The 72,089-nt window shown below is 34.0% G+C and overlaps 5 protein-coding genes and 1 pseudogene across 10 annotated transcripts in view; 3 read left to right on the forward strand and 3 right to left on the reverse strand.

Moving 5' to 3' along the window:
• Positions 1 to 11,101: 11,101 nt before the first annotated feature.
• Positions 11,102 to 12,883, forward strand: LOC112723075 (probable xyloglucan galactosyltransferase GT19; annotated as a pseudogene).
• A 13,709-nt stretch (positions 12,884 to 26,592) lies between these two features.
• On the forward strand, positions 26,593 to 28,657 carry LOC112723076 (uncharacterized). The gene is made up of 3 exons (XM_025774309.3): positions 26,593 to 27,070; positions 27,163 to 27,238; positions 27,580 to 28,657. The coding sequence occupies exons 1-3, from the start codon at positions 27,023 to 27,025 to the stop codon at positions 28,416 to 28,418; spliced, it is 963 nt and encodes a 320-aa protein (XP_025630094.1). The 5' UTR covers positions 26,593 to 27,022; the 3' UTR covers positions 28,419 to 28,657.
• A 1,527-nt stretch (positions 28,658 to 30,184) lies between these two features.
• On the reverse strand, positions 30,185 to 33,102 carry LOC112723077 (probable protein phosphatase 2C 40). 6 transcript variants are annotated; one of them, XM_072207589.1, is made up of 5 exons: positions 32,833 to 33,058; positions 32,335 to 32,446; positions 30,949 to 32,049; positions 30,602 to 30,866; positions 30,185 to 30,505 (listed from the first exon to the last, which is right to left on the reverse strand). In XM_072207589.1, the coding sequence occupies exons 3-5, from the start codon at positions 32,038 to 32,040 to the stop codon at positions 30,378 to 30,380; spliced, it is 1,485 nt and encodes a 494-aa protein (XP_072063690.1). In that variant the 5' UTR covers positions 32,041 to 32,049; positions 32,335 to 32,446; positions 32,833 to 33,058; the 3' UTR covers positions 30,185 to 30,377. The 6 variants fall into 6 exon arrangements, with proteins under 6 accessions (XP_072063690.1, XP_025630095.1, XP_025630099.1 ...); XM_025774310.3 differs by having other exon boundaries at positions 32,189 to 32,552; positions 32,833 to 33,054; XM_025774314.3 differs by having other exon boundaries at positions 30,185 to 30,524; positions 32,189 to 32,552; positions 32,833 to 33,054.
• A 2,325-nt stretch (positions 33,103 to 35,427) lies between these two features.
• Positions 35,428 to 38,323, reverse strand: LOC112723079 (uncharacterized). Its single transcript, XM_025774315.3, has 8 exons — positions 38,018 to 38,323; positions 37,766 to 37,936; positions 37,395 to 37,507; positions 37,117 to 37,209; positions 36,921 to 37,023; positions 36,771 to 36,845; positions 35,943 to 36,038; positions 35,428 to 35,740 (listed from the first exon to the last, which is right to left on the reverse strand). The coding sequence occupies exons 1-8, from the start codon at positions 38,111 to 38,113 to the stop codon at positions 35,669 to 35,671; spliced, it is 819 nt and encodes a 272-aa protein (XP_025630100.1). The 5' UTR covers positions 38,114 to 38,323; the 3' UTR covers positions 35,428 to 35,668.
• Positions 38,324 to 38,427: 104 nt separating this feature from the next.
• LOC112723080 (F-box protein At1g67340-like) lies at positions 38,428 to 39,604 on the forward strand. Its single transcript, XM_025774316.3, has one exon. The coding sequence runs from the start codon at positions 38,623 to 38,625 to the stop codon at positions 39,424 to 39,426; it is 804 nt and encodes a 267-aa protein (XP_025630101.1). The 5' UTR covers positions 38,428 to 38,622; the 3' UTR covers positions 39,427 to 39,604.
• Positions 39,605 to 67,488: 27,884 nt separating this feature from the next.
• LOC112722035 (uncharacterized) overlaps positions 67,489 to 72,089 on the reverse strand; it is a 13,209-nt gene continuing 8,608 nt past the window's right edge. Inside the window, exon 7 of the mRNA XM_029289987.1 lies at positions 67,489 to 67,683. Within this exon, the coding sequence (XP_029145820.1) occupies positions 67,489 to 67,683 (195 nt within the window). The remainder of the gene's footprint in view (positions 67,684 to 72,089) is intronic.

Here is a 72,089-nt window from a genome sequence, read left to right on the forward strand (position 1 = left end):
AGGGAGATTATCCCGTCGGGCTTGATGAAGTGGTCGCCCAAACCTACTACACCGTGCTAGTGAGTCCTTAAGTCGGCATCCCGGAGGCCCAAGGCATCAAACACATTATGGAACATGATATTCGAGTCATCCCCGGTGTCTACGAGGATTCGCTTGATAAGGTCGGTTCCCACTCTGGCCGTGATGACCATGGGAGGGTTTTCCATGACCTCGTCGAACCATTGGTCCTTCGGACCGAACGAGATGGGCAAAACCCTTTTGGAGCTTCGCACAAAAGAGGAGGAGACCGCCAGGACTTTGGCGTCCTTTTTGTGTGCGACCTTGACCTTGGAGCCGCGTCTCTTGCTGTTACCACGTTTACTATGGTAAGGCCGTGATCGTTGTCCTCTAGCTTCTGATGTCGCTTCACTGTGCGGGTCTTGTCTACTCCCTCGTGATCGCGATCTCGTCTCCTCGGCTCCCCGATGAGGTGGGAGAATTCAGCCATCTTTCCATCCCGAATTGCTTGTTCTAGCGCATCCTTCAGGTCGAAACAGTCCTGTATCTTGTGTCCATAGCCCTTATGATAATCACAATAGAGGCTCTTGTTCTCCCGGTTCTGTCCTTGAGAGGTCGGGGCTTCGATAGAATTCCTTTCTCAGCTATCTCCTAATAAACTTCTACGATGGGAACGGTGGGGGGTGTAGTTGGTGAATTTTCTGACTCGGGGAAACGGCCTGGATGTCTTGCTCGGCCCGCCATCTCTCGCATGCTCCTTCGACCTTTCCCCACCACCGTGCTGCCGGGGTTGGTTGTAGGCGGGTTGCCGTTTGTTGGCTGCCACGACTTGATTGACTTGTTCATCGTTGATATATTCCCTGGCCATGCTTTGGATATCTTGCATCGTCCATACCGGTTTCGTGGTGAGGTGCTTCCTGAAATCCTCATTCAGGAGTCCATTCGTCATACATAGACTGGCCACCGAATCAGTTAGCCCGTCGATCTCAAAACATTCATCGTTGAACCGGTCTAAGTATTTTCTGGTCGGCTCGCCGGGCCTTTGTGTCACCCCAAGTAAGTTGATCGGGTGTTTCGCCTTCGCGATTCGGGTAGTGAATTGTGCCAAGAAAGCACGGCTAATGTCCGAAAACATGGCGATGGAGCCTTGCGGGAGGCTGTTAAACTACCGTATTGCAGGTCCTGCCAGAGTGACCGGGAAGGCGCGACACCTTACTTTATCGCCCACTCCCTCCAAGTTCATTCTGGCCTCGAAGGTCGTAAGATGCTCCTGGGGGTCTTGGGTTCTGTCGTACCTCATGTCCGTCGGCTTATCAAAGTGCTTTGGTAGCCGAACCTCGAGGATAGAACGATGAAATGGGGTTGTGCCCATTATAACGGGTCGTCGTGTTCTCGTTGGCCTTTCTCCGCCGTCTTCCCGTTCGTGCCCTGTGGCGCATCTCCTTTCAGGCCGGGTGTATAGCACAGGATCCCGATGTCTTCTTGGGCGTTCCTGTTCCTCCCAGGCGCTTTCAGATTCAGATCATGGGCTAGGCGTGCGCCGGGAGTGACTTCTTTGAGGAGTTCTTCCACGCGCCTCGGTAAACCGGGAAGGGCTTGGTTCGGGAGTTTTTTGACGATGTTCCTGATCAGCCAGCTGGCGTTCTAGGTTCTGCATCCTATGACGTAATTCCTAGATTATTCTGGCACTATTGCTGCCTGTTCCCCCAAAGGGGCGTCTCTCTTGGGATCGTGAAGACGGCTCGGGTCGTCGTGGAGGGGACCTCGTGCGCTCCCGGGAGGAGGCAACGGAGGCTGCCCCTCTGGGCTCTACCCCGCGAACAGGTTCTTCAGGACCCTGTATAACGTCCATTTAGGTGTTCCCCACAGACGGCGCCAATGTATGGTAGCTCGAGTACCGGACGGTTCGGGGAGGTTGTAGAGTTGGAAAGGTGGGGTTTCGCCTGGTTCAAGGATGTGGGTGTGAGGCTGGAGCAGCCGACTTCACGAGCTCTTCGTATGGAGAGGGGGGTGCCACCTGCAAAGACACTCCGACGCTCTAGTCAGACAGGTATGCAGGTGAGAAAGGGATAAAGTGATGTGTGTGACGTACCTTGGGGGAGGAGTAGGACCCTCCCCTTATATACCTTGTTAGACCCCTCCCCTTATATATCTTGTTAGAAAAGTGGGCCCCATAGAAGGGGGCCTCCTTCCATGAAGTTTCCTTCTCCCCAGCTGTTATGCAGCTGGCAAGGAGGGTGCGTGGCCGGGTCGCCAGATAGGCGGGTGCGATGATCCGCCCAACCGGGTCGGTAGGTCTTCGGGCCGGGTCGGTCTCCATGCCTAGCTGGGCTGGGCCGTAACAATGTTATACGATATATTTATAGAGTAAAACCCCTCCCCGGTCCCTAACCATTTACGAAATTGACCTGGCGCCCCCTCACCATTGGAAATTAACAACGCGGCCCTTAACCATTCTCTCCGTGTGACCAAAAGGACCCTATTATCAGTTTACAGGTAAAAAATAACCGGAAGATCCTACCTGTACCGGTAGCTGTTATACGTGGACTGAGTGTTATTGATAGGATAGAATTCATGTACACAGTCATCAAAAACGCTGCAGTTTTGATTCCAGTTCTTAATAAGAGTAATCCCAAATATTAATGTGAACCCTAGATATCAAATCTTACCTTGCCTTCAGTGATGAACACGGAAGAACATTCATCAGATTCAATCCGTCGCTCATGGAAAGAGAAGTCGATCGGAGCTTCAAACAACAACTCTGGCAATGTTGGCATGGTAAAGAAGAAGTTCACACATCCAAGCTGTTATTGTGGAGCTCATGCGATTCTCTTTGAATCCACCACATCAAATAATCCAAATAGGTTATTCTTTGGTTACAGTTATTTCAAGGTACATTAGGGTTTATTCCATCTTACAATCTTTTTTGTAATTAGGTTGATTAAATTTTTTTCATAATTGTAGACTCCTTCAACGCATTACAAATATTTTAAGTGGCTGGATGAGCTGATAACTAAGTCTGGCTATACAGTGGTAGAAGTCCAAAAAACGGAAGTTCATGGGAGATTGAAGAAGTTAGAGGACAAAGTTAAAGAGATGGAGATTAAGCTATATGATGGAGTTCATGGAAGAAGATACACTAGACAGAATAGATGTATTATCATGGAATTTTTCATTGTTGTTGTTGGTGGAATTTTTGTTACTGCACTTCAGCCTAATAGGATGTAAAAAAATTGTAACTTATTTTGGATGTTGATGTTATTAACTAGATGCACATTAAGGATGATGACTGTGATGTTAAATTGTTGAATTTCAATGATAGAAATGTTGTTGTGATTTAAATTGTAAGTAACCTTGTGACAATTTCTGAGTGTTTAATCATTTGAAGTATATTTTCATACAATCTCATTGAATGAAGAATAAACCAAATCTAGTGTGCAACCAAAATCTTTAGACTGAAACACAATATCATAATATATAAAAAGTTGCAGAACACCTACATGGCATTACACTTACATGGCATTACATGTTATGCCTGGGTAAGTATATAAAACACATAATCTAAAGTGTTCATGTACTAGAAGTTCCAAAATACTAGACCAATGTTAGGCAGAGTTTCCAATCAGATATAAGTCACAAAATACTATCCAAAATACTAGCCATAACTATCTAATCTTCATTTTTTCCGTGGAGCTTTAAAAGGGGGTGCAGTGGAGCCAAATTCTTTAATGCTTAGTGGTGCTCCGAAGCTTGGTGCCTTGATTCCTTGTTTGAGTCCTGGTGTTGGGATGAATTGGAACAATCTAGCTGCCGTGCCAGCACTAGTTGCTGCTTGTGTCTCGAGAGAAATGCCAATAGATGTAGTTGATCTTGTAGCCATCCTTGATTGGGTTGGTGGGGCTTGGTTTATGGGCATAGTGGGTGGAAGTAACGGCCCATGAACCTGAGATGTCAATGGCTTACGAATTGGCTGTTTCTTCCAGAAGGGTGCAGGAATTTGTGGACCATTCACCATATTTTGCAAGACATGGTTGGTTGCAGTTGCGGTTGGGCCTGGGGCAGTTGAACTAGGTACAGCTGAGTTTGGTGCAAGTGATCCATCACCATTTTCACCAGTTTGTCCATTGATGTCTTGAGCCTGCTTTTTTGACCAACAATAATGAAAATTAGATTTCTTTTTGGTACACTAAAATTTCAGCCACAATGTTATATTGATCACTACTATTACCTCATTCGTAGGAGCAGATTGTGACACTGGAATTTCTACTCCTGCCTGTTGAAGGGTCAATAGAGTAATATTTCTTGGTATCTTCTTCTTATGATTTCTTGCTTTAGCCTATAATTTGTGTACAAGTTAAGGGTTATCCTATTTTATGCCACACCATAAACAAGATAACACATATTAGTCATCAACTTACGATAGGATCTATGACCGCAGAGGGGCAGCACCAGATTTAGGTATAACAATAGCTTGGTTATCACCCTGTAATCAATTGTAAGAAATTTAGGACACATAAACCCCTCATTAAACCATTTATAAGACACATAAACCCCTCATTAAACCATTTTCTAGACACATAAACCCCTTCGATACTCACATTAACAGACATTTAAATCCCTATAACTCCTAATACTACCCTACGTATTGTACCTTTGTATTTCTTGCCTTCTTCTTCTTTAGCTGCCAATTGGGATCCCTTGGAGCTCCCTTACATGTCTTGTAATAGTGACCCTTTTCCTCGCACTTGCTGCATGTCACCTCGAAGGCCTTTTTTACCTTGTTCCCTGTTAGTTGGCTCTCAGACACAGGATCCGTAGTTCTTCTCTTCCTAGGACGACCAGGAGGTCTCTTGATGGCAGGTGCCACTGGCTTAAGAGCATCTGATGTCTCCCAAAATTCCTCACTGTTGACAGGTTGAATTGTAATACCATAAGTGGCACGCATGGCATCCATGGTAAGCCACTCATGCACAAAATCTTCAGGCTTCAAGTTAAGCGTCCGTAACCTTGAGATTGCAGCAACTGCATGTTTACATGGCATGCCTGCAACAAATTACATTATTACATGTCTACTTAATAGAAACAACTAAGTGGAGTTTACTAGAGAATTACCAGTAAGTTGCCATTGATTACAAGTGCAGGTCTTTTCCCTTAGATTAACCCCAAGCTTACTTTGGCGTCTTTGAACCTCAAAGATAACTCGTTCATCATCTCCAGTTCACTCAGCTGTCCACTTACAGCTTTCAGGCTTAATGAATTCGTCCAACCTTTGCTGTTGAACAGGAGCCAGTTTTCCATGATAGTTACTTAACCTCTTCTTATGTCCAGCCATTTTCCTCATTATGTAACACCTCAAATCCTCACACATTGTCAATATCGGCTTGCTCCTATACTCCACAATCTTTGCATTCCAAACCTCACACATATTGTTGGTGATGTTATCAACCTTCGGATAGTGAGAGAATTGACTCTTAGTCCATGCGGATTCACGAAATTTGGAGAGATACTCCCAAGCAGGCGGGTTCACTAATTTCAACTTGTCCATTTTTGCACGAAATTCTGGAGTTGTTGTACTCCTTGCACATTGCCATACCAAACCCTTCGATTGTTTGTCTTTCCATTGCTTAACAAAGTTTTTCCAAATGTGGAGGACGCAGTTCCTGTGGTGCGCCCGTGGCATAACTTCTTGAAGAGCAACCTCCAGTCCCTTCCACACAATAGGCACACAATCATTTGATTACTAATTCAGATGGGCATCAATTCACTAATCAACAAAAAATCAACTACCAGCACAAAAGTAATTATCAACACACCATTAATTAACACATTAATAATTAACATACCTTCTGCTGATCCGAAATAAAATTCCATCCATATTTAGTGCAAGAGCCTAGGTCCTCCTGGAGAAGAGTTAGGAACCACCTCCATGTGTCAGTACATTCACTATCAACCACAGCGTAAGCAATGACGAAAAAGTGGTTGTTAGTGTCTTGAGCAACGGCTGAAAGGAGATGTCCACCAAAATAACCCTTTAGGTGACAGCCATCTAGCCCGATTAAAGGACGACATCCTGACTTGAACCCACGCTTGCATGCATCCAATGATATGTATAGCTTGTCAAACACAGGTGGTGACTCAGGTTGGGGGATCACATCTACTATAGCTGTTGACCCTGGATTACTCCTATGAAGCTCAAACAAGTAATCTCTAACCTTCCCAAATTGCTCCTTTTCATTTCCTATAACCTCCTCTCTGGATGCCTTCAAAGCTCTCAGTATCATTTTATAGTGGATATGCACATTATAGTCCTCTTTCATGTGCTCTAAAGCCTCCTTAGGTGATAGCTGCGGCTGTGTGAGCAACCTCTTCACTAGCTTGCTTGTAACCCATGATCTACTTGCCATGTTGCTTGTCAAATTTCTCCCACAAGTGTGCTCCTTAACATATGTTTTGACTTGAAAACACAGTTCCTGACTGTTCCAGGAAGTTAGGATTAGCCAAAGACAGCCCTCTTCCGCACACTTTGCTCTCACTCTATGCTTTTCATTTTTTAAATACTCTAACTCTTTTCCTTCAAAAACAAACATGTCCTTCAATGCTTGCTTGAATTGTACCATGGTGTCAAACATTTCTCCAATCTCAAAATCCACATCACCATAACCAGTGTCATCATCAAATTCATGAAATTTAGGCTTTCTACCCTCATCATCAGAAGAAATTAGAGAGTTGAATGCTTCTGATTCATACTGATATGGCTTGTCAATGTCAGAATCTAGCTCTTCCACAATGGGCTCATCATTGTCACCTGCTCCATGCACCACATTTGGGCTTTCATCCTCTCCAGCATGTTGCCCTTGCCTTGGCCCATTAAGACCCTCATCCCTATCCAGTATATGCCTTCTTGTCCTCCCCACATATCTCTTATTCTTTTTCTTCTTCGTTTTAGGAGATAGGCCATCATCATCATTAACTTTTTCCTTCACAGGTGTCACAGTTTTCTTCTTAGGTGTTGCTCTCTTCTTCTTAGGTGTCATTTTCTTCTTTTTGGGTGTGTCCTTCTTACTATTTTTCCTTGACCTTAACTCCTCACTACTACTGCTGCTTAGTGTCTCATAACCAAGTGGGGGAGGCTTATAAACTTCATCTTCAGCGCTCTCATAGCCATCATCAGTGGAGGAATCATTCAAGTCTACAGGAGCAGCCCCTGCTTCATCCACATCTGGCTGCCTCATATGATGCTCAAAATACACATGCAACTCATCAGTTTCTAAATTTGCCATCTTGTTATCACACATCTGGTTAATTTCTTTGTCACCTTTTAAAATGTGGAGGCCAGCCTCTAGGTAAGGGGCACTGGGGTCTTGCCAATACATAGCCTTGTACTCTGTATATCCTAACCCTTTGAACATCTCCTCAAAATCCTTAAAATTAACAAAGTCAATGTCCAACTTGGGGAATTTCTCCACCTTACCACCAAGGTAGCTGAGCATAAAATTATCGTCTTTCTCAAACCACCCCCCATGGTGAAATACTGGTATAATCTCAACAGCTATCTGCAATATATAAACTTCACTCAGTAACCCATAAATAAATTATTATTAACAGACATTAATATACTCAAAACAAACAAAAAAACTTTACTCCAAGTGATGACCCAACCCTAGTGAAAGTGACTGTTCTTCACAAATGTAAAAAAGTACACATATCATACTTTATGGTGGTCCGTGATAACAATACTTCCTTCGGATAAACAAATGAAGGACCACAGTGATGTCGTTAACAAACGGTAGTACAAACTCACCTCTAAAAACGGAAGTGCAGCTCCGTCAGTAGCATGTCACCACCTCCGTCAGCAAACGCCACGTTACTGCACAGTTACGTCGTCCTCGCCGGCTCTCTTTCGTCGTCGTTTCTGACGGGAAGACTAACAGTCTCTAGGGTTTACGGTAATTCTTTGTGTGGATGAGGGCAAAAAGTGAGAGCGTGTGATACTTCAGGGAAAGAATGAGGAATGTATGTTAGAATCTGAATCCATTGTGCATCAAAACGGCAACGTTTTTTATGACTGTGTAAGGACTTAATTGTCTCATCAAATCGTTTGAATCCACGTCAGATAGTTACCGTTACACGTAGGATTTCTCGGTTACATTTCACGGAGAGGGTCCTTTTGGTCACACGGAGAGAATGGTTAAGGGCCGCGTTGTTAATTTTCAATGGTGAGGGGGCGCCAGGTCAATTTCGTAAATGGTTAGGGACCGGGGAGGGGTTTTACTCATATTTATAATACAAAAGTAGAGTTGATTTAATGTGTATATGCTTACATCGTAAACTGGCTTCTCCTTCTTTGAGACGGTCTTCTTGGCAACTTTCTTCTTTCTCATTTTGACGGTAAGAAATTAAAAATTTGGTCAATACTTAACAATATTATCAACTGAACATCAGTTAATTCATAAATGAACCAAAATTAGTTCACTATTTGAACAAGCAAACATAAAGACTCAATCATCAACAAAAACATTCCATGACCTAAGCACAATAAATCCAAGTGAACGAGACCAAATGAACCTCAATTAAACTGAGTAATGAACCGAAATTACTTAATGATCCCACCACAAAAAATCATTTTAGAACAAGCAAACGAAAAGACTCAATAATTAACAAAAACACATCTAAATCATTTTTGGATAAGAAAAAGTAGTCTAAATGACACCAGAAGTAGTATGAAGTCTATTATATGCCCTAACTATACGAAATCCAAGAGAACGAGATTCAATCATCAACCAAAACATATGCAAATCAATTTTATATCCAGAAAAGCATCAATGTGAGTTAGATAACACCGAATGAGTATAGTTATCACAAAATGTATACTATAAAGAGAACTATTGTTTCTATTTTCTTGTTTTTAACTATATCTGCTATTTCGCAAGAGAGAAGACAAAAGAAAAAGCTGCGTACCTTTAATGATCTTTCTTCCTTTTTTCGCTTGAGTTCTCGCTGAGTTTTGATTGTTTGTTGCGAGATTTTGAGAGAGGTTTTAAATTTGAAAGAAAAATAGTAAGAGTTTATGTTGCATAGCTCTTTGAAATAAAAGTGATTTTTTTAGATTTGGACTAATTTAATTAAATTTAAACAACAAAAAAATTTAAATGTATAACATATTATTTTTTTATTTATACACAATACCGTATAAATTTTAATTTTGATATGTTATAAATAATTATTTATAGTATTTACAAACTTTAGGTGTACATTTAACATATTGATGCTTAACATGCTTTAAGATGTTTTGGTTGTAATATGATTTTAGTTTTGCTTAATCTTTAATGTAATTAAAGAAAAAAGTCATCCACATGATTTTGTTAATATAATACCATCGTTTTATATGCTAGTGTTAAAATGGGTTGAAAATATATAATATACCTATTTTTGAATAATCAATCAATTGTATTAATAAAAGATGAAAATACTATTTTCTACTGACGTCGTCTTCTCTTGAATCTTGACTTGTTAAAATTGATGAATGATATTAACTTTATTATCATTTAGTTATCAAGTTAGTAACATTATTAATTAAATTTGTAAGTTATAAGTTTAAAATTAAGCCGAACTTTATAGTATAACTAATTAACAATAATATTGAGACTTATATAGTACAATAAAATACTAAATTAATTAATACAAAATTGCAACAAATTAACACTAACAAAATTTATTGCTTAAATGGGTGACCCTAATACATCACCATTTTCAAATACTAACTAGTAACTATTAATTCTAGTGGTAGAAGTGTGAAGCTCCCTCGTATATTAGATGTGTTTCAAAGTATTTAATTATTTTTTTGTGGATTTATTTTTACATTAGCATTGCTCCTGCAAAAAGTTATTTTGATTAAGCTATTTATTATGTTTAGATATTGTATAGCAATTAAAATAAATTCTATATAGCAATTAAATAATTTAGGAAGAAAAAACAATTAATTACATAAAGATCCAATTTAAAATGAATTATGTACTCTACACGTACTCTTCTACAATAATTTAATTAAAAATTTTGGATCACAAACCAATAAAATAATCCAAACTTTTGTGATTGTCATTACCCTAATCAAAATAAAGAAACATTTCGTAATAGAAATTTAAAAAACTCATTTAATATTTAGATAAGAATACACATAAAAAAATATAAGGTAAAAATAGAAAAAAATAAAAAAAATAAAAGAACATATCTAAGTTATTAAATAGGATAAAAAATCTGCATTCAATTATAATAGCAATAAATTATTTGATCCACATTATTTATATATGATTTAGAAAAATATAAATCAACCTAATATAGTAATATTATAAAAACACAAGCCAAGCTAAAATTAATATAAATAAGCCAATGAGTTATAGTTCAAATGTTATAATCTTTCTATACTCATCTGAAAAGTCTTTAATAAAAAAACTATAAATATAAAATATATCAAATCAAATAACCAATTTAAATAACACAAACCGGAAAAAATATATAATTTAATTAACCTAAATTATAACAAAGGTGATAATTTGATTAACCTAAAATATAGAACAAATAAAATAATTTTAATCAAGGTTAACAGAAATAATTAAAAATAAAAATAAAAAATTATTTTAATTAAATATTTAAATAAATTAAATTACTAATAAAATAATATAATTATAGAATAATAAAAATAAATAAAATTAAACCAAATTCATTATTTCATAATTAATATCATTATAGTAATCAGTGGAAGAGCAATTGTTTAGGAATGTATTTAGTTTTTCCATTTAGCAAATAGTATGCTATTATTGCTATATACCCGTATTTGAATTGGATTCATCCATGTAATAGTTGTCCTTGCAAATAGATATTATTTTTTAGTTAACTTGATTTGCCCTTATGAGAGAAGTAAAGGAGAAAAACCTTTCTCTAATTTCGTATTTTACTGAGGGCATACTTGACCTCACATTCTTTCTTATTTTTGTTATTTACAATAAGAAGCTGTGAGGCAGTGATCCACACTATGCTCTAAATGTGAGCCGCATACAATGATCCATGAATGGGAGTTAAAGTTATAAAGGATGGATGGTTCTGATTCCATATATACGACGTCGTATCTATTTCAGCATGCACCGACAATTTTGGGTCAAATAACTCTTCTCCATACCAAAATCATCGCTGCCAAACCCCCACTATTTTCCATTATTTATTTATTTATTCATTTTGTTTTTACAGTTTCTCTTCCTCTTCCACTTCCACTTCCACCCCCTTTCTCTCTAAACCCCAAAAACAATGGCATCCTCCACATACATGATTCAAACTATGTTGGTGTGCTTGGTCATCTGCTTAAATGATGCAGTTGCAGATGTGGAACCTAACTCTGAAGGAGGAAAAAGGTGCGACAAGAGATGGATACACATAAGGAAGATACCACCAAGATTCAACTTAGATCTACTGGCAAAATGCTCCGAATACCCGCTGTTTGACGACTTCTGCCCGTACCTTGCGAACCACGGCCTGGGTCAGAAGACGCACAACCACTCAAACAGTTGGTACCGCACCGACCCATCCACCTTGGAACTCATATTCCACCGTCGCATGCTGGAATACCCATGCCTCACCCATGACCCCTCCCTTGCTGATGCCATCTTCCTCCCATATTACGCCTCCTTAGACGCCCTCCGCTACCTTTACGGTCCAGACTATAACTCAAGCTCTGATCATGGCCTCGAACTCTTCGAATTCCTCCAGGATGACTCCCCTGAGATCTGGACCCGCAGAATGGGCCACGATCACTTCCTTGTTATGGCTCGCCCCGCTTGGGACTTCACGCAGCCCTTACATAATGACCCGCCTCTTTGGGGAACCTCCTTTCTTGAGCTTCCCGAGTTCTACAACGTCACCGCTCTCACGCTTGAGTCTCGCGCGTGGCCCTGGCAGGAACACGCTGTTCCTTACCCAACGTCATTTCATCCCCGAATCTGGGTTTGTTAGAGTCCTGGGTGCAGCGCGTGCGCCGCTCCAAGCGTTCCAACCTGGCCATGTTTGCGGGCGGTGGTGGATCCTCCACTGGTGGGCCCAATGTCCGTCGGAGTATCAGGATGGAGTGCGAGTACGCCACGGCTAATTCCACCGGTGTTGACGGGTACGAGAGTCTGTGCGAATTCGTGGATTGCTCGAACGGTGTTTGTGAGCATGACCCTTTGAGGTTCATGAGGCCAATGTTGAAATCGAGCTTCTGCTTGCAGCCGCCGGGGGACACGCCGACGCGGAGGTCGACGTTCGATGGGATCGTGGCGGGTTGCATACCAGTGTTCTTTGAAGATCTATCGGCAAAGGCGCAATACGGGTGGCACTTATCGGAGAACGAATTTGAGAGTTTCTCAGTATTTATTCCAAAGGAGGATGTGGTGTTCAAGGGTTTGAAGATCTTGGATGTTTTGAAGCGGATACCCAGGGCTAGGGTTCGGCGAATGAGGGAGAAGGTTCTTGAATTGATTCCCAGAGTTGTTTATCGCAAGCATAACAGTTCTCCAGGTTTAAGGATGAAGAAGGATGCTTTTGATATTACTGTTGATGGTACTTTGGAGAAGATTCAATCTCGTCTTCAAGAACTTAGCTTGATTCATTCACATCCTCTCATTCTGTAACTATGATTTTGTCTTTTTCTAGTTAGTTAAGTAATTGGTTATAATTTACTTATTAATAGATTTTGTTGAGTATTGATTAAAGAGTAACTAGTTTTTTGAGCCAACATTTCTGCAAAATAGTGAGACTTGTAATTCATTTCGTTTATTTTAGTTTTTTAGCATGTTTAGATTAAAGTTTGTAAATAGAAATTTGTATTAAATTGATTTTATAAATTTAATTTTGATAAAAAGTGAGTTGGTGTTAATATAATTTATATTTAATAATTTTTTATTAAAATAAATTATAATAAAATATATGTTATTTGGATGATATTATTTAAAATTATATTTACCTAAAAAATATTTAAAAACATGTAATTATATCCTTAGAAATCATATTTTTTTTAACACTTCCTCTTTATATTTTCTTTAGCACTTTTTTACTATAATTTTTTTTAAAAGAATTTAAATTTTTGTATTGAAATTTAGTACTTTTTATCATAATTTTTTAGTATTATTCTTGAGTACTCTGAATAAATTACATACTAATTCAGTAACACATAATAAAAATTATACAAAGTTAAACCAAAAATAATAAAATTTTATTAAAAAAATGATGTATTAATAAAAATTATTAAAATAATTATGAACAATTAGTTCTAAAAAATATATTAAAAAAATACAATAATATGCATTAGAAAATATCAAAGAAAAAGTTTTTAATAAAACATCCATACTATAAACAAGAAAAATAAATAAAAAATTGAGAAACAATTATAATTTAAAAAAAAAACTAGAAATGATAGTACGAAAACATATTTATTTATGAAGCATGATCATACAAAAATAGAATAATTCTTATGTTTTCTGCTATTTTTGTTACAAATGAGATTAAACGATAAAATTAACAGAAAAAAATAAATTTTTTCAATTATTTCTTAATCTAACAATTAAAGGCAAACTTAAAAATTATGAACTGATAAAATAGGAGTTAAAACACAGAATCTTATTTGCATTTAAAAGAAAAAAAAAATAATGGCCAATGAGCTTTCTGGTGCGGATCATCATTCTGGTCAACATTGTGTAAACATTATAATACCTACTCTGATGCTAATTTCTTTAGGCATGACAATCCATCATTATAATTGGTAGTATTAAGAGGGTGCAAGCTAAGAGACAAACACTCCACATCCACATGACTTTTGGCTCAACCAAATATCTAATCCACATACATCAATTATTGCAAGCGAACTATTTAAAAAATTAAAATTAGGCATTCAAATAACTATTCATCCTTATGAACGATGATGGGTTAGATGATTGATAATAATTTTCTATGAAATATAGATTCGACTATTTTTTTTTGGTATTATAGATTAGGCTACTTATTTAGACAGAAAGGAACTTAGGTAAGAATTGGGTAGTTTCGGCCCAGTAATAGGCTTGTGCTCCGAGGAGAGACTAATCCCATGGCCCAAATTTATTATCCATTATTATTGGTCATGTTAGTATTGAACTTGGTCAACATATATGACATTTTATTATTATTATTATTATTATTATTATTATTATTATTATTATTATTATTATTATTATTATTATTATTCAGGGGTGTACGCAGATCGGATCACATCGGATTGAGTTGGATATGGCCGAAAATTCGATCCGATCCGCACAATTTCCATCGGATCGGATATGATATCCCCTATTTTAGTGTCGGATCGGATATCGGATATATCCGCATAATTGAATCTTTGTTGTGATAAAAACAAATTGAATGCCCATTTATGAGATTGGACGGCTGAAGTTTTCAAGAGAAAAATTTGAAGACCAACCTTTAATAAAGGTTGAATTTGTATAGCTATAAATAAGGCTTCATAGCCTTACGTACAATAGACAACAAGAGCAATAAAACATTTCCTTCTCTCTCTATAATATTCGTCACTTTATACCGTGCTAATAAACTCTCTTTCTTTTATCTCTATGTGCTTTTAAGCTACAATATTTATAATATTAACAAATTGATAAACTACTTATATTATAGTGAGATAAGAGCATATTTGTATTTCTCTATTTTATATTTACGTCTTCCTTATTTATTTATTTATTTCACAACACGTTATCAGCACGAAACTCTAACGAAATTTTAGGAAGACTCCAAGTAACAAATTTTCATTATGTTGAAACTCTCTCATCTTGAATATAATGCTTTTGATATATCTGAAAATAATTATTTATCATGGATACTAGATGTTAAAATCCATCTTAATTCAATAGATCTTGGAGATACTATTAAGGCTAAAAATAATACCTCCCAAAAGGATAAAGCTAAAGCTATGATTTTCCTTCATCGTCATCTTGACGTATGATTGAAAAATGAATATCCCACATTAAAAGATCCTGCAGATCTGTGGAAAGACCTTGAAGAAAGGTACAATCATCAAAAGACAGTGATACCTCCTCAAACCTGATATGCTAGAGAAAACTTTCTCGACCTTTCCGTGCCTCGAATGTGCTCTTGCAGTAGCAATCGAGAAAAAAAAGATTTAAAAATATTCTGAGCTAATTTCTTGCTTTCTTGTTGCTGAACGCAACAATGAGTTGCTCTTAAGAAATTATGAAGCGCGCTCAGCTGGCGCCGCTCCATTTTCTGAAGCAAATGCGGCAACTTATAATCCCAGAAGAGGTAAATGGCAAGATTTTGATAACAAGAAAAATTATGGAAGGAAAAGAAATTATGTTCACAAGAAAGGATCTCATCAGAAGTGGGATAAAGAAAGAAACAATGGGCAAAGTAAATCAATTGAGGATAAATACTTCTGTTGTGGTGGAAATGGCCATTGGTCACGTACCTGTCGTACCCCAAGGCACCTAGTTGATCTTTGTCAAGCATCCTTGAAAAGGGATGACAAAGAAAAGGAAACAAATTTTATTTCAAATAATGAAAATTCCACCACTCATTATGATGTATCTAATTTCTTTAAGGATTCTGAAGGAAATATTGGCTATTTGATCAATGATGGAATAGTTTGATATGTGTTTGTGTTTGTTAAGTATTCATGTGATAAATTTTACTGTGCATGTACTTCTACTCATTTTATTATTATCATTTGTCTTTGAAGAAAAATGGCAGTACATATTCTGAAGATATTTGCCTTGCGAATAGTGCAAGTTCGCACACTATTCTTAAAAGTGATATATATTTTACCCATCTTGTGCCAAAAGAAGAATATGTTAATGCTATTATTGGCTCAGGCAATGTGATAGAAGGCTTCGGAAGAGCTATAATTTTGTTTCCTGGAGGAACAAAATTCATAATAAATGATGCACTATTGTCTACCAAGTCTCGAAGAAACTTATTGAGCTTTAAAAATATTCGCCGAAATGGATATCATATTGAGACTATGAATGAGAAAAATTATGAGTACCTATGTATCACAACTCATGATTCAAATAAGAAAGTTATATCAGAAAAATTACCCTCACTTTCATCTAGGTTATATTATACCAAGATTAGTGCAATTGAATCACATGCCATTGTAAACCAGAAGTTTACTAGTCCAAATGATTTCATAACTTGGCACGACCGATTGAGTCATCCGGGAACAACCATGATGAGAAGAATTATTGAAAACTCACATAGACATTCACTAAAGAATCAGAATATTCTTAAAACTAGTGAATTTTTGTTGTGCTGCATGTTCTCAGAAAAAATTAATTTTAAGGCCATCACCAGTAAAGATTGGATTTGAGTCCCCTGAATTCCTAGAAAGGATTCAAGGTGATATATGTGGACCTATTCATCCACCATGTGGATCTTTTAGATATGTTATGGTCCTAATAGACGCATCTTCGAGATGGTCACATGTGTGCTTATTATCTTCTCGCAACCTGGCATTTACGAGATTACTTGCTCAAATTATTCGATTAAAAGCACAATTTACAGAAAATTCAATCAAAGCAATTCGTCTTGATAATACTGGTGAATTTACTTCCCAAGCTTTTGATGCTTATTGTATGACTAACGGAATAAGTGTTGAACATCCAGTAGCTTATGTTCACACACAAAATGGGTTAGCAGAATCACTTATTAAACGCCTCCAATTGATTGCTAGACCTTTGATTATGAGAACAAATCTCCCAACCTCGGTTTGGGGGCATGCTGTTTTACATGCCGCAGCACTTATTCGTTTGAGGCCAACGAGTTACCATCAGTTCTCTCCTATGCAACTAGCTTTTGGCCAGCAGCCAAATATTTCTCATTTAAGAATATTCGGGTGTGCGATATATGTTCCCATTGCACCACCTAATCGCACCAAAATGGGACTCCAAAGAAAATTGGGGATATATGTTGGATATGATTCTCCCTCTATAGTAAGGTATCTTGAGATACAAAGGGGAGATGTATTTAAAGCCCGGTTTGCGGATTTTCATTTTGATGAATCAAATTTTCCAATATTATGGGGAGAGAATAAGCTCCTGAAAAGGAACTTAATTGGAATGCATCATCGTTGATGCATTTAGATCCTCGATCAGGGCAATGTGAACTAGAAGTTCAAAAGATTATACATTTGCAAAGAATAGCAAATGAATTGCCTGATGCATTTTTCGATACAAAGAGGATAACCAAATCTTATATACCAGCGGAAAATGCCCCAATTCGAATTGATGTCCCAATAGGACAAATAGCCACTGAAGCAAATACACGTCAGAAGCGTGGCAGGCTTGTCGATTCCAAAGATAAAAATCCTCGAAAGAGAAAAGAGGTAAATACTATTCCTGTTGAAAAAGACACACTAAAGACACCTGCAGTTGTCCAAAATTCTGATACAATTTTAACGCCAGAAGACGTTCAGGTAGCTGAAAATTGTGAAAATGACGAGATCTCAAGAAATTATATTTTTACAAGAGAGAAATGGGATCGAAATAAGACAATTGTCAATGAAATATTTGAATATAATGTGGCATTAAATATCATGCATGAAAGTAAGGATCTTGAGCCAAGATCAATCGAAGAGTGTCGACAAAGAAATGATTGGCCAAAATGGAAAGAAGTCATGAAGGCTGAATTAGACTCACTTGCAAAACGTGAAGTCTTTGGACCTGTAGTCCGTACACCTGCAGATGTAAAACATGTTAGATACCGATGGGTATTTGTGAGAAAACGAAATGAGAAAAATGAAGTTGTGCGCTACAAAGGCCGACTTGTAGCACAAGGTTTTTCACAAAGGCCCGGTATAGATTATGAAGAAACGTATTCCCCTGTAGTGGATGTGATAACATTGCGTTATTTGGTCAGTTTATCTGCATATCATAAACTGCATATGCATTTAATGGATGTGGTAACAACCTACTTATATGGCTCATTAGATCGGGATATCTATATGAAAGTCTCTGAAGGACTAAAGATATCTAAAACATCCAATGAATATTCGCAAGGGTTATACTCAGTCAAATTGCAAAGATCTTTATATGGTCTAAAGCAATCAGGACGAATGTGGTATAATCGTCTTACTAAGTATCTGGCAAAAAAGGGATTCAAGAATGATGATATCTTCCCATGTATTTTTATAAAGAAATCTGCATCTGAGTTCATTATAATTGCTGTGTACGTTGATGATTTAAATATCATTGGAACTCCTGAAGAGATTCCAACAATTATAAAAACTCTAAAAGAAGAGTTTGAGATGAAAGATTTTGGAAAGACTAAATTTTGTCTCAGCCTGCAGATCGAACATACAAAAAAGGGATCTTTATTCATCAAACAACATACACAGAAAAGATCTTGAAAAGATTTTACATGGATAAATCACATTCATTAAGTACCCCAATGATTGTAAGATCTTTAGCTGTGGAAAAGAATCAATTCTGTCCTAAAGAAGAGAATGAAGATATCCTTGGTCCTGAAGTACCATATCTTAGTGCCATTGGAGCGCTAATGTGTCTTGCTAATAATACGTGACCTGACATATCATTCGCGGTAAATTTACTAGCAAGATATAGTTCCTTTCCAACCAGAAGACATTGGAGTGGAATCAAACAAATTTTTCGATATCTTCATGGAACGGTTGATATGGGATTATTTTATCCCTATGGATCAAAGTCACAACTAGTTGGCTATGCAGATGCCGGATACTTGTCTGATCCACATAAAGGGAGATCTCAAACAGGATACCTGTTCATGTATGGTGGTACAGCTATATCATGGAGGTCCACGAAACAGACGATAGCAGCAACCTCCTCTAATCATGCTGAAATACTGGCGATTCATGAAGCTAGTCGCGAGTATTTTGGCTGAGGAGTCTAATTCAATATATTCTGTCATCATGTGGACTGATTGATCATAAGATAGCTCCAACTGTCCTATTTGAAGATAATACAGCATGCATTGCTCAACTTAAGGGTGGATACATCAAAGGTGATAGAACAAAGCATATTTTTCCCAAATTCTTCTTCACTTGTGATCTTCAAAATCAAGGGATTATTGATGTCCAACAGATCTGTTCAAGTGACAATCTGGCAGATTTATTCACAAAGTCACTCCCAAAATCCTCCTTTGAAAGATTGGTACATGAGATTGTGATGCGCCGATTTCGAGACATTAAATGATGTCGGCAAGAGGGGGAGACTGTACTCTTTTTTTCTTGGTCCGGTTTTTTCCATTGGGTTTTTCTTGACAAGATTTTTAATGAGGCAGTCCCCAAGGATATTGTACTCTTTTTCCTTCACTAAGATTTTTTTTTCACTGGATTTTTCTTTAGTAAGGTTGTAACGAGGCAATAATCCTAAATGGACATCCAAGGGGGAGTGTTGTGATAAAAATAAATTGAATGTCCATTTATGAGATTGGACGGCTGAAATTTTCAAGAGAAAAATTTGAAGACCAACCTTTAATAAAGGTTGAATTTGTACAGCTATAAATAAGGCTTCATAGCCTTAAGTACAATAGACAACAAGAGCAATAAAACATTTTCTTCTCTCTCTATAATATTCTTCACTTTATACAGTGCTAATAAACTCTCTTTCTTTTATCTCTATGTACTTTTAAGCTACAATATTTATAATATTAGCAAATTGATAAACTACTTATATTATAGTGAGATAAGAGCATATTTGTATTTCTCTATTTTATATTTACGTCTTCCTTATTTATTTATTTATTTCACAATAATCTTCTCTTTTTAATCATATTTCTATGTAAAAAATTCAATAAAAATATTTCTTTCACACTTTTAAGTTTTAAACTTATTTATTCCTAAAATATTTTTAAGAGTAAAGTATCGTTTTTCTTCCCAAAGTTCGAGGTAAGTCCTAAAGTTGTCCCTAACATTTCAATCGTCCTATTTAAGTCCTAAACGTTTCAAAACTGACTCAATGTTGTCATGCCGTTAGGAATCCGTTAACAGAATTGATGGCGGGACAAAATTGAGACAATTTTAAAACGTTAGGGATTTAAATAGGACGAAAACGTTGGGGACAAAAATGATACATAAAAATAAATTTTAATTTTATCTTTCAATAATATCAATTTTTTACTATACATAGTATTCAATTATTTTTTAATCACATCTAACTAAATTACACTTAATCATTTTACTTTCATTTTCAATAAATTAATTTTTTTTTATAATTTTACTCTTAAAGATTTTTAGTTATCATGAAATGTTTGTAGAATGACTAGTATATAAACTTGCAGAAAAGAAAAAAAATATATATACAATAAAATATAAATTATACCTTTTGTCTCTAATGTATCAAAATTCTTTAAAATTATAAAAAATAAATTTATTTAAAATGAAAGTAATGTGATTAAGTGTAATTTATTTAGATGTAATTAAAAAATAATTAAATACTATGTACAGTAAAAAATTAATATTATTGAAAGATAAAATTAAATTAAAATTTATTTTCATATATTGTTTTTGTCCCTAACATTTTCGTCCTATTTAAGTCCCTAACGTTTCAAAATCGTCTCAATTTTATCCCGCCGTCAATTTTGTTAACGGATCCCTAACGGCAGGACAACATTGAGTCAATCTTGAAACGTTAGGGACTTAAATAAGACTAATGAAGCGTTAGGGACAACTTTGGGACTTACCCCAAACGTTCGGGACAAAAACGATACTTTACTCTATTTTTAATCAAACTTTTTCTAAATAATAAAAATAAAATAATACAATATATGAATAATAATTACTAACTAAAACATACAAACAAATAAATATAATACCAAACATATATATATTTATTTTATTTTTAATTATTATTGTGCGGATATGCGGATGTAGAGCAGATATCCGTGATCCGATCCGTAAAAGGTGCGGATTGGATCCTATCAAATCCGTCGGATCGTATCCGCAATTTTCGGATCAGATGCGGATATTTACTACGAATTTGCGGATATGATTCGATCCATGAACACCCATAATAATAATAATAATAATAATAATAATAATAATAATAATAATAATAATTATTATTATTATTATTATTATTATTAAAAGGTAATGTTATATTTTAAGATTTAATTTTAATGCAGATATAATGTCATTTTAGAAAAGATTTACATTAAACAACTATTCATATATTCTTATATCACTATTTAAAAGTGGCTAATTTTCATACACATTATCTTTTAAAAAAAATTAGATGTGTGTAAAATTTTTATAAAGTTAATATACTAAAATTAAATTCTTACTTTTATATGTATACTTTTTTATATATTTTTATTTTTGATATTAAAAATAGTTGACAAAAATTAAAAAAATTATCTTTTAAAAAATAAAAAAACATAAAAAAATATGTGGATAAAGAATGGCACAAATATAATGTCAAAAGATAAAATATGCCTGTATGCATTGCAGGTACTAATTATTTTTTATATGATCCAATATATAGTGTAATTTTCATATATTGGCCAATAGGTGTATAATACACATATATTGGGTGAAAAATTGGTCAGTTTATAAATCACAATTAAAGAAAAATATTGTGTAGAATTTTATTGTGGAGAACTTTGTCCTATTTAAATTCGTGGGTCGCAATTTTTATTTTTGTCTTATACAAAATCGCGAGTCACTTTTTTCTTTTTAGCCTAACTACCTCCAATATTAACATATTTAATAAAAGGGAGACACTCGTAAAGATGCTTAAAACGTCTTTTTTTAATTAACTAAAATTTAATATATATAATTAATTAAACTATATTATTTTTGTCAAAATTAGATCAGATAAATTGACTTGATCAAAAAATCAATAAACCAAACCTTGAATCGATTTAAATTAATATTCTTTTTTTTTTATAGAAAATAACTACAATAACCTTATTATAGAAAATGACTAAAATATTTTTATTATATATTTTTTTAATTTTAAAAATCTTAAATTCTAACCCTGTAACAACACAAAGAAAAGAAAAAGGTTAAAATTTAAGATTATATATATATATATATATAAAAGAATATTTTAGTCATTTTTTATAATAGAAATATTATAATTATTTTTTATAAAAAATATTAATTTAAACCGGTTCAAAATATAATTTATCAATTTTTTGGCCAAATTAATTTATTTGATCTAATTTTGATAAAAATAACATAGTTTAATTAATTATATATATATATATATATATATATATATATTAATTTTTAATTACTTAAAAACATCTTTAAAAAAGACGTTTTAAGCGTCTTTATCTAAGTAGTTTCTTTAATAAAAATAACTTAATATTAAGTTAAAATAAGTCTCAATATTATAAGATTTAGAATTTAAAGTTTAACGAAATTTTTTACTTTATATCCAATATTAAAAAAAAAAAAAAGAGAAAAGCTCTACATCCATGTAAAACTTACATAGATGGTATCCATGTAACTTTCACTCCACGCCCCACACCCCCGCTTGTTTTACACGCGCCTTTTATAACCTAGATAACGAATCCTTATTTTGCGTTATCAACGTTTCTCAACGTAAACTTTTTCATACAACGTAAACCTCTTTCGCGTTCTTCTTCTTCTTCAACCTAATTAAATTCGTTGTTCTCCTCTTTCGCGTTTTTCTTCTCTGCATTATGGATCTGGATTGATTCAACGTAATTATCTTCGTCGTTCATCTTCTTCTTCATTTTCTTCTTCGATTTGCACTTTTGAATTGAAACAATGAATGAATCAACTTCAAATCAGTTGAATAAGTGCGATTTTGATGATTCTTCTCAAATGCATCAATTTGATGAGGTTTGGATTATTGAATTTTGAATCGAATTTAATGGAATGAAATTTCTAATTTTATTTGAAGTGAATTGAATGGACCGAAGTGATTTACATCTGAATTGAATTCAATTGAATTGATAATATGTAACTGTGAGTAATTGTGAGTAACTCTGAGTAAATGTGAGTAACTTTTCGACTCGGTAAGTACTAAAGAGGTGGTTCACCACTTTCATGTTTTCGGTTCGGGTCCGCAGAAAGGAGTCTAACAAAAATTAGACCAATATGTTATGTTTTCTTCCCTAAGCACAATATAATTGTTTCACCGTAATTAAGATTTCGGTTCACCATAACTAAGATTTCGGTTTACCATGAGTACTGTGTTCGGTTCACCATGAGTACTGTGTTTGGTTCACCATGAGTACTGTGTTCGGTTCATTCTGCACTATTCAAAACTCTTCTTACTCACCTTCTACTGCTTCTTCACCAGAGAGAGAAGGAGGAAAAGACAAAAAAATACAGCAGCAACAACAACAAAAGAATGACGATAGGGTTTCAGGGTTTAGGATTTTAGGGTTTAGGGTTTATGGGTTTAAGGTTTAGTGTACAGGGGTTCAGTGTGTTTCAAACTTTCGGTTCGCCCTGTGTATTAATTTCGGTCCACCGTGTTCATGGTTGAGGATTTAGGGTTTAGGGTTCAGGGTTCAGGGTTTAGGGTTTAGGGCTTAGGGTTTAGCATTTAGGGTTCAGAGTTCAGTGTTCAGGGTTCGGGTTCAGGGTTTAGGGTTTAGCGTTTAGGGTTCAGAGTTCAGAGTTCAGGGTTTGGGTTCAGGGTTTAGGGTTTAGATTTTAGGGTGTAGGATTTAGGGTTTAGGTTTTTGGATTTTAGGGATTTAGGGTTTATGAGTTCAGGGTTCAGTGTTCAGGATTCTGGTTTTAGTGTTTAGGGTTTAGGGTTTAGGGTTCAGTATTTAGGGGTTCATAATTTTTTGGTAAACAGGAGAGCGATTTGGATTATTCAATTTTGAATCGAATTGAATGGAATGCAATTGCTAATTTGAATTGAATTAAATGGACAGAGGTGTACTGAATTGAATTGAATTGAACTGATAATATGTAAATTGTAGGCAAAGTTATTTGAATTTGATTTTATATAATGGATTATGTTTCGTTCATTCAGTACTATACAATTGTATTGTTTTCGGTTCACCATGAGTACTGTGTTCGGTTCACCATGAGTACTGTGTTCGGTTCATTCTGCAGAAAACTGTTTGAATTTGATTTTATATAATGGATTATGTTTCGTTCACTCAGTACTATACAATTGTATTGTTTTCGGTTCACTATGAATACTGTGTTTGATTCATTCTGCACTATTCAAAACTCTTCTTCCTCACCTTCTACTGCTTCTTCACCAAAGAGAAGGAGAAAATGACAAAAAAATAAAGCAGTAACAACAACAAAAGAATGACGATAAGGAGAAAACACGTGAAGAAGAAGGAACGCGAAAAATGAGGAGAAGGAGGAGAAGGAGGAACGCGAAGAAGAAGAAGACACTCCGTGCGTAAACGAGCGTGAAAAGCGCGGGAGAAGAAGAAGAAGCGTGGGGGAGAAGAAGCGTTGGGCGATTTCGTATGTATTGGATGCGTGTATTTCACGTTTCATTTAATAGTATTAGATTTTTTTGGTGTTGGACCAACTTGGTTACATAGTTACATGGATGTGTAACATCCTAAAAAAAAAAAAGCCCATTGCAGGATCATATAAATTTGGTGAGAATGAAGACACCAAACAAAAAAATCTATAAATTTCTTTTAGCAGAAAATTAAGAATTTCAAATGCCAAAATATTTCATATCAAAGTTTAACGTGACTTGTAAGTGACGTTTATGCAGGTGTCATTAATATACATACACCGATACACCATAGCTCGCAGATGCTCACATTAATTAATACTACATTATGCGATCATGACCGGTGACGTGAATCTCTTCATCATTTAATGATTTACATAATTATCAAGTTTGCCATAACCTTCATTTTTCAATTCTAACACTTTTCTGGGGCACGTTTGGTTTCTCACTTGCTCACTTTATTCACTTTACCTACCAACGTACCATATCATAAGACCAAAAATTTCTGCTTTTTAAAAGGAGGTTAGAAGTGAATAAGACTTGTGCATAAATTTGAACGTAAAACATTCAATATTTAATGGTAGTAACATTTGGCTTTCACTCTATTTGAAAACACGTAAGAATGCTGCTTTTGTATATGGTGCAATCTCAAATTTTTTCTTCGTGGCAAGTAAAATCTCTGTAGCCATTTCTGACCTGTACTTGAACTACTTTGGAATAATGTTTTGATTAGCATGTGAGATTTTGTGGACCCATAAAATCCAGCAATCACAAGTCACAACCTCAATAATAGAATTCTTTCAAGAGAAAATAAGTATTGAATTGTCACTCAAATAAAACCAGTTTAACAAAGTAGAGATAGTATTGACTATTGACTCTTACCCAAAATGTGGTTAAAGTGTTTCTTAAGAAATTCAAGCCATTAATTAAGAAATAGCCTAAGCCTAGAGACTACTAGAGACTAAAGAGGCTGGCTATATATGCTTTTGATGAATGGAATTCGCAGGTGAAAAAGTACATGACAAGGCGATGATGATGATGATGATAGAAGGAAGAGAAAGCATTTGCTGAAGTTGGTCATGTTTTGATCAAGTTGAGAATGGATGTTTTGAGGTCTTTAGATTTTGGTGCAGCCACCTGCGTCTAAAGTGGGTAATTGCTCTATAGAGCATATCAAGATGAGGGTAGTCCTTTGTTTCTCTAATGGGGACTAAATTGACCGAGGTTTGGTGAAAAATTCAAGTGTTTTTTGGTCCAAATTGGAAGCATTTAAGGCACCCTTTTTGTCCTGCTCAATGGTGATGTAGCGTAGGCCTCATTAATCTGCACCTTACGCTTTCCCCATAACATAACACAGCTAGCTTTGGCGCTTTTTACCTTGTCCTATATTATTTTCTTGCTTCTCTTTAGCCTTTTGCCACCTCCTAGACAAAAGAAAAACGCTTCTTTTCTTCATTTGTTATATCACATCTTCACATATAAAACAACCCCATAATCATGCTAATAATATAGAAAAGCTTTTAAGTATACCGATTCATTAGTATTTCAGTAAATTTTAATCATTAATCTTAATTATATATATTATATATATTTTTTATAATTAAGATTAATGATTAAAAACGACTGAAACATTAATGTATGTGTATTGATATACTTAAAAGTTTTTTAATAATATAAAAATAGGTTAAAAATTAGGCCAATTTTATGATATTTTTTATTTGGGGTCTAACTTTTGTCTAAATTACTTTTTATAGTAACTTTAAAATATTTAAAGTTTTTTAATTTTTATATTTTTAAATTTAAAATTAATTATTTTATCTATTTTAGTAATTAGACAATACTTTTTAGGTACCATAGCAAACACCTAAGATTATTAGCTAGTATTTCCATGCAAGGACTTTACTTTGGTACGTGTTTTTCTCAAGGCAAATTGGAAAAATACTAAAATGTTCATCCAACTTATTAAACAAAAGGACCCAAGTTACTCAAATTTACACTGAAGAATCTTTTACCTAGAAGAACAATAAAAAAAAAATTCTTTTGTAGAAATCATTCACATGAAACAAAAGCTTAATACATGTACAAGGGACAAAAAGATAAGATAGGATAAATAAAGAGATATAGTGCATGTTCATAAAATAAGGCAAGGGAAGGGGGCCTCCTATTTCATCTTGGTTTTCCTAGAAACCCAACATCAAATATTAAGCAAATAAAAATAAAAATTAGGAATTACCTTATTTAAACAAATGTTAAGAAAATAAATAAATAAATAAATAAGCAAATAAAAATAGAGAAAAAGAATGATGTAAAGGGGTGGGAGAAGGAGAAGCAGAAGAAGCAGTGGTGGTGTTCTTGTGTCAGTGTCACATTATGCTTTGATAGCCATTTTTCTTTGCCTTCCCTTCCTTTCTTTTGTTCGCTAACCTGCTACATTTTTGGCATTTTTCCAACCTTTTCTTTCTTTTGTTTTTTTTCTATCGTCTCTCTGCTTTCACTTCTCCTCTGTTTTTTCAAGTTTCTAATCCCTTCTTCAACCTTCTCACTCTTTCCCCATAATGGAAGCAAAGACTCCTCGTGCTGCCTCAGAACCATTGAAGTATCAGGTAACTAACTTAGTTACACTATGATGATAACTCTCAGCTTTTTGCTATTTGCTTTCTTAAGCACTTAAGCTTGTCTCTTCTCTGTTTCTCAGACATGGTTCTTGAAGGTTTCCATACACTGTGAAGGTTGCAGAAGGAAAGTAAAGAAAGTTCTACGCAACATTGATGGTACTATTCAGTATTTACCAAGCTTAAACAAAAATTAAAAAACAATTTTTTTGTTGCTCTGCATATATGAACAGTATTTTGACTTGAAATTTCAACACTTTCTACTGTTCCCTGTTTTTCATAGGGTCTAGTTCTTGTTTTCCACACATGCATGAACTGTATAACAACAACATTGCTAAGATTTCACATTTTAACTAAGTCAACTCAAAGTTAGTTCTTTCTTTTTTAGAAAAAAAAAATTCTTCTTTTTTTTACAGAACTTGTGCACGTTTTCGGTTTCTTGTTAATGACACAGAATTTTGGGTATTTCCCAACGTTTTTATTTTTGTTTTCTTTTGCAGGTGTTTTCACTACAACAATTGATCCCCAACAGCAGAAGGTTACAGTGACGGGAAGTGTTGGTGTTGAGACTCTCATAAGGAAACTGATCAAAGCTGGGAAGCACGCTGAGATTTGGCCGGAAAATGGCGCCGGAAAGGACGGGAAACCGAAGAAGAGGAACGAACAACAAAGAGAAGCAGAAGGCGTGGAGAACCACCATCGTTCCCCTGCAAATGCTGAATCAAACTCTGTCTCTGCCAAAAACAGGGGAATTGAAAATGCAGACAACTCAAGCAACAACAACAAGAAGACCAGCGAGTCCAAAACCGGCGGCAAAAAGTCGCCGGAGAAGTCTTCGGGAGGTGGTGCCTCACCACCAGAGCAAGAGAAGAAGGGTAAGAAGGGTGGTGGTGTTGAAGGTGAAGGTGAAGGTGAAGGTGAAGGGGATTCAGTGAAGAAGAATAAGAAGAAGAAAAAGAAGGTTCAGAGTAGTGGAATTGAAAAGAATGGGTCGAGTTCAGCATCATCAAGCGGTGCAGGTGCACACAGTGGATCAGGAGAGGGAATGGGGCAGATGAATCTGAGCCCTACACGTCAGCAAGAATGGGCATATGCGTATCCAGAATCAGAATCTTACTACTACCCAGGAGCAGGACCTTTGGTGTACCTAGCAACATATAACAGATTTTGTCCCATGGCCATGCATGGCAAAATGGGTGGTGGTCCTTCTTACTATGTTTCACCATTGCCCTACATCTCTGCAGGTCTTGACCATGACCCTTACCACTTTCAATCTCCACCGTTGGTTCCCTTTGAGATCTTCAGTGATGACAATGCTAATGCCTGTTCTCTTATGTGAACTTGATTGCACCTTCTGTTTTGTTATAGTCTTACATAGTTTAGTCTAGTTTAGTTTTGGTATGGTGATATCATATATGGTTTATTTTGTATTAGAGCTCATAGCTTTTTAGCTTCCTTTGATTTGATTTTGGACCAACGTGTATAAATGATGTTCTAATATGGAACCTTTAATGTTTTGTTTTGGATGGAAAATGGAGGGCATGTGTATATATATATATAATCATCCTATTTTGGCCTTATCCATCTCAAACTTTGACTGCATTGGGGTTGGGCTGAGACAAAGATTGAAGTCTTTGTCATTTGCAAAAGGGTAAAGCAAAGCAAAGAAATATTCTTAGGAGAGATACCATCCTCCATGTTGAAAAGGAAAATACAGTTTCAGCAATGAAATGAATCAAGTTACATGAAGCTTGACCTGTGTTTAGACTGCATTTGCTCCTCAGGCAAATGTTTCATTTTTCCAATAGTAGTTATTCTTAATATTTCAAAATATTAAGACTATTTTTTTTTTAATTTTATAAATGTAAACATAGCATAACCAATTAACCATCCTTCTATTTGCAACTGATGAATTATCTACTTACTTGACAACTAAATTTGGTATTGGTATTGGCATCTCATACCAAATTAAAGGGACTTATGCTTGGTTGACATTCTGCAATTTGTGTATTTGGGTCAAAAACACATCTTTGAAAGCATATATTATTATTGTTTCTCATCTCATCAACTTTCTGCTTGAATAAATATAAAAGAAAAAGCAGCCAAGTGAATCAGTGAGTGAAGCTATTAAAGTAATGATTATAACATCCATCCATCACTACAAAGAATAGAGAAGAGAAGATCAGTTTCTAGTTGCCAAGTCTCATTTTAAGGCCATCCGTTTCGGCATCGCATGCATATTCTCAAAGCCATCAGCATCACAAGTCTGTACTGAGAGGATGCTTAATAGTTAATATAGTTTAAAACAGATTAATTTAATTAAATTTATATAAGTATATTCTGTGAGCATACCATACATGGAGTTCTATATATGTTTTTCTACTTACTTTTAAGTTTCAGACTCATATGCAAAGTTTGTACTGTATTGTTAGTAAATTAACCTTTTCAGCGATTCAAATAGAGAAGAAAGAAATAATGGTTCCATGATGAGGGATTGAGGAGTGAGGATGCAATTAATGCCCCCTGCAATGGTTGTGCACGTTGAAGAGAGCCATGTGAGTGATTGAGGTTGTGGACCTAAGAATAATTGTGAGCATCAATGAAATAAAGTGCAAAAAGTGTTAAAGGGAGAGTTGCATGTGACAAGTGTAGTCCATTATCACAAGCTTGAAGCCCGAGAAGATAAAAAGTGGTGATGCTATTATGTGAATCAAGCAGTCATGCATTCAAGTGAAGTGAGTGAATTGAAACACAGATAATACAGCTTGATAGGACACTGATACTACAGTATTCAATTTCAATTTATGACTCACTGGAGTAACCTTCTATTAAAAGTTGTATTCTATATTTCTATTTATCAACATTTATTCCCAATGGCCTTTTTGTTGGTATCATGATATTAATGTTAACATGATCTTACAAATAATAATATATAATGATGCTATTTTTCCTGAAAATTGTGTGCTACTGGAAGATAAGACATGCTATAATCTGAAATATAACTTAGTATTTTATATGTTGATTACCTTGAATTTATAGGAAGGGAAATTGAGAACACATGCATGTAAATGAACACTGAAGTCCAAGGCAAAAAAAACAAACGCATTCAAACAAAGCGGTAAGACTATCAAATTTTTCACATTTCAAAGGGTCAACTAATAATTAATTCTACTGTTCTAAAATGACATATATACACTTTCAATTTCAAATCACAACTTCAACCTATATAATGCTGTAATGGACCAAGAATGTCCATGAAAAAAAGCTACTCAGAAGCCAAGTTTTGATTTGGGCAGTCTTAGATGCAAGTTGATGCCTTGGAAGTCCTCTGATTCATCCCAAGCATGATCACCATTACAGTCACATCATCATGGTACTTCCTTCTTCTTCCAGCAGGAATATTCATCAACTCTTCCATGGTCAAACCTGCATCAATATTGATCAGCTAAACAGATATACAAAAAGTTTGTAAGTGTTCTTGATATTGAAATCAAATTTAGTAAAAGATGGAGAAAAATTGACCTGCAGAATGAGCTGCTCTAGCTACAAGCTCTTCTATGAGAAACTTTGCTGGATCGCCCAAAGGGTTGCTCAAGATATAAGACTCAACAAGCTTTACTGCCTCAACGTTGCTGAAGAAGTCGAATAAACCATCACTCCCTACCACAACAAATTGATCAGAATTCGAGATTTTATGGACATTCAGTGATGGTTGAGTGGAAATATATGGAGGGCTTGTTAGATCACGCACTCGAAGGATTCCCATCAAAGCATCATTGAGATTTCTCTGCAATCAAAATGAAATAATTAGAAAATCAAATCCACCATTGCATCCATTCAAACACAATGCAAAATCCAGGAATACCAACTTTTTTCAAGTAGCCGACTCCAAAGGCGCGAGTAACCTTGAGCTTCCCTTTCACCTTTCCTGCTACAACAACCTTGGGATCATCAAGATGATTGGCTACAAGTGTAGCTCTTTCGGCTTCATTGTCGACGGTATGGCTATCAGTAAGCTGGATAGCCTTGAGTCTTCCATCGCCATGACTGCATGTTGCCAATACTGCTCTGCTGTCACCTAGATTAAGTGTATACAAATCATTACCATGAAGAAGCACAACTAAAACACAAGATCCAATTGAAACTAAATCTGGACGATCCTCCATTTCCTGCTCAACCATGTACAAGAAATCATTCTCAGCTTGAGTAAGAGCACATTGGAGGCTATCAAGTACCCTGTGTGAAAGGGATCGGTCTGCATCACAAATAAGGCTGTGGTTCTGCTCTAAGTTATATTGAGGGGATCCACCCAAACTTATCAAATTTTCAGATTCTACCATGGAAACTGGCTCAAATTCCCAAAATAACTTGTTCAAGTGAGATATGATGGTATCATAGAGTGTACCAGCCAGAAAGTCAGCTGCATCTCTACCATTAAAGCCATCATAAATTGCACAAAAGAGCCATCCGTTCTCTTCAGAACATACCGCTTGAACTCTATCTTCACCAGCAGCTCCTCCCGCCACTTGTAGTTCGGTAGCATTAAGAAAACCTTCAGTTCTGGTAGGATCGCTCATGGACTTGAATGTGCAGGGGTCATATTCTAGTATATCACTTGAGGTGGAAGGACTACAACTTAGGTAAGATAAACTACTTGGCAGAGAAGATGATAGCCTTTCCAGCTTTGAAAGACTTGGTGAAGAGGGCACCTTGCGAAATGAATTAGGAGAGTCCCAACTTGGAAGAATTTCACCTCCTATCTTACCATTGCAGAGGTTTGTGTTGGCGAGTGTAGCGTTTGCGCTTAAGGCCGCACCTGACAAGCATGAGAAACTGCTTGTCCTACGGACTTCAGGAAGGATGTTGTGGCGATTTGCCACCTCACAAGGGATGCCACCTCTTTCAATATTGTTGCACTGATAGCCAAAACTTATTTTTATTTCTCCTTCAGGAGTAAGCATGTTTCTCGTCTGTTTTAACAGAGATCAATTATCAGCACTATCAGTATAATTGGTCAACACATAGCTAGAAATACATTGAAACCATATCAAAACAATTTTCAGTGTACATAACAAAGTTTATAAAGAAACTGTAGAATATAAAATATACATGGAACAAGATGTCCTTGGCGTCATGAATTTCACCCTATTTTGAAACCACTAGGTATCTTATAAGTTGGGTCTATTTTTACAATTCATGAGACTCATCCACATTCTAACAAAAGAGATACATTCTCTGCACAAGCTAACAGTTACTTGATTGCTTCTATAAGTTTCGAATTTGCATCCTCAGATCATGTCCACCCCAATTAAGCCCTTGCCGGTATCCGTGGTCGGACCCTGTTCCTAGGTCTGCATGGTGTCCCTACTGTCCCATGTAACCAAACATAAATAAATAAAAATTCCAGTTGTAAGGGTAGGGATCAGCACTGCAATGCGTGAGATTGGCCATTAAAGGCACTCCCTTTGTAAACCTATCAGCAAAACAACCAAATAAAACAGTAGCTGAAAGCTAAACAATCTCTATTTGAGAATTCTAGCATTTCTAAACAATCTCTGGGAATTTATTTAGCTAAAAAAGTGCCCTTTGCTTGCTACCAATCTCCGAAAACTAAAACCTAAGAAACGCAGTCAGTCCTAGTAATACTCAAAACAACAAGAAGAAAAACAATCCTACCGAAATAGAGGCAAGACAACAAAATGCCATTAGAGAATAGAAGACAAGATTAAAAGGAGAGGAAAAAGGGGACTTACTGTGGATGGTGATTCCCGAAGAGTGAAGAAGAGAAGAATAAGAAAGGATAGGAAATATAGGAGTGTATATATAGAGAGAGATGAGAGAGTGGGAGTGTGAGTTAACAAATCACAAAGAAGAAGAAGAAGAAGAAGAGGAAATAAAATTGGTAGCGTGGGGGTGTGTATGAGTGAGTGAGCGAGTTAGTGGAGAATCTGAGTGATATTGAGAATGGATGGTACACAACACATCTACTATGGTTTCCAACTTTCCATAAACATTCATTCATTTCATCTTGTCCTCTCTTGTTACTATTTTACCGCTAACGCTAACAACCACTTTCACTTTCACTTTCACTTTCACACGCACACGCCTCATCACTCATGACGGCTGCCTCTTCTTTCCAAATTAATTACCTCTAACAAAAGAAATTGCATCTTTTAAATCTTTATTTGAGGGAATAAGATATAATTTTTTATTTTTGAATATTTTTTTATATTTTTTAAATTTATTTATAAAATAAATAATAAAAAATTATATTTTACTTTTTGTTTTGAGGGTTATCTGAAACGTTGATTTGAGTTTGAATGGGAGGTTCAGGTCTCTTTGAGTAGCAGCGTCCGACTTGTGATGCCGAGGTGCCGTCTGTCTGAGTTTCTCGTGTGAGGAGGTGGGGTGGTACCTGTAAAAGACTCAAATACTTAAGATAGCAAGGGTTTTAAGCAGGTTTTTAGTAGATTAGAACGTGAATATACCTGAGGGGTGTTATTTATAGTAGAGTAGACAACTATTTTTGTTGGAGTAGTTCCATCTTTATTTATAGATAGTTTCCTTTATCTTGCGAGTTTGTTAGGATATGTCTTTTAGAAAAGATAGAGATAGTTTGAGAGATTTGGAGATACAGTTACTTACTTAGATAAGTGAACTTTTTAGTATAAGCTATCCATTTTCATCGTGTGTGGTAGAGGTCACCCTCTTAAGTGAACTTTCATCCTTATTGGACCTACTTTTGTATTTTAGACCAAAGTATAAACACTTTTTAAAATAAAATTTAAGATTTAAAAAATCTAAAATTCTAAATTCTTAATAAAATATAAATTTATTTATTTTATATTCTAAAAATATATGATAAAATTACAAATTAATTTTTTTATAAAAAATATAAAAAAATTTAAATTTTTAATATATTTATTTTATATTTGTTAAATAAAAAAATTTAAAATCTTTGACTAATGGTACATATTAACTAAACGACTAAACCCATAAAATATTAATTACACCTGTCACCTTCCTTCTGCACCCATTCAAATTCCACTTTCCTTAATCAAATTAACACTCAAAACCCTTTTTTCTTTTGGGTCCTACTTAAAATGGATCCCTCCACTTCCACCAATTCAATAGAATATAGCTTTGTCTATTTTTCTTTTTGTTTTTTAATTAGCCATAGAGTTACTAATCAATTAATTTTAGTTGCTAAGTGTGCTATTTTATAAGATTTTATTGTTATAATTTATATTTTTTTAGTCAATATTAATTATTTTTTTATTATAAATTAATTTTTTACTGTAATTTTTTAAAAACTTTAGAATTTTGAATTAGAATTTAAAATTTAAAATTTAAGATTTGAAATTTAAGATTTAAGATTGACTAATACTAGCCAAAAAAAATGCTCCTTAGTTGATATCGAATATTGGATCTTTTTCCCTTGTTGGATAATTATAAGCTTTTACTTGGTTGAAATGTGTTAAAACAAGCAAGCCTTAAAAAGTGCATTGTGTTATTGTGTATGCATCTTACTAAAGTGAAGAGCAAATATATCTCTAGTTATAAGGAGGGAGGGGGGAGCATAGCATTACTTACATGAACCATCATGTTAAGTTATGCCGTGGAATAGGATGCTTAGTGTGCTGTATTATTGCCTAACATGGATAGATGCTGCCGCTGAATTCAATGGATGGTTCAACTTTGGGTTCCCACTGTTTTATGAGGATGATTGTTGTACCTGCTAGTCTCTCTAAAAGAGGTTTCTTGAGTAAATTAAAGCTCACCAACCAAAAATCCAAAACTTCAAATTAGTGCATAAAATCTTGAGATTGGTTGCTATCATGCTTTTGACCAAGTAATGATGCCTCACACTCTCACGGATTATTATTTATGGTCCATATTGGTGAGGGATGCTACTTGACCAATAAAAGAATGACGGCTGATAGAAACTCAAAAAAGTTGCCCCCAACTAATACCTTCCATGTAGATTTCCATGGACCACATTATAATCCCAAGCTATGCACCCGATATTTTTGGTTCAAACAGCTACAAAAAGGTTTGGACAAGGTGCCAAACTCATCACTACCACCCTTTTAATTTAAGGAGACACTATTCCAAATTCTGATCAAAATCAGAAGCCATGGGATAAATGACTACGATCAAAATCATTATATGATCCGCATACATGAAATATTTTAACCATTTTCATTGGATTTAGATTAGGAGGATGTGAACATAATACCAATATGCGTATGTTTGAAGCAATTAATAAGGGTGATTGTTGAGATTGACTAAGAACAACGTCCGGTTTGCGGAAAAAGAAAAGAAATTTGAAATCCTATACCAGAATATGTAAAGAAAGTACTTCTATTTTACAAATATCAAACCTAACAATATTATTATTGTCATCATGCTAATGACTTCTGGCATGCTATGCTGTATTTATGTGTCACTATAAGGACCACACCCCAAATCTAATGCATAATTGTTCTTTCCACACACACAGTATTCATACAAAGTTTTGTAGTTTATTATTCAACAGCCATGGTATGAAAACCATAATTTGTCAGTAGAATTTATACATTACTGACTCTATATCTTGAGACTTGATACAACATTATATGAGACTTTTGTCAGTCCTTTCTTTGAGCGAATTTGGGAAACCTGATTAAAAGAAGAACATACAATAGAAAAGGATTACCGGGCAATCAAAACAAACCGGACAAAATTAAGAATATCCAAGTCTACAAGGTTCTGATTCCATCTGGCTCCAATAACATGACTTCATTACAATGACAAGAACTTACAAAAAATTAGATAAGATAACCATACCATGTTGATCAGTGTAAGCAAATAGATTTCATACCTTAACTTGTATGATGTCTGAAATATCAGTAACATGTGTACCACCACAGGGGCACCCAGGATTCTCTCCTATCCTTACAATTCGAGGTGCGCTTTCCTGTTAGACTTTGTGCATTAGTATTATCAATGCATACTCTGGTGCAAGAGAAGAGAAATAAACCTGAAGTAGAAAAACTAGCCTAGAGATGAAATTCTAATTGTTTTCCATTCTTTCAAGGATTTGTAAGTGTGTTATGTACATTAATCATAACATACAGAATACTGCTCTCTGTCAGCTAATTCGAAATAATTCCTCCATTTCAATTAATATTATGAACTCATCCCAAAAACAGTGCAGAGAAAACAATGTGCGTCCATTCACCAAAACTGATATTTGTATTACAATAAAACATTGTTTAGATTACAATGACTGGAAAGAAATGTTTTCATCTTCAACAAACCATATTTTGAAGTTAGGAGAGAGTGGTTAGGATACTACAAGTATGCGTTATTCTTTCCCATGAAGAATTTCGAGATTGGAGGCCAATGGGAGCAATGAGACAAGCTGGAATATTCCTGACACGGTATAAGGGATGATATGTATACTTATATAGTAACATAATGCTGTCAAGCGCCCCTTAACATCAAATTGAATTGAGTGTTATTGGTTTATCCATTTAGAGAACAAACTGAAACAATTTTAAAGCAGAAACTGAAAAGGGGGCTTAACGATATCTAAGCGAGGTGACAGCCATACGGGTTATAAGTCATAACAAAGTCAACAACCAGTTTAGGACAAACAGCAAAGAGGAATCAGGAAGACAACATGATATATCTTCTATAGACTGACCTTGGGAACATAATCAGGAAGACAACCACCACAAAGCTTAGCAGCTTCATCATATGGTAATATATCAGCATGAACCTAAACAGAAAAGTGAAGGTTTTCAGAACCAGATGCCACTTATGAGTTTGCAAATTATGAACACTGTTAACTTACTTTTGCTCCCACGGAAATTAAATTATTAGCTTCCAACTCTAAATCCTTTTGCTTATTCTGCAATTCATTTTGTGGAACTGTACCTTTGTATTCAACCCAAGGCCTGGGAAGAATATAATAGGAAGATAATAGTCAAGGTTACCAAAGTTTAGAAGTTTGCAATAACAAAACACTCAAAAGAAGGCAAAGTGCATACCCATCAGCAAAATGGTAAGCTTTGCCAGGCTCTAAATGACCTAATCCTATTCTTGGAAGACAAACATCAAGCAAATGCCCTGCTGAATGCAACCTACACAAAGAAATAACAATGGCATTGAAAGTACCACACCTCAGAAAAATTAAAAATGGAGCATAAATTAAGCATAGAAGGTAAATCTTTTTGAGTTGCTCTTCAATTCCAATAATTTAATCATCAGTGGTTGTAACAAGGCAAGGCAGAATGTTTCAACTTAGAACTCAATCAAGAAACAGCACCTGGAATTGAGCTTGCGCCTGGACTCATCAACAAATAGTGAGACTTCCTTCCCTTTGTGAAGTTGGGATTCTGCTTCCCCAACTATGTTCTCAAAGAAACCGTAGTGAAAAACCTACATACACAACAATGAGAAATTCTTACATGCTCTGACCGTAAAGGATCAATTAATTATATTCTATATCAGTATTGTAGATTTACTAGTATTTTTAATTTAAATTCTAAAAATACTAATAACATAAAACTCTAAACATTAAATGTTAAAATCCTATACCATAAACCCTAAAAGAACACAATGAACGATAAGCAAAACAAGCAATTCATTAGCCTAGAGAGAGAAGGTAAGTTTGACTAGTGAAAAGTGAAAACTGACAACGCCATCTTTGGATCGGACATCAGTAACCACAAACTTGATGGCTGAGCCTGAATCGGAAGAGTCAACGCCATTGCCAATGCGGACGAATCCATGGTCAGCAGGTTGACCACCTCCTTGCGGATAGAATATAGTACGATCCAATATCAATACATCTCTTCCATCTTCTCCCTGCAGTTCAACTATTCTCAGTTATAACCACAATCAATGAAATCAATTTTTAAATTTCGAGAGGCTTCGTTCTTCACAAACCTTGAAATGCGAAAGGAGTGTGGCAGTGGATTGAAGCTTCCACATGTCATCGTAGTAATCCAGCTTCGTCGGAATCTCACTCTTTTCATCCATCATCAAGCATCCACCGATGATTCCTTTGATTTCTGTCTCGCAATTAATATGAAACGCCGGTCACCGGCGGCGCCACCTTAACAGAGACCAAAAGTAAAGCAAACACCTACTCCCACTAAATTTTGACACGTGGCATTAATATTTACCTTTGATTTTGACTTGGTCAAACCGCCAATTTATGGAAATTGGATACATTACGGATTTGAGTGGATCAATTTAGGTATCATAATCATAATATTAAATAAGCGGATTCGAAAAATATAAATGATTATTAATTATATTTCAGTACAAAATATTTATATACGACTAGATTATAATTAGTTAGTTAAAAACGGCTTCTTTAAAGATCAGAATAAATTAGTTAGATCTATGACAGATCCTTGTAAAAGTAGAAAGAAAACGTGGTGGGTATTTCTCACATGTTTCTGTTTCCTATAAAAACAGAGAACGCTCTTATCTCTTTCTTGAATTCTTGACTCACACAAGAACAAGAAGGTTTGGTTTCTCCTTCAATGGCTGATTTGGGTGTCATCAATAACAAGAAGCAGATGAAGAAGAAGAAGAAGAAGCAAGTAGGTCAGGATCATGTGTTCCCTTCTTCTTGTTCTTTCTCTTCTGGCATAAAATTCCTTCCGAATGAGTTGTTGGTGGAGATTTTCGGGAAGGTGGCATCACAATCCATTGTTGATCTGTGCAAGGTGAAACTGAGTTGCAAGGAATTTCTCCAGGCGGCGGAGAACGATCACGTGTATCAGCGTGCATCCATGGAGAACTTTTCCCTCGTGCCACTTCCATGGTTCACCGAGCAGAAAGAATGTTGGTTCTTGAAGCGGTGTAGAGAAAGTGGGAATTTGGAGATTGCATATCGCGAAGGAATGGTGGAATATTTCAGTTCCGGCGACGTTGATCGGGGTCTTGAGAAATTGAAGAAGGCTGCAATGAACGGCCACGATGAAGGAAAGTATGTTTATTCAATGATTCTGATGTGCAGCGATAAAGAGAGAAAACAGGGACTTGAACTGTTTCTTACGTTGAATGCGTCCACGTGCATAAGAAGGTGTAGAAAGAGGGTTAAGTATTTTGTTAGGAGCATGTGGCTCAATAACATTCCTATGCTTAATCATCATTCTTTCTTGTGTTCTTCCACCACATGCCAAACCAGTGGCAAAATGATGCTCAATTATAATCTTAATCTTTCAACAAAATGGTGGTCTTCCTCCGATCAAGATCAATGGCTTCGTACTATTTCCTGTCACTACTGCCTTGCAGATTATGAACTACTTTTATTTTCCCAAATCTTCCAACCACATTATTAGGAAATTGTGAAAAACATTCCAATATAATTATAAATTATATAATTAGGAAATTGTGTATTAGTTTCAAAATTTCATAGTGCTGATTATGTTAAGTTTTGCTCCCCTATGTACACTATTTTCAATTCAAGGTAATTAATGGCAAAAGATACATGTCTTAACTATTTTCCAGGTTGAAGTAGTCACTCTTCTAAGAGATTTTTTTGCTTGCATGAATATCGATCTAGTTGTTTTTTTCGTAGAATAATGGCATATATTATTTTATGATTTTTTACACATGAATTATATATTATAATTAGAATCTCTCTCTTTTAAACTTTATAATTAGTTTGATAGCGACGATTTCCTTCTTATTTGGAGTAGTTTGGTGGCTGTGTAATCATGACAGGTTCATTGTTGCCGAACATATATATACCTTTCTTTTATGGAGTGTAGTTATAGCGGTTACGTACATAAAAGGGATCTTCTTTAGTTTTTTCGTATACGCATCTACACACATTTATGGTATACCAGAATAAAAAAGAAAGTGTTCTCAAAGATTTCTGTAATATATATATAAAATTAGAAATTCAGGTGCAGTTTTGATAATAATCGTTAAATAATAATTTAATTAAATTTTTTAAAGAAAAAGTATAGGTAATTAACAATATTAATGTATAAACAATATAAATTAATAGAATTAAAAGAGTAAATTAATTTTAAATTTAATGAGAGCAATAATGAGTGGAAGACGCATATTCACTGTTAATTCGGGTGAGTTTTGTGGAAAAAATAGATTAAATGAAAAATAATGGTTAAGATGAAAGATTCAGGATAAGTATACTTACGAGGAAAACACTTTTATTAATGGCGAATAAGCTATACAAGAACTAATGATGAGAAATAGAGGTGGAGAATAAGTGTTGAGACCTCCACTAATATCACAAGAGGATGAATAAGCTTTGTTTAAAGTGGACAGGGGTTGGTTAATTGTTGTTGAGTATTCTGGTTGAACACTCGAATGCTAGTTTTTACTCGTGAAGGTGATGAATGAAATGAAGAACAATGAGAGAAATTTTGGGAGAGGAAAAGATGAGGTTTCTAACTTCTCAGCTTCAAGAATAAGAAAGGTCTAGAAAAAGGTGAAGGTGAAGGTGAAGGTTCTCAGAAAAGAAGCTCTCAGAAGATGATGGAGGTGAAGATGAAAGCAAAGGATGCTTTACAGAGGTAGCTTGAGGTCCTTTTTATAGTGTAAAACCATGATGAAGAGGAAATCTATTGTCCAATGATTTTAGTCTGATATTTGGTTTACTCTTTTTTATCTCAAATATCTTTTGGTATTCCCGTGACTTTAAGTCTTTTCAACTGTTCAAAGAAGGAAGTTGATCCCACACATTAAACTAAAGCTCCTAACATGTGACATTAGTGAGGGGACATCTAGTTTGGTTTTCTTTCAACTAGATGACGCTCTTTACACTTCAAATCCAACCAATCCACTTCCACCAATTTAGTTCCCATTGAAGAGAAATTCAACTCCTCAAGATGTTCTTTTGGGTTCCATCCTTTTACCCAATACCTTTAAGAGGAACTTGACTCTTGTTTGACCATGTTTGTAGGTCATTTTTAAAATTATTTATGTACAAAAAAAGTTTATATTTTTAGTACACAATCAACTGTTAATGAAAAGAAGTTTATGTTAGCACAGCATGTGATCCCAAGTAATCGCGGTAGAAAATGTGCTCTCCCTCTCCCTGTTTTTTTGCATCCATCCTCTTGTCTTATTAGCTGTATGGGTGAATTCTAACCAAACAAAATAAAATTGTTTTTAATTAATTTCATTGTATTCTATATTATTTATTATCGTCCTTTTCTATGAGGCTACACTAAGCCACATCTTTTCGCTGCCACAAAGTTTTATTTGTATGTGTTGTTATACTCTTAAGCTATTAATTCATTAATTAATATAACAAACAAGCTTTCATGAAGAGTAACAAACAAGCTTTCATGAAGAAGTACTCTCATGTGTTGTTGAATGCTGACCCATGAATACGTACACTACTACTTATCATAGAAGGCCTAATTTAGACAAGAATTACCCTTATATTATTTTCCTCTTGTAACTCTATTATTTTTGTAGTAGCAAATCATTCATAAATTTTATTATTTATACTTTATTGTTATGTATGATCAATTTTTTATTTACTTTGTTTTTTTTAATAAAATTAATAATTCATATTATAATAAAATTATAATAAAAATTTTAATAAAAAATCAAAATATAAAAGAAAGTATTAAAAATAATAAAAAAAATTAAAATATTTGAAATGACTTGAAACAAATGTGAAAATTCTTATAATATGAAAGAAGGGAGCCATTTAGATAAAGATGTCAAAAACGTCTTTTTTTAAAAATTAAAATTTAACACATATAATAATTAATTAAATTGTATTATTTTTTAATTAAAATTAGATTGGACAAATCAGTTTAGCAAAAAAATTAATAAATAAAATTTTGAACCGGTATAAATTAATAATTTTTTATAAAAAATTACTACAATATCCTTATTTTTTATATATATATATAAATTTTGAAAACTTTAAATTCTAACCCTATAACGACAGAGAAGAAAAGAACTAGAATTTAGGATTCTCAAAATTAATATATATAATAAGAGTATTTTAGTCATTTTATATAATAGGGGTATTGTAGTCATTTTTATAAAAAATATTAATTTAGATTGATTCAAAATTTGATTTACTATTTTTCGATTGAATTAATTTATTTGACCTAATTTTGACAAAAATAACACAATTTAAGTGATTATATGTGTTAAATTTTAATTATTAAAAAATATCTTTAAAAAAAGACATTTTATGCACCTTTATGGGAGCATCCTGTGAAAGAAAGTACTAAAAATGATACGCATGTTAAGAGAAAGCAGAAGCTACAACTTCTTGCTTCAAGTAAACGTGCTTTCAGGATGCAAAATCACATTTGCGTTTAGAGCAAAAACAATTTAAACATATTTTTATCCTCTTAAACGTATTTTTATCCTCTTCAATACATTTGTCAAACACACTTTTAATTAAATACTCCATAAAATACAATAAGAGCAAAATAATGATTGAAAGACATATTTACTGTTAACGAAAAGAAGTTTGTATTGACACATCTGAAGAAGTGTACACCAACACACGTGATCCCAAGTAATCGTGGCATAAAATATGCTCTACCTCTCACTGTCTTATGCATCTATCCTCTTGTCTTGCTAGACGTGAATTCTAACCAAACAAAATAAAGTTATTTTTAATGAATTTCATTGTATTCTATGTTAGTCCCTTTCTACAGAGACTACATTAAGCTACCTCTCTTCGCTGCCATGAAGTTTTATTTATATGTGTTGTTATACTTTTAAGCTATTAATGAAAAGAAGTTTATGTTAGCATAGCTGAAGCATACGTTTCACCAACACATATCTTCTGCGTCCACCTTCTGGTTTTGCTAGCTGTATGCGATGAATTCTAACCAAACAACATAAAATTGTTTTTAATTAATTGCATTGTATTTTATGTTATTTACGATATGGGGCTACACTAAACTATCTCTCTTTGCTGCTACAAAATTTTACTTATATGTATTTTTATACTCTTAAACTATTAATTTATTAATTAATATAACAAACAAATTTTCATAAAGAGTATTCTCATATGTTGCTGAATGTTAACCTATAAATACACACACTATTACTTATTATAAAAGGTTTAATTTACGCAAAAATTACTCTTATATTTTTTTTTGTAACTCTATTATTTTTATAGTAGCGGAATCATTCATAACTTAGATGAACCACGACCATGTTAAACTTGAGTTTGGCGTCAAATTAGATCAATTCATTTAACTGTACTCATAATTAATTAAGTGTTTTTTTGTCGTGATAATTAATTAAGTGTTTAAAATTGTGTCTTGATAATTATTAATTTAGGTGAACCTTCTTCCAGTGTTGAGAATAAATGGACGCTGGAAAGGTCGACTATTTTTTTTTAAATGGTATATACTATATAGTTTCTAATGCATAAATTGGGTTTAGATTAATATTATTGGTAGATAGCAACAAACCAAGCCAAGAACAATAATGACAATTAGAAAGGTTAGGTATGAAAAGAATAAAGCATAGTTTAGCTTTCATCGTGGCACTTGCACAGTTGCACTACTGCACACACATCATATGTTGACATCTATTATAGATTTCGTATTTCAATATTTTTAAGAAATTTTTTCTTTTTTTTTTTCTTAATTAAGAAGAAAGAAGAAGAGAATAACACCTGAATTTGTTTCAAGTATCAATTAGTCGCTCAAATCATTAGACAAATTCTTGACTCAATACATCTGTCTATTGAGAATATTGCAATCCATTTTGAATATAGAAAATAAAGAATTCAATTCTTCCATCTCACCAGATTAACTGGAACAGCTCCAATTAACCTAAAAATAATTAAAACCGAAAAAAACTGCATCTGAAGTTCTGAACTTCTAATATATATATGTCCCCTCACGTCAAAATTTTAAGTCTCTTAGTTAGTTAGTGTTATTCAAGAATCAAAATAATTTACTAATCACTAACGTACGTATTTCTGCAAAACTATATATCGATACATAATCCATGTCTGATCTGTCAGCGAGATTGAAAATTTAATGTGCTAAGTACCATTCAACGACACAAAAATATTTTGCTGACAATAAAAATAGTCCAAATCATTCCAAAATGATTTTATTTTATATTTATTAATTAAGTTTAAAATAATTATATCATATTAAATACAATAAATAAATAATTTCAAATATTATATATATAAAATTATAGGTATTAAATAAAATAAAATAATTTTAAATTATTATCTTTTAAACATCATTTGTTTATGGTAGAGGCACATTATTCCACCCACTTTAGCTCCTCTTAGATCCAACTTCCGTCGGCCAAACTTGTAAAACAAATTAAATTATTGGTGAATTTTATTGTATTTTTTTTAAAATAACATGTAATTTTTTTTTATAAAATATCACTTAATTAGATATTATTTTAATCTGATAACTAATTATATTTATAATTTGAGTAGTTATTTTAACTTAATTAGAGTTAATATTTTAATCATAATATATAAGATTAATTTATAATTAAAAAAAAAGATCGATCCCTAACAATATTTTACGCATTCTGTAATTTTATGAAAACAAACTTTTAAGACTGACAAGTGAATTCTGAAAAGAATGACAAAAAAAAAAAAAAAAACTTCGTCATTTTTTTCTAAAGATTCACTCTTGCTATGTTCTTGAATTGCATAAAATGAAGTGTCTCACAGTACTTTATTGGCAGAAATTTTTAAGGTTGCACTTACTTTAGCCATTACAATTTTAACAAAGGAATACAGTAAGAGTTAATATCCCATAATGGATCAATTCATACAATTTCTTATTCAGATACCTCAAAAGCACCGACCATAGGAGTTCCTTACCCAAGTTTTTTTGGGTCAATTTTTTTTCGCATTTTTAACTTTGTCAAATTTGAGTTAGGGCTATTTTGTTAATTATAAAAATAATCAATATATATATTATATTATATTATATAATTATTCAGTTTAAATAATATTTTAATTACAAAATAGTTTTATTATGGTTAAGATATTAATTCTCATTAAGTTAAAGTAACTCAAATTATAAATATAGTTAGTTATCTGAGTAAGATAACATTTAATTAGAAAGTATCACATTATAGAAGGTAAATTATATGTTACTTTAGGGAGGGTATGATAGAATTTACCTAAATTATTACATGCAAACTTAGAAGGAAAAAAAATGTATGGTTTAATTATTCTATTAGTTTTATAGTTTTACTAAATTTTTAATTAGGTCTCGATACATTTTTTCTTTTTAATTGAATCCCTATATCATATCATATTTTTTAACAAAATCTCTACCGTGATAAAAATATTGAAATTCACAGAATATTCTGTTAAATTAGACAGAATATTCAGTTAAATGTTAGGCATATTCGTTTTGTTTAATGAATATTCGTTAATTCTAACGTTTTTATCACAGCAGGAACTTAATTACAAAATCTAATATGGTATAAGGACTCAATCGAAAAGAAAAAAAAGTATAAAGACCTAATTAAAAATTTAGTAAAACTATAGGAACCGATCGAGTAATTAAACCAAAATATAAATAAAACTAAATGAAATCTAAAAATATAATAATATAACATTACTTAATTAATATTTGTGCATTCCAGCAAAGTAGCTAATAAAATAAAGAAAAATGATATTTTTATTGAGTTTAATTTTGATGCACCGATAGTGTAAAGCATTTTATATAGTGTTCAATCATATTTATTCTTTTATATGACTATTTACGCATTAAATGTGAAAGGTAATTATTTTGACTGATATGATGTTATATAATTGAATACAAATATAAAATTATTTTATAATTTATACTGACAACACATTAAAATTAAATTTTTTTAATTAAAAAATATTCTATAACCGACAAAAGTTAGTCTAGGAAAGAAGAAAAATTTTCTTTCAAGAAAGGGAATATTAGAAAAATTATATTGCAATTTTTGCACACACTAAATAAAGTATGAAAAAGGGGCTTGAGTGATGCGATCGTGTTATTGCCAATAATAAAATGGGTGATTTCATAGTTTTTGGTTTGTGAAGATATCTTATTAAGTACTTAGTTTTTTTTTTTTTTTTTTCACTAGAATCGAACCTAAACCTATGCTTAAAAAATAATTATTCATATACTGATAAGAAATGTACGAATACTCGAAAAGAAAGGAGTTATGATAATTTCCGTACTACTGAGATCCTATGAGTAAATAGAAAATTATATCTATATGATCTCACCTGAATTGTTTTATCTATTCTCTTGAGGAAAAGTTTAATTTCAAACTTGGTTCAAACAGGAAAAAATTATTCTGAAGTGTCTTGGATAATCCACACCTTGAGGTCAGACACCAACGAACATATTGAAATTTCTATGTAATTGACATCCTTCACAGCACAACGATGCAATTATAAGGGTCTCACATTAATGTAAGGACTACTATATATGCCAAAAACGAGAGAAATTATAATCCTTTCTTTCTTTTCCTCCTGCATGTGTTTGTGTATGAAAAATGATTACGAGTTTTAGCTCTTTTTTTTTAATTATCTATTTATTTTCTAAGTAAAGATATATCTTTTTACTCTTTTTTTATGTTTCAAAAATATAACATTTATGTTTGAATTTAACTTATTTAAGTATTAAAAGTATAACTAAGAAGATGAATTAGAACTCTCAAACATTTATATGTAATTTTATATACTATCCAATGGAATAATCCTAAATTAAATTGATTAACCAATTAAGTTTTCCATAAACAGAAAAAATTAACCATCAATCAAATATTATTATATTTTGTATTTATATTTTGGATATGTTCTTATAAGGATACTCTGTCCGATCTTTACGTTGGCTTTTTGTCAATCTCGCTATGCTTAGTAGCTTTTGGCCTTTTGCTGAGTTGATGAGCGTGGTACCTGCAAAAGGGACTCCGATGCCAAGTCAGAAAGGAAATAAAATAAATAGTATATACGATTAGGGATATAACTTTGAAGTATGTTATTTTTTGGGTGAAGTATTTTTTGTGTTGGGTGTTTCTATTGGTGCCTCCACCCGTTATATAACTTGGTTTGTAGCTTAATGGTCGGTTTCTTCCGAGATTTTGGCGAGTGAACTGGTTCCGAAATTTTGGTGAGTGAACTGTTGGAATGGAGCCGTTACGCCGAGGTATGACTCGGTCACGTCCGAGATTTCAAGGGTACAGTACACAGCCCCCAAGCTTGACTTGATGTGGTTGCAGCAAGTTGAGCTTTTTTTGTTGAGATTATACCTCGGCGTTTTGAGGTAAAATACTAGAGCCCCCAAGCTCAACGCACGGTTCAAGCTTGGGCTAAAAAACAAATGGGTTTTACAAATAAAAATTAAATTAAATATGTTTTTCGAGAAAAGGTTTTTGCTTTGTAAACTGAGCTGCAATAAATGCCATGCTTAGCTATGATGGAGCCGGACCGTTTTGCATTTGGGCGCATAATTTTTGCTTTTTCAACTTTCCACTAAAATAGTGGGTTGCAATAAAGCTTGTGTCGTTTACGGAACACAACTTCAGTTTGCAAAAAAGAGTTTGATAAGTTTGAGGAGACATGTCTTCCAGAAGTTAGTCTTCTGTCTTTTCGTCTCTCCGGTTTTTCTTTCATTTCTTCCCCTCTGTTATTACCTGGAAAAAATGGTTAAAGAAAAAGAGAAAGAAAAGGTGAATTGTTGAAGAAAATAAGGAGAACATTATCATTGGGTTCACGATGACGTGAAAACTCGTGCCTCGTCATTTTGCGATCAGGAGTCGCTTCGTGTTCTAGAGGCTCCAAGGTTTGTTAGGGGTGGTTCTGATGTTCGTATTGAGCTTCTTCCCTATTCTAGTGAGGAGAGGGTTTGCGAGAAGAGGGGGACTGGGATTATTTTTACATGTATGTTCCTTATTTGACTGAGCTGCATGTAAGGTTTCCGTTTTCAGAATTTGAGTGTAAGGTTTTAACTCAGTTGAACTGTGCTCCGTCACAGTTACACCCAAATTCTTGGGCATTTTTGTGTGATTTTAAGGTTCTGATGGGTTTTCTGAAATCTCCCCCTTCGCTGAACATTTTCTTTTCTTTGTTTTAGTCTAAGGGGGTTCGTAAAGGGCTTTGGGTTTTTCTAAGTAGCTTTCTTGGCCGTTCCCTCTTTTTATTGTATAAATCTTCTTTTAAAAGTTTTAAGTCAATGTTTGTGAAGGTTCGGTCTTTGGAGTCTGTATATCCCTTTTATCTAGATGACGAGATGATAGAAAAATTTTCTTTGTACTGGTGTTCGGAACCTTTGCAAATCCTTGAAGCTAATGAGAGAAGTGAGGAAGAGGACTGTTTGTTAGAGTTTCTAATTGAAAAATTTACTGTTGGAAAATGTTTGTCTATTCCCGATTTATTGAAATATGAAGCGGAAAATGAAATTGAAGGGCTGGAATTGTATATAGGTAATTTTGTTTTTTCGTGTCTTGATCTTGTTTAGCTTCGTATTTGTTAACTTTCTATTTTTTGTTATGGTAGGTAGTAGGTTGCCGAATCTGAATGTTGCTAAGTTTCAAGCGTATTTGAAGAAGAAGGGTACGAAAGGTGTTAGTGTTTCTGGGGTTGTGAAGGATACAGATGGGGATGCCACTTTTTCTGCTGCGCAAGCTCCTCCTTCTCCAAAAAGGAGGAAGACTGAGTCGGAGAAGTCTTTGGAGGTGATTTCTAAAGGTGACCAGAGTGCTGCTGTGAAGTCTGTGGTTGAAAGGCAGCGACGTCTGCATGGTTTTGTTCCTGGGGCGAACTTACATTCTTTGTTGAGTGACCAATTTCCAATTGCCGAGCTTGCAGATTGCATTCCCCAGTATCCTGGGGATATGGCCCTCACACGTCGAACTGGACTTGAGGGGATGGGCAAATTTATTCAGGTAGGTTTTTTGTATTTATTTGTTTCTTTTTTCATATTTGCAAATTGCTTTGGTCGGTTATGTTGTTGTCTTCTGCAGATTGTTGCGTCTCGGCTATTATGTGTTGGTCGGACTACCGAGTTATTAAGTTCGGAGCAGCAGATGGTAGTTGAGAAAATATCATCTCTTGAACGTATGTTGAAGGAAAAGGAAGAAGTTGTTGTTGACGTGACTGTGAAGATGAAGGAGAAAGAGGATGAAGTAGGCCGCCTTCAGGAACAAGTCAGATTGCTGCAAGCTGAAGTCAAGGAGAGTGACAAGACTAAGGGTGAAATGACTGCTCGTCTTAACGAGCTTGAGGAAGAGAAGATGGATATGTTTATAGCTGGGTTTGATCGTGCTGTTAGCCAAGTTTCATTATTTTCCCGAACTTTGATGTAGGGAGACTCAATGTGGCGAAGATTGTTGTTAATGGTGAACTTGCTGATGATGAAGTTGGAGGGGATAAGGCTGAGAGCATTCCTCCTCCCCCTTGAAAAGATGTTTGTATTTTTGTTTCATGACTTTTCTGATGTTTTCGGAATATTTTGAACTTTGTATTTAATGACTGTTTTGGTGTTGGTGTTGACTTGTGACAATGCTTTTATCAAAAGCTCGTGTGTGGATATTAACTTAGCCTTTGCGTGATAGTTAGATGATAGATATTGATTTTGATAGTAGTTTTTGATATTTGAATTTTGATGGTACTATTCTTTCCGACTTGTGTGGTCGGTTCGATGATCCTAATTTCCAATCGCTGACTAGTCAGTTTGATTGATAGGCATTCGGAAATATTCGAAGTATTCATAGTCGAGCTGAAAGTAATATTTATTGATATGAATGAGATGTTTAAGGTATGAAGTAGTCGGCCTCGTTAAAACCTGTCCGAGTAAAACCCTCCTTAGGGATAAAACCTCGTGATCAGGAAAAAGAGTACCTGGCCAGTTCATACTTACATAAAAGTTCAACTGTAATAGATTCTCAAAGATGAGATGTTCCATGTGTTAGGGAGAGGTGTTCCTTCTAATGTTTCGAGGGAGTATGCTCATTTTCTGATGACTTTAGAGAGGCGGAAAGGGCCTTCCCAGTTAGCTGCAAGCTTCCCGTGTCCTGGCGGTTTTCGGACTTCCTCCATTTGTCGCAGGACTAAGTCTCCCTCTTGTAATGTTCGCGGCCTTACGTTTTTGTTGTACTGCTTTCGTATTGTTGCTTGCATGGCTTGCTGCCTTAGTCTGGTGAGGCTTCTTTCTTCATTTATTAGGTCGAGCTCTGTTCACCTGGCTTCCGAGTTGTCTTGCTCATCAAAGTATTCGGTTCGAGTGGACCCTTGGCTAATCTCTATGGGTATCATGCAATCTGTGCTGTACACTAGTCGGAATGGGCTTTCATTCGTTGTTGTGTGGGGTGTCGTGTTATAACTCCACAATATTTCTGGTATGAGCTCGGCCCATCGTCCCTTAGCATCTGTTAATTTCTTTTTTAAGGCTTGCAAGATAACTTTGTTAGCTGCGTCCGCGAGCCCATTAGTTTGTGGGTGTTCGACGAGGAGAAATGGTGCTTAATATGCAAGTCTGTTAGATATGATGCGATCTTTTTATCCGTAAATTTTCTACATTATCAGATATGATTTCTCTTGGTAAACCGAATCTACATATAATCGACTTCCAAATGAAATTTTGTACCTTTTCGGCTGTAATTTTTGCAAGAGGGTGTGCTTCTATCCATTTGGTGAAATAATCAACAGCTACTAGAAGGAATTTTACCTGTCCTATTGAGATTGGGAATGGTCCGAGTATATCCATCCCTCATTTGTGGAATGGCCAGCTGACGTCTGAGGTATGTAAGAGCTCGGCTGGGTTGTGAATGAGCGGTGCGCATCTTTGACATGCATCACAGCTTTGTACCTTATTCCTGCAGTCCTTCCTTAATGTCGGCCAGAAGTATCCTGCTCGGAGTATTCTTGTAGCTAAGCTCCTGCTTCCAGTATGGTGTCCGCAAATTCCTTCATGTAGTTCGTTCACGATGGTTTCTGCTTCTGCTTGGCCGAGACATTTCAGAAGAGGTCAGGAAATACCTTGCTTGTATAGGTCGACTCCTAATAAGGTATATTGGTTTGCTTTGTATCTGAATGTCCTTGGGTTTTCATCTTTTGGTATCTCTCCGCTTTTTAAGTAGTGAATGAATGTGCTTCGCCAATCTTCTTCCTGTGAGACACTTAAAACAGATTTTACATCTAAACTTGATTTAATTAGTGTAATGTGATGTAGTTTATCTGTTTGATCGGTTACCCTATGTGTAGCTAGTTTGGATAAGATGTCGGCCCTACCGTTTTATTCTCTAGGTATATGTTGTATTTCAAAATTTTGAAAAGACTTCATTAGCGTTTTGACCGAGTTCAGATATTTTTCTAAGAGCGAATCTCGTACCTGAAATTGGCCGTTTACCTGTTGTATTACAAGGAGTGAGTCGCAGTGTACTTTTAAGTTAGAGATCTCCACGTCCTTGGCTAACCTCAAGCCTGCTTGTAGGGCTTCGTATTCGACCTGGTTGTTAGTTGTTTCAAAGAGGAACTTGATTGACTGTTCGGCTTGGATTCCATTGTCGTCTTTCAGGAGAATTCCTGCTCCACATCCATTTTCGTTTGACGCTCTATCCACGTATAGTTCCCATGTTTTGATGTGTTATTCTTTGTCCGTAAATTTTGAGACGAAGTCGGCTAATGCTAGGGCTTTAGACGACCCACGCGATTGATATGATATGTCAAATTCAGAGAGCTCGATTGCCCATTTTGTCATTCGCCCTGCTAAGTCTGGTTTTGATAGTATTTGTCGTAGAGGATGGCTTGTCCGAACTATAATTGGGTGTGTTTGAAAATAATGCCCCAGGCCCCGAGCAGTGATTACTAGACCGAATGCCAGCTTTTCTATCATTGGGTACCTTGTCTCGGCGTTCTGTAAGACTTTGCTTACGAAATACACCAGGTGTTTCTCCTTTTCTGTTTCTGTTACGAGTACAGAGCTAATAGTGTTAGTGGAAATTGAAAGAAATAGAAAGAGTGGTTTACCTTGCTCCGGTTTCTTGAGTATAGGTGGTGATCTCAAGATATGCTAGAATTCGGAAAATGATTTTTCGCATTCTTCCGTCCAAATGAATTTATCCGACTTCTTCATGGTCTTGAAGAAATGATAGGATTTTGTTCCTGCGGCTGGTAAGAATCTGGATAGGGCTGCTAGGCAACATGTGAGTCGCTATACGTCTTTGATCATCTTTGGTGATTGCATGTTTAGGATTGCCTGACACTTGTCAGGATTGGCTTCTATACCTCGGTTTGTTAACAAGAATCCGAGGAATTTGCCCTTTTGTACGCCAAATGCGTACTTTTCCGGGTTTAGTCTCATATTGTATGCTCGGAGTTGTTGGAAAACCTCCTGAAGGTTGGCTTCATGTTGTTTTTCTAAGCTAGACTTGACGACCATAACATCGACGTATATTTTGATATTCCGTCCGATTTGATTTTTAAATATTTTGTCCATTAGTCTTTGATAAGTGGCCCCTGCATTTTTTAGTCCGAAAGGCATCACTTTATAACAAAAGTTACCTTGGTCAGTTACAAATGCCGTCTTATCCTCGTCATCTGGGTGCATTTGTATCTGGTTGTATCCAGAGTAGGCGTCCATGAAGCTTAGCACTTGGTAACCTGAGATGTCGTCTATGAGTCTGTTAATGTTAGACAGCGGGTACGAGTCCTTCGGTGTTTAGATCTGTGAAATCTACACACATCTGCCATTTTCCTGAGCTTTTCCTGACCATAACCACGTTTGCTATCCATGAGGAGAAACAAATTTCTCAGATGAAACCTGTATCTAGTAGTTTCTGTGTTTCTATTGCTACTGCATTTCTTCTTTCATTGCCCAGGTTACGCTTCTTTTGTCTTATAGGTCGGGCATTGAAGTTAACTGCTAGTTTGTGGCATATGAAATTTGGGTCGATCCCTGGCATGTCAGCAGGGGTCCAGGCGAACAGGTCGGCGTTGGCCTTTAATATGCCTTCCAAGTTCTGTTTTGTTCCTGCGGAGAAATCCGAACCGATGTTAGTATAGTGATTTGTTTTATCTAATTGTACCTTTTCTAAGTCGTTCGTTGGGGAGGGGCGACTGTTGTTGTCCCTGGGGTCCATTTCGGCCAGGGTGGGGATGCTTTCCGAGTTGTATACTGAATGGATTCTCGGAATGGCCTCCTTTGTGATTTTCTTCAGACTTGCGTTGTAGTATTGTCTAGCTTCCTTATGCTCAGTGTGAACTGTCACTATTGTATTATCCTGCAAAGGAAACTTGACACATAGATGAATGGTAGAAACAATAGCTCCAAAGGAGTTAAGGGAGGGGCGTCCTAAGATGATATTGTAAGGACTAACACAATCGACTACCAAGAACTGGATGTCTAATGTTTTGGAATTTGGGAATTCTCCCAGTGTTGTCCTCAACCATACATAACCTAATATATGGACTCTTTCTCCTGAGAACCCTGCTAATTCTCCTCCTGATGGTTGTAATGCCTTGTCGCTTAGCTGCATCTTTTTGAATGTGGAATAGAATAGGACATCGGCACTGCTTCCCAGATCGAGCAGAACTTTCTTTACGGTCAGCTCTCCCATTTGCACCGAGATTACTACTGGATCGTCCAAGTTTGGTGTCTGCGATTTGAAATCGTCAGTATTGAAACTGATGTTGGCTGCTAAGGTCGGAACTGTTGGGCTTTGGTGCAACCCTTTCATTGTCATCATAGTCCGGTAGAATCTTTTCCTGGCTGTGTTGATGAGTCCTTCTCCTGCGAAGCCGCCTGATATGTAATTTATGACTCCTTTGGAGGTAGGGGTTTCGATTGGGCCACGCCATGTTCCTTTTTCTTTGTGATCCGAGTCATATCTCGGCTTGTCGATGTCCTTGGTTGCCTCCTTCCTACTTCTGGAACTGATATATTTGTCCAATAATCCCTGTCTGGCCAATATCTCCAGTAGGTCTTTTGCTACTACACATTCATCAGTGGTGTGGCCGAACTTTTGGTAGAATGCGCAATGTTTGCTTTTGTCTACGTATTTTTTGTCTTGGTATGTTTCTGCCTTTACTGGTGGCTTTATAAGTCTGTTGTGCAGTATTTCCTTGATGATGTCCTCTCTCCTGGTATTAAACCTGGTATATGAATCAAATTTTGGAGTTACTTTAAAAGGTTTTTTGGAATCTCTGTTATTTGACCTGTTTGGTCTATCGTCTTCCTTCCATGATGATGGTCGTTCGTTTCTTCATGTCTCACGCAATTCCTCTATTTCAATTTGTCCGGTGGCTTTGTCTCGGAACTCCTCCAATGTCTTCGGTTTTGCCACAACTATAGCTTCCTGGAATTTCCCAGGACGAAGGCCACTTTTTATGGCGTGCAGCTGGACTTCTGGGTTAAGGTCGGGGATTTCCATGGCCACCATTGTGAAACGCGTCATGTAATCCTTCAGATTTTCGTGCTGCCCTTGTTTGATCGTGCTGAGATAATCTGAATCTCTCACATATATTTTAGATGCTGCAAAATGGCTGATGAACATCTTGGCGAACTCGTCAAAGCTGGTTATGGACCCTGCAGGCAAATTAGAAAACCATAGTAAGGCAGCTCCATCTAAAAATGTAGGAAAAGATCGACATAAAATGGGATCGGAGTCACTATTGAGGAACATCATAGACTCAAATTTCGTGACATGAACTTTAGGATCCCCGATCCCCTTATATGGCGTTAGGGTCATTGGGAGCGTAAAGTTCTTGGGCATTTTGAAATTCATTATCTCCTCAGAAAATGGGTTGGTTCGCCGTCTTTCGGTTTTTGGGGGTGTCTCCCCTATCTTTGCGTTGGATTCTGACTGATGTTCTTCATGTTGATCAGCGTTTGTCTTCTTGCTATCGACCTTCCGATCTCCGTTATTTTGCATTGCTACTAATAATTCAGCCATCCGCTGGTTTTTCACTTGGAGAGCGGCATTGGCAGTAAGGAGATCGGCGTTAGTTTGATGGGGTTGCTGGGTCTCTGAGTAATCAGTCATGTTCCCTTTTCTGCAAAGAAAAAGAGGTATAAAGCAAATTTGAGTTATAAAAATTATAATTTCGGGGTGGGGTGAAGTTAATTTCTGGCCCCACGGTGGTCGCCAAATATTCTTGCAAGGATACTCTGTCTGATCTTTACGTCGGCTCTCTGTCAACCTCGCTATGCCTAGTAGCTTTTGCTGAGTTGATGATATCCTTGTGAATTGAGACCCAAGCGTGGTACCTGCAAAAGGGACTCCGACACCCAAGTCCGTAAGGGAATAAAATAAATAGTGTATACGATTGGGGATATAGCTTTGAAGTATGTTGTTTTGGGGGCGAAGTATTTTTGTCTTGTGTGTTTCCATTGGTGCCTCCACCCGTTACATAACTTGGTTTGTAGCTTAATGGTCGGTTTCTTTCGAGATTTTGGCAAGTGAACCGGTTCCGAGATTTTGGCGAGTGAACTAGTTCCGAGATTTTGGTGAGTGAACTGTTGGGATGGAGCCGTTACGCCGAGGTATGACTCAGTCTCGTCCGAGATTTCAAGGGTACAGTATATGATATAAATGTAAATATAATTTGATTATATTAAAATTTGATAATAAATATAAATATGAGCTCATTCTATTTTTTGGATCTATATATCATGATTATTTATCAGTGCTATCTTATATAAAAAAATCAACCATAAATCAATCACTACTTATAAAAATACGTATTTTTTTCAATGTGTCAGATAACATTTTCCGTTCTGACGTTACGATTTTAAATTTGGATATTTTTGTCAAATTTTAAAATTCTTTAAGAGGTTTTTTTGTCTTTCGCGTCTTTTAAAATTATTTTTGTCGCCACTAGAAATTTTTGAGTATCATTTTAGTGTGTGTTTGGATTACCGTTTGTTAAACTAGAGTTTGAATAAAAGTGATTTTGTAGAATTAATTTTGGGTAGAAGTGGTTTGTACCAACATAATTTATGTTTGATAATTTTATACAAAAATTGATTTTGATAAAATGAATATTATTTGGATAATATTAGTTAAAATCACTTTTAGAAATAATTAATTAATTACTAAAAAAACATAATATTAAATTATAATGTTATTTTTTTAAGTATATTTAATCTTTTTTATACTTCTTTTAGTATATTTTTTATATAGTATTTTTGATAGTACTCTATTTTAATATGTTATAATTTTTTTCTATTATAATAAAAATTAATATTTATTTATTAAATTAAAAATAACATAAAAAAATTAATAATTTTTTAAGTATTCTTTTTATAATAAAAATTAATATTTATTTATTAAATTAAAAATAACATATAAAATAATATATTTTACTACTCTTTTTAAATACTCTTAATAATCTTGTTTCTATTATTGTTTTGGATTCTAACTTTTTACTAATTATACTTTTATTATTATTTATGGTTAATTTTTTATTTAATTTATCATTTTTAATAGGAATAATAACACATATTATAAAAAAGAGTAAAGTATCATTTTTGTCCCAAACGTTTGGGGTAAATCCTATTTGTGTCCCTAACGTTTAAATCATCCTATTTCTATCCCTAACGTTTGTAAAAGTGATTCAATGTTATCCTGCCGTCAATTACACATCATGAACGCTTTAGTTTGAGTTTTAAAAATCTCTTCTTGAAGTTAGAATAATAAATTTTAAAATAATAAATTTTACAATGTCAAACAAAAAAATATTCTATCATTTTTTAGTACTCTCACTATTCTTTTATTTAATATTATTTTGGATAGTAAAATTTTATTACTTTTACTCTATTGTTATGTATGATCAATTTTTTATTTACTTTGTCCTCTCTAATAAGATCAATAATTCATATTATAACAAAATTACAATAAAAAATTTAATAAAAAAATCTAAATATGAAAGAAAGTATTAAAAATGATAAAAAAATTAAAATATTTGAAATGACTTAAAACAAATCTGAAAATTTAAAGAAAACTAAAAATTGTATGCATGTTAAGAGAACACAGAAGTTACAACTTCTTACTTCAAGTGAATGTTCTTTTAGGATGTAAAATCACATTTGCGTTTAGAGCAAAAAAAATTACAAAATACCAAAAAAATAGTGTTTAAAGAACTTAAACATACTTTTTTATCCTCATAAACGTATTTTTATCTTCTCCAACACGTTTGCCAAACACACCTTTAATTGTATATTCTATAAAATATAATAAGAGCAATAATGAGTGGAAGATGCGTATTCACTATTAATGAAAAGAAGTTTGTGTTAGCACAGCTAAGAAGTGCACAAGTTTCACTAACACATGTGATCCCAAGAAATCGCGGCAGAAAATGTGCTTTCCCTCTCTCCCTGTCTTCTGCATCCATCCTCTTGTCTTACTAGCTGCATGTGTAAATTCTAACTAAACAAAATAAAATTAGTTTTAATTAATTTCATTGTATTATATATTATTTACTATCATCCCTTTCTATGGGGCTACACTAAGCTACCTCTCTTCCCTGCCACGAAGTTTCACTCATATGTGTTGTTATACTCCTAAGCTATTAATTCATTAATTAATATAACAAACAAGCTTTAATGAAGAATAACAAATAAGCTTTCATGAAGAAGTACTCTCATGTGTTGCCGAATGCTGACCTATGAATACACACTACTACCTATTATAAAAGGCCTAATTTATGCAAGAATTACCCTTACATTATTTCTCTCTTATAACTCTATTATTTTTGTAGTAGCGAATCATTCAAAAATTTTATTATTTATACTCTATTGTTATGTATGATCAATTTTTTATTTACTTTGTCTTTTTTAATAAAACCAATAATTTATATTATAATAAAATTATAATAAAAAATTTAATAAAAAATCAAAATATGAAAAAAATATTAAAAATAATAAAAAAAATATTTGAAATGACTTGAAACAAATATGAAAATTCTTATAATACGAAAGAAAGTACTAAAAATAATAGTTAAGAGAAAGCTTATTTCAAGTAAACGTGCTTTTAGGATGCAAAATTACAATTGCGTTTAGAGCAAAAATAATTCACCAAATACCAACAAATAGGGTTCAAAAAATTTAAACATATTTTTATCATCTCTAACGTATTTGTGAAACACACCTTTATATACTTCATAAAATACAATAAGAGCAAAATAATGAGTGGAAGACACGTATTCACTGTTAACAAAAAGAAGTTTGTGTTATCACAGCTGAGAAGTGCACACGTTTCATCAACACATGTGATCCCAAGTAATCGTGGCAGAAAATATGTTCTCTCTCCCTGTCTTATGCATCTATCCTCTTGACTTGTTAGCTACATGCATGAATTCTAACCAAACAAAATAGAGTTATTTTTAATTAATTTCGTTGTGTGCTATGTTGTTTACTATGGTCCCTTTTTATGGAGGCTACACTAAGCTACCTCTCTTTGCTGCCACGAAGTTTTATTTATATGTGTTGTTATACTCTTAAGCTATTAATGAAAAGAAGTTTGTGTTAGCACAGCTGAAGAAGTGCACACGTTTCACCATGTGATCTCAAGTAATTATGGCGGAAAATGTGCTCTTCCTGTCTTCGGCATCCATCTTCTGGTCTTGCTAGCTGCATGTGTGAATTCTAACCAAACAAAATAAAATTATTTTTAATTAATTTTATTATATTCTATATTATTTACTATCATCCCTTTCTATGGGGCTACACTAAGCTACCTCTCTTCGCTGCCACGAAGTTTCACTCATATGTGTTGTTATACTCCTAAGCTATTAATTCATTAATTAATATATCAAACAAGCTTTCATAAAGAGTAACAAACAAGCTTTCATGAAGAAGTACTCTCATGTGTTGCCGAATGCTGACCTATGAATACGCACACTACTACTTATTATAGAAGACCTAATATACGCAAGAATTACCCTTACATTATTTTCCTCTTGTAACTTTATTATTTTTGTAGTCGCGAATCATTCATAAATTTTGTTATTTATACTCTATTGTTATGTATGATCAATTTTTTATATACTTTGTCTTTTTTAATAAAATCAATAATTCATATTATAATAAAATTATAATAAAAAAATTAATAAAAAATCAAAACACAAAAAAAATATTAAAAATAATAGAAAATAAGATATTTGAAATGACTTGAAACAAATATGAAAATTCTTATAATATAAAAGAAAGTACTAAAAATAATACGCATGTTAAGAGAAAGCAGAAATTACAATTTTTTACTTCAAGTAAACGTGCTTTTAGGATGCAAAATTACAATTGCATTTAGAGCAAAAATAATTTACCAAATACCAACAAATAGGGTTAAAAAAATTTAAACATATTTTTATCCTCTCCAATGCATTTGTCAAACACACCTTTAGTTATATACTTCATAAAATACAATAAGAGCAAAATAATGAGTGGAAGACACGTATTCAGTGTTAACGAAAAGAAATTTGTGTTAGCACAGTAGAGAAGTGGACACGTTGTTGGAATAAATTAATTTCAATAACCCAGATCATCCATATTGAATCACCAAAAATATATCATAATGCGGAAGCGTACCTTTACTCGTAGAAATTAGAAATTGATGGAAAGACTCAGTCTTGTGGTTCTTTCGATCTTCCTTAATCAAAGCCTTCTGTATTCCTAGGTGGCTGAATTACAACTCTTTTGATGGGGAAAGAGTAACAAAGGTGGCTTTGGTATATTGGGGACCGAAACACTGAAGGCTTATTTATATTTGATCATGACACCCATTAAACCCTAAAACCCAAATAAAATAGTATCTAAAGTCCAAAAGATAATATATCTAAAATCTAAAATATAATTATCTAAGGAACAAAAGATAATATCCGATTTTATTCTCATTTAATTCCAAATCAAAAGTAATAATGACTTATTCAATTTAGCATTTATAACAATAAATGAGATCACCTTTATATAAGTCATTTAATTTGAAATAGCATAATTTGTGATTATAATTAATATATATATTTCCCACAAACAAATTAGGAAATTAAAATAATTTCCTAACAATCTCCCACTTGGGCTATACATATATTCTTTCTTGACATAATCACATCTTATAAACTTTATGCGCGAATCTGAATGCTATTTCTCTCATTACTTTAACAATCTGGTCCGTCTCATACATTAGATATGGAACTACCGCAGCTTTTATCACATTAATGTCGTGACTAAACCACGGCAATCACCATTCTAATATACTTAACGACATAGATCAAATTTGGATGAGCAATATGGAAATTATATGCCAAGTGATTTCATGCATGTCTATTTCCAACTGGTCAAACTTTAAAACTTTATTGAGATCAAACGCAAAACAAGTTCTGCAAAATGAACATTTCACAAAATATGAAATAAACCATCAACTTAATTCTGCAGAAAAATAACTCAATATCTGTCATAGGACATATAGCATAAATTCCCACTAAACCAAGACATCACAAATATTGACACTCATCCGAGCAGTGTGCTCATGAAAGACTTTAGGGATCAATCCCTTGGTTAATAGGTCTGCTAGCATATACTCTGTTCCTATATGTTCTATGGAAATCTGTTTTTCTTGAATTTTCTCATTGACAACTAAGAACTTGATGTCTATATGCTTTGATTTTGTCAAGCTCTTATTATTGTTGGAGTATAATACTGCTGACTTATTGTCACAGAATATCTTTAACGGCCTTTCAATGTCATCTACTATATGAAACTCAGTGACAGAGTTTCGCAACCATATGCCATGAAATCGAAATCAGAGTACCTAATGATCTCCAAATTTTCTTATCTCCGATAAGTAAGCATGTAATCCTTTGTTCTCTTTAAATAACACGTTACGCGTTAAACAGCTATCCAATGATTCATGCCTGGATTGCTCAAGTATTTATCCAACACTCCCACTATAAATGATATATCGGGACGTATATAGACTTGAGTATACATTAAGCTCCCTAGTGTTGATGCATAAGGTTTATCATGCATTGCTGTCCTCTCAAGATCATTTTTAGGGCATTGTTTTGAGACTGAACTTGTCTCTTTTAGCTACGGGTGTGTCCATTGGTCTACAACTTCCATGCCATATCTACTTAAAATCTTGTCGATATAGTTCTTTTGTGATAATCCAAGAATACCTTGAGAGCGATCTCTTAGTATCTCGATTCCTAATACAAAAGATGCATCACCAAGATCTTTTATTTCGAATTTGTTCGATAGAAATTTCTTAGTTTCATGCAACAAGCCTATATCGCTACTGGCAAGTAGAATGTCATCAACATATAAGACCAAAGAAAGTATTTACTCCCACTGAACTTGCGGTATAATGGTACTTCTTGAGTTATTGAGCTTGCTGTATAGATTGAGGTTGAGGAGGATTCTCATTATTTTCCTGTGCTGTAGCAGTATCTTAAGCAACAACAATATTCTCATTGTTCTCTTGTACTGTAACTGGATCTATAATAGGATTCTTATTGTGCTCTTGTACTATAACTGTATCTTGAACAATAATAGGTACAAAGACCTTATTATTATTATCAGTTACAGAATCCTCATCAAAAGCAACATTCCTAATATTTCCTTCCCCTCAAACTCAACATCCTCAAGAAATCTTGCATTTCCCGTTTCAAAAATAGACCTTGATGTAGGATTGTAAAACTTGTACCCCCATGAACGCTCAGCATAACCAACAAAGTAGCAACTAATCGTCCTTGAGTCCAATTTTTATTCATGCGGCCTATAAGGTCGCGCCTCAGCTGGACATCTCCAAATATGCAAATACTTTATACTGGGCCTTTCCCAGTCCAAATTTCATATGGGGTTTTGTTAACTGTTTTGCTTGGCACCCTATTAAGGATGTACACTGCGGTCGTTAAGCCTTCTCCCCAGAGTGATTCAGGCAAGGAAGAATGACTAATCATACTTCTCACCATGTCTTTAAGAGTTCGGTTCCTTCACTCTGCAACACCATTCATGCTAGGTTTGCCTGGCATGGTGTATTACGGAACAATACCACACTTCTCTAGGAAAAGAGAAAAAGGCCCAGAACGTTGCTCACCTGAACCATCATATCTTCCGTAGTATTCACCACCACGATAAGATTTGACAGCTTTAATTTTCTTTCCAAGTTGAAGTTCAACTTCAGCTTTGAAACACTTGAAAATATCCAAGGCTTGGGACTTTTCATGAATTAAATATAGATACACGTAACGAGAGTAATCATCTATGAATGTAATAAAGTACCGTTGTCCATTCCAAGAGACAGTAGGAAATGGGCCACATATATCGGTATGTATCAGTTCTAAGACGTCTTTAGCTCTCTTGGCACCTAATTTCCTTTCGTTTGTCCTTTCCCCTTTATGCACTCAATGCAGACTTCAAAGTTTGCCAAATTTAGGGGTCCAAGAATTTCATCCGATACGAGCCTCTGAAATCTCTGTTTAGAGATGTGACCTAGGCATTTGTGACATAGTGATGCTGAATTCTCATTTAGTTTTCGTTTTGTACCCGTTTGCAGTATTTCATTATTATAGGAATTTAAGTCAAGCCTATATAGATTATCTACCAAATGACCAGAGCAAATATTATTTGAATTATAGAAGAGACTGACTTTATTGTCTCCGAACGAACAAAAATAACCTGATTTATCCAAACGAGAAACATAAACCAAATTCCGTCTAAATGACGGTACATAAAATGTCTCTAATAAATCCAAGTAAAATCCACTCGTGGAACATAATCTAAAGGTTCCTATAGCTTCGACTACAACTATATTGCTATCTGCCACACAAATGTATCTTTCAGCATCACTTGGTGGTCGGCTCCACAGGCAACCCTGCATAGTAACACTTACATGAGTAGTAGCAGCAGAATCTACCCACCAAGTATCAACAGGTGCATAACTTAAACTATTCTCAGAACAAACAAAAGTAAGAATTATACCCTTATTTACACGCCAGGTGGCATATTTGATACAATCCTTCTTCATGTATCCCACCTTCTTACAGAAGAAACAAGTTGAAAATTAATCCTGTTTCTTAGCCTTTTTCTGCTGAGAAGGCACATCCGCAGTAGTATCACGCTTTCTTTTATACTAAGAAGATGAAGCCATGTGAGCACTTTCAATCTTATCTTGCTGTAGCCTATCTTCTTCTTGCACACAGTGAGATATAAGCTCATTTAAGGATCAAGTGTCCTTCAGAGTGTTATAACTCACTTTGAATTGCCCAAAGTGTGCAGGAAAGGAAATCAAAATGAAATGTACAATTAAATCTTTAGATAACTATAACTTTATTGCTTTCAATTTTGAAGCAAGATGAGACATTTCTATAATGTACTCTCTTATGTTCCCTTTACCTTTATACCTCATGGAGACAAGTTTGCTCAAAAGACTACTTGTCTCCGCCTTTTCATTCTTAGTAAAGAATTTTTCAACATCCTTTAGGAACTATTTGGCATCTTTATCCTCAGTAATTGAGCCTCGAAACGCCTCAGGAATTGAGCGTTTCATGATCATAATGCTCATTCGATTGGATCTCTCCCACTTCTCTATTTTAACCTCATTGAGGTTTTCCAGAGTGGAAGTGGGTTTCTCCTCTCGAAGAGCTATGTCTAAATCCATACAATCGAGGACAATCTCCACGGTATCCTTTCAAACTTTAAAGTTTAAACCATTCAGCATAGGAATACTACTAATTTGTGCAGAAACATTGGTAGCTAAAGCCATAGTTTCTGGATTAGAACAAATAAACATACAATAAATATTAGTTAAATAATGGGAAAAAAATTCATATTGAGATATCTAGAATAATATTAATTTTTAATCTTTGGATAGAAAAATTAACTGTAAGTGATACTCTCATTGCAGTAATCAAATATTGTCAAAATTCTTGTCACACATGAAGCCTTTCTTTGGACTGACTTAATACGCACATGGAGACTTAAACTTCGCAACCTATTTATTACCGCATATATTTTCTATTAATTGGCCAAACAATAACCTTCCTTTGGGCCGATTGTTGACTGCATAATTAATAGAAAATAAACAAAAGTATTTAATGCTTATTATTTGGCCAAACAATAAACTTCCTTTGGGCCGATTATTGTCCACATAAATAATAAGCATTACTTTATTCTTAATTTGTTACCCAAACATGTATTTACTATTAATATGTGTATATAATTCGGCCAAATATAGACCTTCCTTTGGGCCGACCAATATTCGCATGAATTACATAACACCATATTCCTAATGTTTTAAATAAATCAATTTTCACAAAAGAGACTACTTTGGCAGCATAATGTTCAATGAATTTATTCCAAAACTAAATCTTTATAAAATAGATGGGTATAATAATCCAAATTGTTACTATTTTTTTATGTAACAATTAATTTTTTTTATTGATATGTACACATAACTTGGCCGAATATAAATCTCCTTTTGGATCAATTAATATTTACATAAATGACATATACATATTAATCCTTATATCTTGAAAAGATAATTAATCAATTTTATACCAAATTAATGGTACATATAATTAAATATGAGAAAATTATAATTTAATAATGTTCTATTAATGCTTTAGAATAAAACATTTGTTTATTATGTAAGCTAAATGCCAAATCAGTCTCATATAAAGTGTATATATATACCTTAATATAAAACCAAATAATGATAATATATATATATATATATATATATATATATATATATATAAAATTGCAATTACGGCATTAGCACAAAAGAATATTGACCTGTGCGTTTGTGCAACAGAAACAATTACATACGACGCACACACAAAACATATATATTAAAATTAAATGTATTATGTGTGTGACAGTAATAAAGAATTACAGAAGACATGATTTATAATTCTGTTGTACAGTAACCATGAACATAGACGATGCATACATACGCATATACTGATCCAAAATAAAAATAAAATATTTTCGATGATTAAATTATGGATGGCTCTGATACTATTTGTTGGAATAAATTAATTTCAATAATCCAGATCATCCATATTGAATCACCAAAAATATATCATAATGCGGAAGCGTACCTTTACTCGTAGAAATTAGAAATTGATGGAAAGACTCAGTCTTGTGGTTCTTTCGATCTTCCTCAACCAAGGCCTTCTATATTCCTAGGCGGATGAATTGCAACTCTTTTGATGGGGAAAGAGTAACAAAGGCGGCTTTGGTATATTGGGGACCAAAACCCTGAAAACCTATTTATATTTGAGCATGGCACCCATTAAACCCTAAAACCCAAATAAAATAGTATCTAAAGTCCAAAAGATAATATATCTAAAATCCAAAAGATAATTATCTAAGGAACCATCTTATTCACATTTAATTCCAAATCAAAAGTAATAATGACTTATTCAATTTAGCATTTATAACAATAAATGAGATTACCTTTATATAAGTCATTTAATTTGAAATAGCATAATTTGTGATTATAATTAATATATGTATTGCCTACAAACAAATTAGAAAATTAAAATAATTTCCTAACACACGTTTCACCAACACATGTGATCTCAAGTAATCGTGGCAGAAAATGTGCTCTCCCTCTCCCTGTCTTCTGCATCCATCCTCTTGTTTTGTTAGCTACATGAGTGAATTCTAACCAAACAAAATAGAGTTATTTTTAATTAATTTCATTGTGTGCTATGTTATTTTCTATGGTCCCTTTTTATGGAAGCTACACTAAGCTACCTCTCTTCGCTGTCACGAAGTTTTACTTATATGTGTTGTTACTCTTAAACTATTAATGAAAAGAAGTTTATGTTAGCGCAGTTGAAGAAGTGCACACGTTTCACCAACACATGTGATTTCAAGTAATTATGGCAGAAAATGTGCTCTTCCTGTGTTCTGCATCCATCTTCTGGTCTTGCTAGCTGCATGCGTGAATTCTAACTAAACAAAATATTTTTTTTTTAATTAATTTCATTGTGTTATATATTATTTACTATTATCCCTTTTTTATCAGGCTACACTAAGCTACCTCTCTTCGCTGCCACGAGTTTCACTTATATGTGTCGTTATACTCCTAAGCTATTAATTCATTAATTAATATATCAAACAAGCTTTCATGAACAGTAACAAATAAGCTTTCATGAAGAAGTACTCTCATGTGTTGCTGAATGCTGACCTATAAATATGCACACTACTACTTATTATAGAAGGCTAAATTTACGCAAGAATTACCCTTACATTATTTCCGTCTTGTAACTTTATTATTTTTGTAGTAGCGAATCATTCATAAATTTTATTATTTATACTCCATTGTTATGTATGATCAATTTTTTAATTACTTTTTTTTAATAAAATCAATAGTTTATATTATAATAAAATTATAATAAAAAAATTTAATAAAAAATCAAAATATAAAAAAAATATTAGAAACAATAAAAAAAAGATATTTGAAATGACTTGAAACAAATATGAAAATTCTTATAGTATGACAGAAAATACTAAAAATAATACGCATGTTAAGAGAAAGCAGAAGTTACAACTTCTTACTTCAAGTAAACGTTCTTTTAGGATGCAAAATTACATTTAAGTTTAGAGCAAAAATAATTTACCAAATACCAACAAATAGGGTTCAAAAAATTTAAACATATTTTTATTCTCTCCAACGCATTTGTTAAACACGCCTTTAGTTATATACTTCATAAAATACAATAAGAGCAAAATAATGAGTGGAAGACAAAAGAAGTTTGTGTTAGCACAGCCGAGAACTGCACACGTTTTACCAACACATGTGATCCCAAGAGAAAATGTGCTCTCCCTCTCGCTGTCTTCTGCATCCATCCTCTTGTCTTGTTAGCTGTTAGAATATAATTAGGATCAATTAGTATATCGGAATATTTATTATAGAATATTACGTTTTTATTATTACGATTCTCTTAGCATATATAAATACCCTTTATATTGTATCATTCTAGACAAGTTGAATAGACAACTTAGACACAACTCAATAATATACCATCATTTTTTCAGTTTAGTCTTTTGTTTCTAACATGGTATCCGAGCCATGGTATCCTCCTTGAAGAGGATAGATTGTTTTTTTTGCGGTGAAATTACAGTAGTTTTTGCATTTTATTTTCTATACCATTCTTCTTTCCCTTTTGTTACTTCTTTGATGCTTTTTTACCTCGCCGATTAGCCTATTTTCTCTGTCTTATATTTTTTCAAGTCGAATGATCAAACACCATTGTCATCCGCTACTTACCTATTCTCATGAAGAAATCATATAGTTTTCGCTCTCTTTCGGCAGTTCCATCTGCGTTCTCTTGTGGCAGTTTCGTCTGCGTTCCCTCGTGGCAGTTCCATCTGTGTTCTCTCGTGGCAGTTTCATTTGTGTTCTCTTGTGGCAGTTCTGTCTGCGTTTTTCTCGTGGCAGTTCCGTCTGCGTTTCGTCTATATTTCCTTGTGGCAGTTCCGTCTGCCTTTCTTTCCGGCAATTCTGTCTGCACTTCCTTCAGATAGCGGCAGTTCCGTCTGCGCTTCCTTCAGACAAGCGACAACTCTATTTGCGCTTACTAGTGGCAGTTCCGTCTGCGCTTCCTTCAGATAAGCGGCAGTTTCATCTGCACTTTCTTCCGGCAGTTCTGTCTGCACTCGTTTTAGCGAGTTTATGTAGTGTTTTTTTCTCTTTATTTTTGTTTTAAATAAGTTTCAAACTCAAGTTGTCACTTGAGTTTGAGGGGGATGTTAGAATATAACTAGGATCAATTAGTATATTGGAATATTTATTATAGAATATTATGTTTTTACTGTTACGATTCTCTTAGCATATATAAATACCCTTCTATATTGTATCATTCCATACAACTCAATAATACACTTTTCAGATTACTCTCTCCGTCTCTTGTTTCTAACATTACCTACATGCATGAATTTTAAGCAAATAAAATAGAGTTGTTTTTAATTAATTTCATTGTGTGCTTTGTTATTTACTATGGTCCCTTTTTATGGAGGCTACACTAAGCTACCTCTCTTCGCTGCCATGAAGTTTTAATTATATGTGTTGTTATACTCTTAAGTTATTAATGAAAAAAAGTTTGTGTTAGCACAGCTGAAGAAATGCACACGTTTCACCAACACATGTGATCTCAAGTAATTATGGCGGAAAATGTGCTCTTCCTGTCTTCTGTGTCCATCTTCTGATCTCGCTAGCTGCATGCGTAAATTCTAACCAAACAAAATAAACTTGTTTTTAATTAATTTCATTGTGTTCTATATTATTTACTATCATCCCTTTCTATGGGGATACACTAAGCTAACTCTCTTTGCTGCCACGATGTTTCACTCATATGTATTCTTATACTCCTTGAGCTATTAATTCATTAATTAATATATCAAACAAGCTTTCATGAAGAAGTACTCTCATGTGTTGCCGAATGCTGACCTATGAATACACACACTACTACTTATCATAAAAGGCCTAATTTACGCAAGAATTACCTTTACATTATTTTCCTCTTGTAACTCTATCATTTTTGTAGTAGCGAATCACTTATAAATTTTATTATTTATACTCTATTATTACGTATGATCGATTTTTTATTTATTTTGTCTTTTTTAATAAAATTAATAATTTATATTATAATAAAATTATAATAAAAAATTTAATAAAAATCAAAATACGAAAAAAATATTAAAAATAATAAAAATAAGATATTTGAAATGACGTGAAACAAATATGAAAATTCTTATAATATGAAAGAAAGTACTAAAAATAATACGCATGTTAAGAGAAAGCAGAAGTTACAACTTATTTCAAGTAAACGTGCTTTTAGGATGCAAAATTACATTTGCGATTAGGGCAAAAATAATTTACCAAATACCAACAAATAGGGTTCAAAAAATTTAATCATATTTTTATCCTCTCCAACGCATTTGTCAAACACACCTTTAGTTATATACTTCATAAAATACGATAAGAGCAAAATAATGAGTGGAAGACACGTATTCACTATTAACGAAAAGAAGTTTATGTTAGCATAGGTGCACACGTTTCACCAGCACATGTGATCCTAAGTAATCGTGGAAGAAAATGTGCTCTCCCTCTCCCTGTCTTTTGCATCCATCCTCTTGTCTTGTTAGCTACATGGGTGAATTCTAACTAAACAAAATAGAGTTATTTTTAATTAATTTCATTGTGTGCTATGTTATTTACTATGGTCCCTTTTTATGGAGGCTACACTAAGCTACCTCTCTTCGCTGCTACGAAATTTTACTTATATGTGTTGTTATACCCTTAAGCTATTAATGAAAAGAAGTTTGTGTTAGCACAGCTGAAGAAGTGCACACGTTTCACCAACACATGTGATCTCAAGTAACTATGGCGGAAAATATACTCTTCCTGTCTTCTGTGTCCATATTTTTGTCTTGCTAGCTGTATGCTTGAATTCTAACCAAACAAAATAAAATTGTTTTTAATTAATTTTATTGTGTTCTATATTATTTACTATCATCCCTTTCTATGGGGCTACACTAAGCTACCTCTCTTCGCTGCCACGAAGTTTCACTTATATGTGTTGTTATACTCCTAAGCTATTACTTCTTTAATAATATATCAAACAAGCTTTCATGAAGAAGTACTCTCATGTGTTGTTGAATGCTGACATATGAATACGCACAATACTACTTATTATAGAAGGCCTAATTTACGCAAGAATTACCCTTACATTATTTTCCTCTTGTAACTATTATTTTTGTAGTAGCAAATCATTCAAAAAAATTATTATTTATACTCTATTATTTTGTATGATCAATTTTTATTTACTTTGTCTTTTTTAATAAAATCAATAATTCATATTATAATAATATTATAATAAAAAATTTAATAAAAAATCAAAATATGAAAAAAAAATATTTGGAATGACTTGAAACAAATATGAAAATTCTTATACTATGAAAGAAAGTAATAAAAATAATACGCATGTTAAGAAAAAGCAGAAGTTACAACTTCTTACTTCAAATAAATGTGCTTTTAGGATGCAAAATTATATTTGCGTTTAAAGCAAAAATAATTTACCAAATACCAAGAAATAGTATTCAAAAAATTTAAACATATTTTATCCTCTCCAACGCATTTGTTAAACACACCTTTGGTTATATACTTCATAAAATACAATAAGAGCAAAATAATGAGTTGAAGACACGTAGTCACTGTTAACAAAAAGAAATTTGTGTTAGCGCTGAGAAGTGCACACGTTTCACCAACACATGTTATCCCAAGTAATCGTGACAGAAAATGTGCTCTTCCTCTCCCTGTCTTCTGCATCCATCCTTTTGTCTTGATAGCTACATGCGTGAATTCTAACCAAACAAAATAGAGTTGTTTTTAATTAATTTCATTATGTGCTTTGTTAATTATTATGGTCCCTTTTTATGGAGGCTACACTAAACTATCTCTCTTCGCTGGCACGAAGTTTTACTTCTATGTATTGTTATACTCTTAAACTATTAATAAAAAAAAGTTTGTGTTAGCACAGTTGAAGAAGTGCACACGTTTCACCAACACATGTGATCTCAAGTAATTATGGCGGAAAATGTACTCTTCCTATCTTCTGCATCCATCTTCTAGTCTTGTTAGTTGCATGCGTGAATTCTAACCAAACAAAATAAAATTGTTTTTAATTAATTTCATTGTGTTCCATATTATTTACTATCATCCCTTTCTCTGGGGCTACACTAAACTACCTCTCTTCGCTGCCACGAAGTTTTACTTATATGTGTTGTTATACTCCTAAGCTATTAATTCATTAATTAATATATCAAACAAGCTTTCATGAAGAGTAACAAACAAGCTTTCATGAAGATGTACTCTCATGTGTTGCCGAATGCTGACCTATGAATACGCACATTACTACTTATTATAGAAGGCCTAATTTACGCAAGAATTATCCTTACATTATTTCTCTCTTGTAACTCTATTATATTTGTAGTATCGAATCATTCATAAATTTTATTATTTATACTAGCGGCTCAACACGCACTAACGTGCCTGTTCAGCCGCTTTTCTATTGTTCCGAAGAAATTAATTTTATTTTTAAAATATATTATTCATTCTTTAAATTTATTAGATGATCTTTTTTTAATTTTATTATTGACGTGATCTTATTTATATCATATTTTAATGTTGGTGTTAATATATCATTTACCCTTTAAATTTGTCAGATAAGTATTTTTTTCATCATTTTAAAATTAACGTAGCATTATTTATATGATATTTTGTTCAGAGTAAAATTATTATAAAAAAAATCTTTATTAAAATGCTAAATTATAAAAGCACACAATAAAGATATATGTATATATTATCAGAAAAAGGTATAGTTCAAGAAATAACGGCAAAAATGTTATCCTAATTTAAAAATAGTATATCTATAAACCCAAATGCATGTTAGTTATTTACAAAAGATTATTTTTGCCTAAATATCATAGATATTCATGTTTGTCTTTTTCTTTTTTAAGTGGTAGGCCAAAATATGATTCTGAATCTGAAGAGGCCTTCAGTTTCCTACAAATAGTGGAAGGATAGAAGAAATGAATATGCTTATAAATTTTGTTTTTAAATATCAAACTATAAGAGTATTAATGAAAAAATTAGGAGAATATAAAGATTGTGTACCTGGAAAAAATCCTTCGTAATTCATCATACATCTCCTTGTCAATAACTTCTTGCATCTTGAAAAACTGTCAGATTTTGTTTACCATAAAAAAACATATAAACGCTTCAGGTTTATTCAATTAAATTGATTGCCTATTATAGAGAAGAATTCAATTAAAACCTGTAGAATTGTGATATCTTGTTTTGCATTGAACTTTCTGAAAGGACAAAAGAAATGACATTAATCTTTGTTTATCATTGACAAAATATAAATTAAATGATATTACATCTTTTTTTGTTAGGAATTTTTTTAATAACAATTACCTGCAATGATATTGTTCTGTATCGAAATGAGTTAGTTGTGTTCTTCTAAGTTCATGGCTGAAAAAAAAGAGTTAAAGGT

This window comes from Arachis hypogaea, chromosome 11 (genome assembly GCF_003086295.3).
Source record: "Arachis hypogaea cultivar Tifrunner chromosome 11, arahy.Tifrunner.gnm2.J5K5, whole genome shotgun sequence".
In the NCBI taxonomy this organism is placed as follows: Eukaryota; Viridiplantae; Streptophyta; class Magnoliopsida; order Fabales; family Fabaceae; genus Arachis; species Arachis hypogaea.

Excerpts from the sequence above, each read along its gene's own strand:
- LOC112723079 (XM_025774315.3), bottom strand. The coding sequence starts at position 38,113 with ATGATGGATGAAAAGAGTGAGATTCCGACGAAGCTGGATTACTACGAT. Across the intron at positions 37,508-37,765 it reads TCCGATCCAAAGATGGCGTT|GTTTTTCACTACGGTTTCTT; the intron begins GTCAGTTTTCAC and ends TTGTGTATGTAG. Across the intron at positions 36,039-36,770 it reads TTCCTGATTATGTTCCCAAG|GAAAGCGCACCTCGAATTGT; the intron begins GTCAGTCTATAG and ends AAAGTCTAACAG.
- LOC112723076 (XM_025774309.3), top strand. The coding sequence starts at position 27,023 with ATGGAAGCAAAGACTCCTCGTGCTGCCTCAGAACCATTGAAGTATCAG. Across the intron at positions 27,071-27,162 it reads CAGAACCATTGAAGTATCAG|ACATGGTTCTTGAAGGTTTC; the intron begins GTAACTAACTTA and ends TCTGTTTCTCAG. Across the intron at positions 27,239-27,579 it reads AGTTCTACGCAACATTGATG|GTGTTTTCACTACAACAATT; the intron begins GTACTATTCAGT and ends TTTCTTTTGCAG.
- LOC112723077 (XM_025774312.3), bottom strand. The coding sequence starts at position 32,040 with ATGCTTACTCCTGAAGGAGAAATAAAAATAAGTTTTGGCTATCAGTGC. Across the intron at positions 30,867-30,948 it reads GAGTCGGCTACTTGAAAAAA|AGAAATCTCAATGATGCTTT; the intron begins GTTGGTATTCCT and ends TTTTGATTGCAG. Across the intron at positions 30,506-30,601 it reads TAGAGCAGCTCATTCTGCAG|GTTTGACCATGGAAGAGTTG; the intron begins GTCAATTTTTCT and ends ATATTGATGCAG.
- LOC112723080 (XM_025774316.3), top strand. The coding sequence starts at position 38,623 with ATGGCTGATTTGGGTGTCATCAATAACAAGAAGCAGATGAAGAAGAAG.